Source organism: Lagenorhynchus albirostris, chromosome 16 (assembly GCF_949774975.1).
Source record: "Lagenorhynchus albirostris chromosome 16, mLagAlb1.1, whole genome shotgun sequence".
Classification (NCBI taxonomy): domain Eukaryota; kingdom Metazoa; phylum Chordata; class Mammalia; order Artiodactyla; family Delphinidae; genus Lagenorhynchus; species Lagenorhynchus albirostris.
In genome coordinates this window covers 74,828,223-74,879,659 of record NC_083110.1, presented here as the reverse complement: position 1 = coordinate 74,879,659, position 51,437 = coordinate 74,828,223, and the positions used below count along the sequence as shown (strand labels likewise).

The 51,437-nt window shown below is 49.9% G+C and overlaps 1 protein-coding gene across 1 annotated transcript; it reads right to left on the bottom strand.

Moving 5' to 3' along the window:
• Window positions 1-3,768: 3,768 nt before the first annotated feature.
• On the bottom strand, window positions 3,769-48,185 carry BTBD16 (BTB domain containing 16). Its single transcript, XM_060126613.1, has 15 exons — window positions 48,168-48,185; window positions 45,887-46,035; window positions 39,456-39,529; window positions 37,406-37,549; window positions 34,009-34,098; window positions 32,824-32,938; window positions 27,916-27,985; window positions 26,993-27,123; window positions 20,282-20,401; window positions 10,402-10,493; window positions 9,450-9,532; window positions 7,721-7,798; window positions 6,502-6,600; window positions 4,937-5,125; window positions 3,769-3,837 (listed from the first exon to the last, which is right to left on the bottom strand). The coding sequence occupies exons 1-15, from the start codon at window positions 48,183-48,185 to the stop codon at window positions 3,769-3,771; spliced, it is 1,521 nt and encodes a 506-aa protein (XP_059982596.1).
• Between the last annotated feature and the right edge of the window lie 3,252 nt (window positions 48,186-51,437).

Below are 51,437 nucleotides of genomic sequence, written 5' to 3'. Positions count from 1 at the left end.
ATTCTTAACCACTGCGCCAGCAGGGAAGCCCTCAGCTGCCACTCTTACTGACGTGGAAAATACACCTACATCACGGGGAGCGGGGGCAGTTGGGAGGATTCAGTGAGAGGGTGGGCGTCAAGTGTAACATCTTTAAACCAGAACTGTCACTCCAGCTCCCTGGGCCTGATTCCCCGCTCTTACAGTGAGGAGGTAGAAATGACATCATCTCCTGTCCCTGACGCCCCGAGTCCTTCTGCCTCAGGTGCCTCCATTCTCTGGCCCTTGAGGCAGGGGACGCAGCCCGGCCCGTCAGGCCCTTACCCCATCCTTTCTGGGGTTGCCTTTCTCCTACATCCCTGCCTTTTGGACCCTCACAGTGTGACTGGTCACCTTAGAGAGGCCTTTTTGGAATTGCTGTTCCGTGAGGTTTTCCCAATCCTGCAGACTCCGGGAGCTTGACATTGCATATTCCAAATAGCTGAGCCAGGACAGTGGTTTCCCATAGAAAGTGGACAGTCATTCATGTTTCAGCAGCGCTTCCAAACAGCCTCTTCTCTCTTGGACATCTACGGACTTGCTTTTCAGAAGTTTTCCATTCTTATCCTCCCCATTATCCCCCAGGACCCTGGTGAAATGCCACAAGGCTGCTCTTTCTCCAGAGCCAGTGAGTCGAGCCGCACCCCGACATCTGCCCAGGGGCTGCTTACCGAGGGGCTGTTACACAAGTCGTGGCCGCAGGGATCATAGCCCTGAGGGAGGCCGAGGGGCTGCCTTATCCCCTTTTTATAGACAAGGAAGCACAGTTCACAGAGGGGAAATGACAAGTGACTTTTCCGACTTAGCACCATTAGTTTGGAGGCAAGGCAAATTCATCACCGCCTTCTTCTCCCAAGGCTGTGCTTCTCTGTTAAAGAAATCATCTATCTGGAGAGAGAAAAAAAATCAGCTTCTAAGGAAAAACACATTGCATAATTCCATTTTGAATGGGAAGAAAACTCTAAGTGCATCTAAAGGTAATTCAGGAAGGTCACCTGCCAAACTTCTGAATGATGGGAGTCCCACTGGATTTTATTGTCTTCTTTGAATTTTCTCATTTTTCTTCAACAAGCTTGTTATTATATAGAAGTAACATTTCGTGTTATAAAAGGGGAAACGATCCTTATTTGAAAACAAACTACTGCTCCCTACGAAGACGTGGATGAATCTCTTAAACGTGATGTTGAACCAAAGGATGCAGGCATGGAAGAGAACAGGCTGCACGACTCTCTTCATTCAATATTCAAACTAAATGGCCGTTGTAACAAATGTGATAGTCAGATAGCGTTTACCTTCGAGGAACAGTGACTGGGGGGAAGTACAAGGAGGGAGGGGGGCATCTGGGGTGGTGATCGTGCACTTTCTGGGTTTGATCTGGGTGCTGGAATATGGGGTGTTCATCTGTGGTAATTCATCAACCTACGTCACAGATTTTTGGCACTGATTTTGATTTTTTTAAGATAGTCCACTAAAATACTATTAATCTGAATGACGGTGTATTTTGACACAAGGAGAGCGTCTCACTTGCCTTGCCCTGTCCCGGCCCTGCAGGGGTGGGAGGAATAATCGAGGCTGTGTTTTCCAACAGCCTATGCACTGGGTCACACCTGCCAACCCCTCAGAACCCTTTATATCAGGGGCTTGTCTGGAAAGCCTAAAATACTCCAGGGATTTCAAACAGAATAAATACAATAGAGAACAGATCACACAGATGAAGGAAGACCTGAGAAGGCAAACAGGAGAATGAGGCACCCAGAGACCGGCAGGAAGTCTTCACCGGCCTGGAGCTGCAGGGGTACACAGATGAGGAGGCGTCACCAGAACAGAAGCAGAAGCAGAAGCAGGGCCATCTGATGGATCTGGAACCACAACAGGAGGCTGCCAGGTAGGAGCTGGGACAGCAGAGCAGAGCTGGAGCCATAGGGGAGACACAGCCACTGCTGGAAAATGCCCTCTGCAGCCGAGAGGGTGAGAAGTCCCCTGGCTTCCCTCAGTCTCTTATTCTCCAAGCTCCCATCACCACTTCCTGTTGGCTGGGCCTGGCCAGATGCAAGCTAGGGAACAGAACTTGCAGGATGGGGGCTAGGACAGACCCAACTCCCAGTTCGTTTGTCCAATTCTTCCACTGGTTCCCCTTCTCACCTTCCCACCAGCCTTCCTCTCTGCCAGCTCACTCTGCCCAGGGCATCAGTCCTCTGCTGGGAAGGCGGCTCCCTTAGCCCATGTCTGATTCTACGGTGATCATCAGACTAAATTTACCCACTTGTTGTCTATACGGCATCAGCTGATGCTCCATCACTTTCCCAAAGACACCGGTTAACAGGCTGTGGTGGACACACCCTAAATCATCACACACCTTGTATAATCCTCTCCCCTTGAGTGTGGGTAGAACACATGACTTACTTCTAGCCCCGAGAACATGGCCAAGGTGATGTTATGTCACTCCCAAGATTACCTTGCGGTATGCACGGCTCTGTCTTAGCAGTCGACAATGAGAGAGACTCTCCTGCTGGCCTTGAAGGACAAACAGCCATGCTCTGAAATGTCTGTAGAGAGCACCATGTGGCAGGGAAGTACAGGGGCCTGTAGAACCTGGGTGGTCTTCTCTCGACAGTCGGTAAGCAGTCAGGCCCTCAGTCATACAGCTGCAAGGAAATGAATCTGCCAGCAACCTCATGAGCTTGGGTGTGGGTTCTCCCCACTTGTGTCTTCAGATGAGAACACAGCCAGCTGCCACTGGATTGTAGACTTGACCCTGGGCAGGCGACCCAGCAAGGCTGCTTGGACTCCTGACCCACAACAACTGTGAAATAAGTATGTGTTGTTTAAGCCACTAAACTTTTGGTACTCTGCTACACTGCAACAGAAAACTAATCCACACGGTGGGAAAAAAGACTCTCTTGCCTTGCTTTTTCCAAAACCTAAAGTTCCATTTAAAAAGGTGGGACAGTAAATAAGTCATGCCATACCTTATAACTGTTCACTTCCCTTCCTACCTCTTGTTCTGGCTGAGCCAAAACTGCCAGGGACAATGGCAAGGTGTGTTGTTCTGTGTGGCAAGCAGAGATGTATCACAAAAAGGGGAACCTTGGCGCTTCCTGTTGGAGTATGTTGTTACTGTTGATGCCCCCATAGGAGTGCTTCCGAGAGTGCATCAAGTTAGGGCTGGACTCAGGGAGCTTTGGGGTCAATGATGGCAATGGACTCATGGTTCTGATACTTTCCATCCTCCAACGATACAAATGGGAGTGCTATGGTCTGAATGTGTCTCCCCAGACTTCATATGTTGAATTCTAACCCCCAAAGGTAATGTCATTAGGAGGTGGGGCCTTTGGGAGGTGATTAGGTCATGAGGGAAAGGCAGGGCCTTCGTAAAGTGGATTAGTGCCCTTAGTAAAAGAGGCCCCAGGGAGCTCCCTGCCGCCTCCACCATGTGAGGACACGGCGAGAAGAAGCCGTCTATGAACCAGAAAGCAGGTTCTCATCAGACACCACGTGGAATCTGCTGGCACCTTGATCTTGGACTTCCAGCCTCCAGAACTGTGACAAATTTCTGTTGTTCATAAGCCCCCAATCTGTGGTGTTTTGTTATAGCAGCCCAACAGACCAAGACAGTGGGCCAAAGTTCTGAGACCATTACTAACTCGGAGAGTCAGCTGAATACTTGAGCAGTCCCTTTCATGTCGTTTTATTTCCTTTTACATGGACCAGTGGAAGAAAAAAAAATCCCATAGATTCTTCTGAAAACCGTTAAGATAATGAGAAGATGAATGAAAAACTTGCATAGATTGGGATGCCCACAGTTTGGATTTTCAAGGCCTAAAAGACGAAACAAAACAAAGCAAACGGGACTTTCAGGATAAACGCAATCACCCTCTAGAAGGGGAAAGAGGAAGGCCTGGCAATTGCATAAGATGCTGGTTCTCAACTCTGGATGTACAGTAAGAATCATGTAGGGAAGGTTTTTAAAATAAACCTTAAAAAAATTAAATATAACTTAAATACAATAAACTGCCCCAATCTTAAGGATACAGCTTGATGGATTTTTCACAAGTAAGCACTCCTGTGTGACCACCACCCTGATCATGATAAAGAACACTTCAGGTACCTCTGAAGTCTCCTTCCCATCCCCTCCTGGTCAGTATCCCAGCCTCCCCCACTCCCACCTCCACAAGGAAATTGCTATTCTGATTTCCAACACCATAGAGAATAACTAGAGGAGCTTTAAAAAAATACTGATGCCTGGGTCCCACCACGGAATATCTGGTCTTATCTGGGTGGCTCTCGGGCCTGGGGAGTTTGCAAAGGGCCAGGTGATTCTGATGTGCAGACAGGACTGAGAATTACTCACTGGTTTAAGGTCAAGTCCCATTTCCTGCAGGGCAGCGAGGGCTTAAATTCACAGACCAAAGAGCTCCTCCCAGCACTGCAGACAGGCTCTCTAGCAATTTCTGGATTGCAGCCGTCAGGAGCCAAGCCAGGTACTGAAGCCACCGGGATGCTGCGGTGGCCCACTGAGGCAGATGACCTCAGTTCTCCTTGCACGAGCCAGGGGCGGGTGGGCTGGGCCATGGATTTTGGTGGAAGGTGATGTCCCAGCAAGAAAGGTGGTGTTGGCAGCAAATACGCTCCACCAGACATTCCACCTCTCCCTAAAAGTCCCCTTCGATATTTATAAAATGATTCGGGTGTGACCCAAATCAGGCAGTCTGGTTTGGCTTATCGTTTTCAGTATGCCCAGATTTCATCCTACAAGGTTTTTCTTTAGTATTATTTGGGGCTGTGAAAATCCTTAAGAAACTGAGCAAATTTCCCCCCGTAGATCGCTGGAGCTATAAAGTCAGTGATCCCCAAAAATGTGTGGAGGAGAGAACGAGCAAAAGAGCAATCAAAGAGAAAAGAAAAGAAAAGCACTCACGTGGCTTTTGCAGGACGACTTGACCAACCCAAACTTTTGCTTGATCTGGTTCGTCGTGAACTCTTGCCACTTGCCGTCCACCAGGGTCTGGGCCCTGATCTCGTACGTCACCAAGCGCTCTGCTCTCAGGCTGATGGGGCTGTGCTCATAGACGGAGGAGGCAAATTCCAAGTTGGTGTGCCTTATTCTCTGCAAGGAGGGTGACCCACCTTAGGTGGAACTGAAACCAGGGTGACCCGGAGTTAGCGAAACGTGGTCCCTGCCACATCGGCCCTCCTGTCTGATGTGTACAGGGCGGGAGGGTTTCCTCATGGCCCCATTTCTTACATGCACCTGCTGCTGAATCAGTTGGCATTTGAACCCTCACCATGAGCAAACCACTGGCCAACGGACTGGGGTTTGGCCAACTCAGGAAAGCACCATGAAGTCAATCTATATTGAACGGGAAGGTCTTCACATCGCGTTGCCAGTTTAAAAAACCAACATAGTATTCATATGAGCACTTCGACTCCTGTTGTTACATAATTCATCTCTTCCATCCAGTAAAATCCATACGTAGGGAAATGCGTGAGTCACTGAAGGCCAAGGACTGGCCTAAAGAAGAGATGTGACTCGCTCAAGGACACATAAAGAGGTAGTGGCCAAGCTGGATGAAACCCCAGGTTTCTCATTCATGCATTCATTCATTTATCCACTCATAATACAAACATACCACCCCTACGTTCCTGTTCTGTGATTGGCAGTGGTAATAAAAAGATATGGTGATATTAAAGACATGGTTTCTCAAGGAGCTTAAAGTTTTGGAGACTTATAATGAAACCCTAAGTGGAAGGTAGGGGTCCACCATCATAGCTGTCACCATCATCATCAGGGCCCTGTTCCAAGCCCTTTGCACAAGTTAACACATTTAATACTCACAGCAACCTAGGAAGGTAGGTCTTATTACCTTGTCCAACTTAAAGGTCAGAAAGTGGACACAGGGAGGCTCCTGGGATCACCAAGATCAAACGGCTCACCAGGTGGTTTGAATTCAGACTCTACTCTGAAACCCAGCTCTCCTGCCTCTCCTGAAAGTCCAGCAGGAGCATGGAGGTGAAGGCATCCACCCTCCTGACTCTTCCAGCGTCCTGTTCACAGCCTCCGCTTTGTCCCCCTGGAGAACACCATTCCCTCTGCCTTCATGGGCATATGCATTACCTCCACAGAACAGCCATCTGTAAAGCATCCCCCAGCATGTACAAACTGAAAATGAATTGAGCCCCACACATGGTTCCAGAGGACTATCATTTGACCTTGGCCTTACAGCAGAGGCCATACAAACACGAAGACACTCCATTGAGATCCTCGTCTACTGAATGGGTTAAGAGCAGCAGCCTCACAACGTTGCTGCAAAAGTCAAATGACATCACGACCATGAGGAGGATCGGCACCAGGCTTACTACATGTTTTACAAATGAATTCGTAACTCATGTTTAATCAATTATTATTAATTCCATATGAATTGATTCTGAATCTCAAAGGCTGTTTCAGAGACATAGCTCTCCTGTGCTCTCTGTCCTTCTTACCTGCATATGAAAACTATATGAAGTAGTATCATGTTTGATTCCCTTTATCTCAAAGAAGAATCCATACATGGCAATCACTTTTGAATGTGTAGTATACTCCTAAGTGGGGAAAGATAAGCAAAAAGGGACGGGGTAAAAACCTTCAGTAGTCAAAGGCAAGAAAACATAGCAAGACCGATTCTAGCTACAACTACTAAAGTGACTAAGTTGTGATTTAAAACACAACAGCAATGTTAGCCTGGGAAACAAAAGAAGAGACAAACTGTAGCGACTTTACAAATCCTGATAGGTTGGCACTCAGTGGCAATACTATTTGCTCTGCATGCCCCCCTTAGTGGGGAGAAGAATGAGTTAGGCATATTCTTAGATGACCCGTGGTCTGCAGACCTTTGAAACAAAGCATTTTGCTCCAATCTGATGGGCCTAAGAGACCCGCCATGCCCACGGTATTGCAGGGTGTCCCGGCCACTGTGGTCTGCAATCTGTCCACTTGGGCAGGTCCCTGCAAGCACAGCCCATCCAGGCCTGACCCAGAGGGGAGTCTCTGATGATAGACTCAGGGCCCCAAACCCGTAAATTCTTTTGAGATCGCTACTGGGGTGGCGTTAGTGATGTTGGAGGATCGCAGCCATTGCTTGGAGAATTGTACCTATCGAGGGAGCCCAAGACAGAGGGCAGCCACCAGCCGCTCAGGCTCCCCTGGTGACTGAGCGCCCAGAGGCCTTGCAGCCGAGCTCCCTAACTCATTGCCGCTTTGATTCTGGGCTCCATCTAAAGAGCTGCTCAGAACGGTCGCCCTTGCAACCTTAACCACGGGCTCAGAGTGGAATCTCTTCTTGGGCAGTTGGCAGCTCACCATGTTTGTGGGGAAGAGGATGACCAACTCATCCCAGTTTGCCCAGGCCTTTCCTGGTTTTAGAACAGAAAGGTCCTGCATCCCCAGGAAACACCTCCAACCCTGGAAAGCTGAGACATTTGGGTACCCTCATGGGAATCGTAGATGTGCCCATCAAGTGACTGAATGGCCTGTCCCAGGGCCCCGTCTGTGCATTTTCCTTCTAAGGGGGTGGCAAGTGTGCAGGAGAGACCCCTATGATTCCCTCTTCTGCCCCGGCCTTCCTACCAGAGGGCGGAAGTGAGCACGGCCATTGTACAAAGGTCTCTCACCAAGCACGGGAAGGGATGTTTCTTCCCCTGGCTCGGGCCCAGTGGTCAGTACCTGGTTAAAGAGCAGCCCGAATCTCACCCCCTGGGTGGTAAGATCTTTCGCGTGGGCCATGTCGCCCCCATTCTCCAGCTGAAAGGAAAACACACACCACTTACCAGCAGCCCGACCCCCCAACATCACCTTCACTACATTGATCCCTACAACCCCCATCGTGCTCGAAAGAGTTCTGTCTCTGGAGCCTATGCTCACCCATGAATCCAGTCCACAGTATTTACTGAAAACCTACTAGCCAGGTACCATGCTCGATGCTCTCAGAAGATGCAAAGATGAGAACAAGAAAAATGCCCCAGCATTTTTTTCTTACTTGAGAAATAAAATGTGTACATCAGGAGCCCGATTACAAGGCAGAGAATATTCATGGCTGTAAAGTCAAGAGCAAGTACGGCCCCATAGGGCAGGCTCCACGTGAGGGTGGGGGCCTGGAGGGAGCAAATTTCAGGAGGATGACATTGGTGGCGGGGGGCAAAAGGAAGGAGGTGGGCAAGGCCAGAGGGACATGAAAAGGGAGGTGGGGGACTTCCTGAGGTGTCCAGCCCCAGCCCCGAGACTGTCCCCTCTCTCTCTGTTGCCCCTCCCACCCTCTGCTCTGTTAGAACACAATTTTGAGTTATGTCCCAGAGAAGCACAGTTCCACGGAGCGGTTATCTACTGCGTACGGGGCACCGAGCCCTGTGGTTTGCACATTACAATAGGTATTTGTTGAGCTGAATTTAATTTCAACCAGTGACTCATAAATCTTCAGAATTCAAACACTGCCCCACTTCATCTCTGAAAATGCATGATTGGAAACACATAAGAAGCACAACCGTTTGCACAGACAATTCACAAAGGGGGAAATGCCACGTGGACAAATATTCATATTTACTAGTAATAAAGGGAATGCGTATCCAAAAATGAGACGCCATTGTTCACTTCACAATTGACACAAGTGATCTGAAAGGAAAATGCTCTATGTTGCTGAGCTTGTTCAAAGAAAGGCACCTCGTTTATCACTGGGGAAGGAGTAATTTGGTTCAAATTTTGCTAATATGTATCAAGAACAAAAGTGCACATTCCTTTTGGGGCCAGTATTTTCTACTCTTCAGATTCTCCTATAAGAAAATAATTCTAAGTATAGTAAAATAAACCATTACGTGCAAATGCATTCACCATGCAGCCTACTTATAATAGATAGCAGTTAGAAACACCACGACTTTTCTACAATAAAGGAAAGGCCAAGTAGCACTGTTTGTAGCATATCCTCTTGGTGGAAGAGTTTGCAGCCAGTAAAAATGGTGATAAGAAACATATTTCATTGAGTGTATTTTTTTAAAAAAGACCTGAAGGCAATAAAATGCAATAAGATGTTTGCGATGGTTGTTTGGGGAGTGATGGGTCTGAGAGTATGTGTCTCCTTTCTTTCAGTTTCTCTGAATTTTGAAAAATTTCAATAATAAGCACCTGACATTTGTATCTGTGAGGGGACTCTGTTTGCAGGGCCGTGTGGCCAATTGTCCCCGACTCTCCGGGTCAACAGGACAGATGTTCTAAACACCTGGGCTCCAAGGCGGGGCCTCCTCTCTCCTCCCCTCCAGGCTTGGCTCTTCCCACTTCCCCTGGGGAAGGATCCAGATACTTCCCCACCTCAGAGGCCCAGAGGTTCCAAATGCAAAACACATCTCCAGAAAAAGCAAAGGCAATAAATTTCGATAACTGTTTCCGCGCTGAGCTGGCGACTCACCGCGAGGTAATGGTTGGCTATAACCCGGACGAGCCAGGATTCAGGGAAGAAGTTAATGTGCCTTAGCTCCTCCAGATCCTTGCCTGGAAGAAGCACAAAGGGGACATTCTTACGGATTTATTCATAAGAGAACTGCAAAAACCTCATTTACGGAGGGACAAAGGAGGAAGTTGGGAGCTGAGGACTGGCGGGCATTCCCGGGCCCCAGGAACCGTTAGATGTGTGGAACCCAAGTGAGACGTCCCATGGCCCTTTCCCCCACAGGGTTCACAGCCCCCGGCCACAATCCTGCCCAAGGAGGGAGGGTTGAGATCTGATAAACAGTGTCTTTGGAGTGTCTAGAAGCAATTTGGACAAACTCTCTGGGCTCCATCAACCATCTGTGGGTTTTGGAGCTACTCATTCTATCTGGATAACTGGAAATGGCTTTGCAAAAGTTCTCAAATATCCTTTCAGAGGCAAAGCTCTCACTGGTGGCCACCTGGGCTGCCCCAAACACACTCCCCAAGAGTTCCCTCTCTTTCCAAGTCACAGCTGCCTTGTTCTGGGCCCAGAGCACGAGGAAACTCAAGCCTGGAGCACAGACCCACAGTTTTCTCCCAGACTGCCGAGTAAGCGAGCGGCCCAGAGGCGACGCCACTCTAAGAGGCAGGGTGTGTGGTTAGATGGCGACACGCAGCCCTGGGCGCTGAGTGCACTTTCATCATCGGTAAGCCCCTTCCATTCATCGTCATGTTTGACAGGAGCTCTGATTATCCCCATTTTACAGACAAGGAAACTGAGACCGGGCAGCCAACTGACTTTCCTGAAGTCACACACCTTGGAAATGACAAAGCCAGATCTCAGCTGATTCCTTTGGAAACGTCTGGTGGGGCTTCCTCAGGAGTGGCTGAGGGGTGTGGCAGGTCCCCAACAGCCTCCCCTGGATGCGCTCCCACGGGCTGGGGCTTACCTTTGGTGATGCCGTGCAGACGCAGGCAAAGGAAGAGCGGCATCCAGTTCTGTCCCACATCCCGGTCCAGAAAGCAACACTTCTTGGGGAAGCTTAGCAAGGTGCAAAGAGGAATAAAAGGCCTTCAGAACCCTCCTTTCTGGAATTGGCCGGGGCTCGTGAAAGTCATGTCAGAGACCAGCAGTTTCACCAGCCAGGGGTAGATGGAGCCTGGTTCTCTCTGGATGGGTGGGGAGTGTGGAAGCAGAGGGGGGCTGCCCCCCGAGATTGTAATGAGACAAAGGGTTATCTTCCCCTTGCATCTACCGCATAGTAGGTGCCCAACAAATGCTCATTAAATGATGATGGGAACGCATAACGGTACAGAGGATTTCAGGATACATTTTCTCACTTGAGTCTCACAAACTTCTCAAGGGGCAGACAGGACAAGTATCATCGGCTCCATTTTACAGATGGAAAAACAACGGCTCAGCCAGGACTTGAACCCAGGGTTTCTGACTCCCCCTCTACACGTGCTGCCCTTTGAGTAAGTGGCCAGTTTAGGCACTTCCAAAGCACGTTCTGGTAGAATCAAGAAGAAAGAAAGGTCGGATGAATGCGTAACTCGTTTTAGCAGCTGGTTCCAGGATCAGTTCTGGACAGTGTTAATACTAAACTCTGGTTAATTTCCACACATGGCTGAGGTCAGGGCTGGGTTGAAATCACATTCCCCTTGAGAAGACATGTACACACAGGCACACATCCAGCCTTGTTTTGAAACAACTTGCATAAAATGGTCACTTTTGACAAATGGGGACGACAGGGGATAATTTTTCCAGTGACTTTGGAAACACAAAGTCATTCCCTCAAGTCAGATCCTGTATGAGACCGGCCAAAGGCACTTTTAGAATATTTTTCCATGAATCAAGAGTGATGTCCAAATCACACCCTGTCCCAGCCGGACTGAACACTCCATTGGCCCCGTGTCCCGCCTCTGCTGGGGGTGCCCACCAACCTGCCTGGGGCCCATTTGTTTTCACAAGATCTGGGAATGCCTGAGACTCTCCAACTCTTCCTCCTGGCACTGGTCCCAGGAGAGAAGTTTAAGGATTCTGAGGCGTTGTGAGAGGGGAGAGGGGCGCGAAGACAAATGAGCGAATTCAAATTCAATGATTATTTATTAGAATCCACTGGGGAGCTGCCTCTGGGGGTGGACGGACCAGGCGTAAATAAAGGAGGGCTGATACTTCCAGGAGTGCAGGGCTATTGATCCTGGATCCAGCCCTCCATTACCCAGGGCAGGTGGAGCGGGGCTAGTGTGGGCCGCGCCAGTGCCCTGAGAAACACGGATCTCTTAGCTGGACAAATAACGCTCGCTTGACTCCTTTCCCAGACGTGAATGCCTCCTCCTTCCCTGCCTCTCTCTCACCATTTAATGGAAGAATCGGCTAGGTGGCATCATGGCGGACGCAGGCGTCAAGGAAGAAAGAAGGGGCTGAGCTGACGCAGAACCCCCAGCCCAGCTGCATGCTCTGAGGAACGAGCCCGGACCCTCGGCAAGGGCTCCCACAGCCTGGAGTGGCCCCTGAGGAAAGAGAACTTGCTGGAGCTGCAGGTTAATACAATTTCAGCCCAGGAGGGAAAGGACCATCTAGAGGACAGATTTCCCCTCCAGCTCAGAAGCCCCCAGGCGCCAACTCCACAACTTTGTGGGAAGGATGCTGGGACAGTAGGAGGGACCCAAGGCCCCTGAGTCTCCCTATGAGAGGCACTCAGCCAGATGACCGTCAGCCAGGACCTCTCCAGACAGACATTCTCCCCGAGAAGATTCTGAATGAGCTTTGCTGAGACAGGTGATTGGACTTTATGACCCCTTTGGACCACAGGAAGTGGCACTGATGATGGCTGATTTGGACAGGTCACAAGTCAGCTCATGCATCGCCCAACCATGCTTGGGGTCCCTGAGCTTGGGCCCTGGAGTCAGACAGACCAGGTTCCAGTCCTGGGCCAGCCGGCCGTCAGCCGTGTGACCCAGCCTCCCCAAGCTTCCTTTTCTGTCCGGGGGCACAACAGCCACACGTGCTTCCCTGGGTGGTCGGGAGAAGTAAAGGTGACAGGGCTTCTGATATGCCGGGCACAGCTGCTGGTCCTAGTGGTACTCCGGGCTTCATGATTGCCACCGTTGTCCCCTCACCCCAAGGAAAGTGACCTGAACTTGAGCCGGTCAAGTGCATGGCCGTGCACTTGCTGGCGTTATCACTGCCACCCTCTAACTCGCCGGAGCCATGGGCCACCTCAAAGGAAGTAAACGGTGGCCTCAGCCGCTGATTTTCTAAAATCCCAAAGCATCTGAGCAGTGTGGTCCAGCGCCTTGAACCAATGGGCGTAACCCTGCCCCTGGAGCCGGGCGGGTGGATGGCTGCAGAGCTGGGACGCTGCCCGGGCCTCCAGAGAACAGCCCACGTGTTTCCATCTAACCCGGCTCAACTCCGCTGCTGGGTCGTGGCATCTGGATTCTCTGGGCCAAGGATGAGCACGCTCACCTGATGTAACATAAAGTGAGGGAAGCTGGCTGCTGCGTCGGGACCTCTTTGCATGGCTGTTTGGTGGAAACAAAGGCTGGCATGGCTTCCCCGGGCGCTGAGCTCTGTCTCTGCAAAGACTTTGGGTTTAGCACTGACTATTATGGGACAAGCTTCCGGTCATGGTGTCTGCCTCCTAAAGTTCATGGGAAACCCTTGGGGCATGACCCCCTTAGGGAGGACAGTTCATAGGTCCTTGATACTGAAAGATACACCCAGGTCGGCTCTGGGTTCTGCTTGCAAGACCCTGGGGACAAATCCTCCCTTCTGACCTCCTGAAAGGCAGTGCCAGGAACAAGTCTCTGTCAGACTGACACAGGTTGGCATTTTAGAGCTGCCATCAGCCACGACCTTCTTGCCTCCTGCAGCCTGTCATCGGTCAGAGTCATTTACCCTTTCAGACTCAGAGACCCATTAGCCCAGCACTTCAAATTTTTGCCTTTTAAATGCATACTCTAGAATTCTGACATGTGCTACAGCACAGATGAACCCTGAAGACATTGTGCTAAGTGAATTAAGCCAGACACAAAAGGACAAATACTGTATGATTCCACTTACGTAAGTTCCTAGAAGAATCAAATTCACAGAGGTGGAGGTAGAATGGTGGTTGCCAGGGGCGGCGGGGACGGGCAGAGGGGAAAGGGGACTCATTGTTTAGTTTGCGTGGAGTTTCAGTTTAGGAAGATGAACAAGTTCTGGACATGGATGATGGCGACTGTTGCACAACAGCGTGAATGTACTTAATACCCCTGAGCTGTACACACAAAAATGGTTAAAATGGTCATTTTTATGTTGTGTATATTTTACCACAATAAAAAAATTAGAGTTAAAAATTACTTAGTTTCTATGAAAAATATCTGAAAGAATAGTTTATATTTTAAAGTGAAGTTTGAAAAAAATTACACACTTGGGGGAAGGGAACAAGGCTTTTTTCAAAAGGTAACTCGGTGTGGAAGACCTGGACGCCTTCTGAAACCCAAGAAGCAGGAAACGGTCCTCTTGGCTCCTGACACCAAAGTGTGGTAAGGAAACAATAATTCTGAATGTCGCTGCCACCACCATCACCTAGCGAATGTCACTGCCATTCAGGACGTCCTGCCAAGTGCTGTGCTGGGCCTTTTCTTTGAGTCAGAACGAACCTACATCAGACCCGACGAGGGGGTATTGTTAACCTCTGCAGCCAGTAAATGGCAGTAGTGGGACTCAGACTCAGGGCCGCTACCTGCTAACACACACCTCATTTACTGAATGTGCTGTTTGTCTCTGCTTCCTAGATTGTAAACTCTGTGAAGATGGAGATTTTCGTCTGTTCTGTCTACTCTTGTATTCACAGCACCCTTTGCAGTGCCTGGTTCTCAGGCAAGTCAGCTTGCAATAATGTTAAGTGAATTAATTGGATGAATGAGCTGGTCCCTGCCAACTCACCAGGCTCAATCCTACCATCCCATCCCTCTGCTCAACCATACTTCACCTTCTAGGAATGCAGTTCCAGCCCAGTGCATGTGTGGGCACGCACACACACACACATACATGCACAGACCAGGCTATTCTATGCCAATTTTCCTATGCTCACAGGGTCCTGTCTGTTGTTACCACGATTATTTGTCAGGCCAAGTCCTCTGGGTCATTTGTCGAGACCCAGTCAATGTCATCTTGACTATGAAGATGAAGATGGTCCTGACCTTTGCCCAAAGGCAGAACTGCGTCTAGAAACTCTGTGTAATGATGATGCTACCTGCCCTCTGCAAGAGCCTCCTGCATCCAGACACTTATATTCCTTGTGTTCCTCCAAAGTCTCCGCTCTCACCACTGAAGAAGACGTCTTGGGGCCACCCAGTTTGGGTGAAAAGCCAAGAAGCCACACATGAGGGAAGTGCAGAAGTAGGAAGGAATTGGGACCTTGAAGAGAGGGAGATTCAGCTTCCAGGGAGCCAAGCTAAGGCGGATAAGAGCACTGCTGGTCAGAGACACAGAAAAAATGAAAATGGCAACGAACACAAAAGAAATATATCAACCTCCCTGCACAGGGCTTGGTGGAGAGATTCTGACAGAGAACAACTGAACCACCCTCATGTCCATGACTCATGGACTACTTCAAAATGAATGTTCTGGTAAAGAGATCAGAGTTGTCACACCAGGGGTGCCCAGTTTCATGATGACTCTGTGGTTATATCTGCAAATGCCATCCATTAATCACAAGAGACACATGGCTGTGTGCCCGCCCTGGCACACAGCATCACAGTTCATTTCCTTCAGACACCTGTGGGCTGCGATGCTCGGAGTGCAGGGCATGGCTGGGCCGCTCTCCTCGGAGGCTCCCCTCCTTTTATATATGGGAAGGTGGTGCTGGGTTTGTCGGGGCGGTGCTCACCCACACAGCCGGCACACGCTCTCGTTCTCTCTCCAAGAAGCTCAGAGAAGGAATCTGTCCAGTGCACAGGTGAGATCCAGGAAGGCTTCCTGGAGGAGTCTTTGGCCAGCTCCATAAAAGCTGGGTCAGATTTGGACAGGGCATAGGAGGGAGGAGACTCTGCTGCAGAGGTCAGGGAAATCTAATAGTTGGGATGGTGTGGAAATTGGATTCACTGACTGCTTTCAATGACCTCCTTCTGGTGAGGTTGCTGGAATCCACCCTTGCAGTGTCTGAAAGGGACCCATTTAGGGATTAACAAATCAACTAAGGACTAGAATTACAGGTCCGTTCATGACTTGCCCTTAACTCGAAGACCTCAAAGTAAAAGGATGTGTCTGATGATCTAGGAGCCCCAGGTCCACCCAGCTCCACCATCAATTTGCAAAAGGCGCCCTTGTAAGCCCCTTACCATCCCTGCATGGATTCTACAGACACACTGTTGAGTGAAAAAATCCAGACCTTTAAAAGTCTACGCTATAAGATTCTATTCAAAATTCAGAAGCAGCCAAGACATCTCCATAGTAAAAGAAGCCAGGATACCCGTTCACCTTGGTGTGCGAGAGGTAGTGACCGAAATAAGGCACGTTAGGGGGCTGGTCAGGTTCTGTTTCTTGGTCTGGGTGCTGGTTATACAGGTGTGTGCACTTTGTGGAAATGCATTGAGCTGTTCACTTAAGGTTTGTGCACTTTGCTGTAGGTATTTTATATTTTGATGAAAAATGTACTTAAAAGAAAAGTGCCGGAACTTCCCTGGCGGTCCAGTGGGTAAGACTCCGCCTTCCAATGCAGGGGGTGCAGGTTCGATCCCTGGTCGGGGAGCTAAGATCCCACATGCCTCGGGGCCAAAAAAACAAAACATAAAAAACAGAAGCAATATTGTACCAAATTCAATAAAGACTTTTAAAATGGTCCACATAAAAAAAAAACTTTACAAAAAAGTAGAAAACTTGCCTGTCTCTGGCTCTTCTCCAATTGATGAATTTTTACAGCCCCCCTGGACTTCTCAGACTGCTAAGTGGAACAAAATGATGACTTCCTCTGTGGACGAATGAAGGCAATGGTTTTGCTTACAGTTTTTGTTTTTCTTACAAGGAAATGTTAAATTAAATTCTGGACAGCCTATTTGTATTTCTAAATTAACCACTGCCAGGAAAACAGCTGTGTGTGTGTGTGTGTGTGTGTGTGTGTGTGTGTGTGTGTGTGTGTGTGTGTGTGTGTGTGTGTACACACATGCACGTTCCCTTTCCATATTGATATATTTAGACAACAATGAAAATAAGCTTTGAAGATGTTCTTAAACATGGAGCTAGGCAGAGAAACTGCCCCTTTCACTGTCCATCGGTGCCCCTGGCATAGAGCACATGTTCAATAACTATTTGTTGAATGAATGAAAAAAAATCAATGAATAAAAGAATACAGATGAGTAGAAAAGGCTTGGACATATGTCTTTATTTGCAGGTACAGCGGTGCTGAAGGAGTTAACTATTCAAATACCTTCCCTCCTAGCTCAAGACGTTGCTAAGACAGCTGAGAAAAGGAGTATTTGATCTATTTCACTCAACTGCTGCTCTAAACCCTCCTTTCTGGATACTGGGCCAGCCAAGGCCACACCCAGAGTTGCAGCTCTGCCTCATTCCTGGTCGGTCTAACATTCGGGCAGCTTGTCCCGCTGCTGCCGCATTAGGAAAGCACCATCCCATTTTGGAGGTCCCCATATTGTGACGGTCCACTCTGACCTCTGCTCCCCCACCTGGGAGATACCTTATAAACCACTCTGTCATTTCAATTATTTCATCAACAGATGAAACTTTAAAAATGGAGCCAAACAGCCAACTTCCTTGGCTCTCATACACAAGCCTGTGTACTGTCTCCCAGGGTCTGCTCATCTGCCCCACCTCCTAATGCTCCTGGAATGTCCCTGTCAGTGGCTGTGGAAACTTCCTTGACTAGCTGTTCCCTCTGTCTTCACTGAACCGTGGAGCTCAGCTCCTCTGGTGACTCAGTTCCGGCCCAGGCTGACCGTGACTTCCCACACTTCCACCACTTCCACCCCTTCCACCACTGGAGCAGAGGTGCCTTCCTGCAGCCCAAGCCCTCAGGCCAGCAGCTCTGAGGCTCAGCCCCAGGGATCCTCAGGCCAGCACAGAGCCTGGGCACCACCGCTGCCCCCTCGCATGTCTAGGGTAGGCATCACCAAACTATCGAGACATTATTTCTCACTGAGCCTCGAGAAAGCCTTAGAACTCTTCCTAGTCTCGTCCACCGAACAGGCCCTACCCATCAGTAAAAATGGAAACTTGTCTGCCAGCCCTCCTATTTCGAGCTGCCGCAGACATGGTGTTCTCTGAATTTGGCATTAGCATGGTCAGACCCATTTCTCAGCTGGGGCAACCCAGCTCTGTAGAAATGTTTGATGGAATTTCATCATTCCATAAGCTGTTATATGCGTGGTGCCAGGTGAGCTGAGGATGCAATAAAGGATTGTAAACCCTTCCTACAAGCTGCTCACAACCTACCCAGGGAGACAGGACGTATGCACCCACCAAGGTGTTCGTAAGGGCCTGGTTGGCAAGGCTCCTAGGGAGGCCCCGCCGGGATGGACTCAGAAGAGGAAGCAGAGCAGGCTGGGGTCAGGGGAGCCGGGGCAGCAAGTGCTGACCCCTCGGCTAAGGAGTCTCTCGGGGACTCAGGGGACAAGCACTTGGGAGGTGGAGGCCATTGACCATGGAGCACCTTATGGGCAGAAGAGTGAGCTGGGACGGGAGGCGAACCACCCGCAGTCCTAAAAATGGACCACAGTCCTCTAAGTCGGAGGTAAGCCTGGGTGACCACGGAGTTCCAGAGAGTTCCAGAGAGTTCCAGACTGTTTCATCTTTTCTCCCAAGGGGACACCGAGCCTGCTGGAGGGAGGGAGAGGGAGTGAGGGAAGAAGGGATGTAGGGCAGGAGTCTGAGAACACGGCTCCAGGTAGAGGACAGCATCCCAGCTTGGGCAGCGAGACCACTTGGAGACACACGAATGGTTTCCAACAAGGGAAACCTTGCAGGCTCAGGGGGCCTTGGGGAAATGCGTGTGGAGGGCTGAGGTCTGGGGTCAAAATGGAATCGATGTCGATTCAGGAGTAATGCAGAAGCTATGCTGGTAAGGAACACCCGAGGACGGGGCGAGCCTTGGAGACCCCAGCTCAGGCAGGCCACATGCCTTCGCTCTCTCACTCCCACTTGTTTCTCTCACAGTAAAAACACAGTTCCAATGAATCACCCGCATTCTAGCTCATTTCCTATCTCCCAGTTCTAGACATTTCCAGTAGGAGAGCTAACCTGGTGCCAAACAGCGACTTTTCCTGGTGTGCATGACTCATCAGAAAAAGTGTCTCCTGGGCTATTAAAAGAGTGGGAGAGGGTGTATCTAAGACACTTGGGTTCAAAGCAAATTATATAGAAACTAAGCAAGGACATGTCATTCTGGCAATGAACATTGCTTTCCCCAAATAACGAGACAGGAAAAAGGGGCTCTTTACTTGACATGGTGCACAGATGTTCCAGAAAAGGATTAACTGCTTCAGAACAATGCAAGCAAAACTTGGCTTAAACAGGTTGATGTGCTGACGAACACATGGAAGATGTGTTTATCCGCTAAAGTCACATGTGCAAAAGAAAAGGAATCTCCTGACTCCCCTGAATGCACCTTATCTTGCTTGGAAGCCCCCGTCCCTGCTGATATGGGGAACAGAACGTAAACCTGATCGTGAAGGTAAGCCTGCCCGTCCAGGGCGGATCCTCCTGGCGCTGTCTTTGGCTACGGGGCCATCACACTCTGCAACCAGCCTGGATGATGCGAGTGTATTTACAAAGTTTTAACAGAAGCTAAAGAGACACCAGATGGATTACCGCCTTCACCCTCACCCCCACCCTGTGCCGTCCCATGCTGGCAAATTGCCAGTGGGGTTGAACAGACAGAAAACACAGGCAGAGGAGGACACGGGGGGGAAGAAGATGCACTGCCAGGCAATTTTAGAAGTAATTGGCTAACAACAACACTGAACCTAGAGGCAGCCTCAGGATCTTTCTAGACACCATGCCCAGGGATTCACGACTGAACCAGCTGCAGCGGGCACAAGAGGGAAACCCTCCCTGCCATCCTAGAAATGGGCAGCAAAATGTCTTGGGATTTGGCAGGTCTGGGTTCAAGTCAGGCTCCGTCCCTTATCACTTGTATGATCTCTGACAAGGTATTCATCTCTACTTCAATTTCCTCATCTGTAACATGGGGATAATAAAACCAGCCCCTGAGTACTAGGTAGATTAAATGAGATTACAAATAGAAAGTGTTTATCAGAATTATTGCATTTAGTAAGCATAATGAAATGGTGCCCATTCTTATACGATAATTGTTATTTTTCACTTGAATGTTGAGATATATAACTTTTAGAATTTATAAATTTAGACATTCTAAGAGACTAGATTAATGCTATGAAATCTTTGTACATTCAAATGCTTTTTCATTTGTCCAGAAAATTCAGAATGTTGTAGGCTAACTAGTGAAATATAAATGAGAATGATCTGATCTGATTTAGGTACATTTTAAGTATGAAATTTTTAAGGCCAGTACGGTATGGTAACTTTCCTGAATAAAAAGCGCACCTTTTGCACCATGTCTTTTACTGGACACAGAACACGTGCTCAAAGGCACAGGACTATCTCATATTATAACACCTATTTTCACTTTTTCAAGTAATCTAGTGGTTCAAAGTTATCCCATCATCTTAGATCCCATAAGAAAACTGCATGCTATGCACTCTGAATGATGCTATGAAAAATAATATCACTGATGCTTTCCCCCATGAATATTATGAGCAAACAAACAGTGTATGTACTATTCATCAATCAATACTAAGTCACGTTACCTGCTAAAAAACGAGAGCACAGTTTCGTACGTCGGCATCGTCTGAGTTTTGCTGTTTAGTTGCAAGTAGACCCACAACAGAAGTGTTTTCAGAAGGCGGAACTCGCTGAAAGCAAACAACCTGGCCGAAAGAAAAGATTGAGAAGTAATTTTAGGCACAGCCAAAACCACACTGTGTGTAAAAAACGGAAAAATTATAAGTGAGTTTAGGAAGGAGGCAATACCACCCTGAGTCTGTAGGTGGACTCACATATCGAGTTACTTGCTCAGGGTCACTCAGCTGGTAACCTGCATGGCTGGACCGTGAACCTCAAGTCACCTGTCACCACCAGAGTCTGTGTTTTCACCCACTGGCTGTGCTGCTGTTAAACAATGGCTATCACTGAATGAGCTCCTACCAGGAGACAGTGTTCCCAAGGTGCTTCCGTACTTTTAAAATTTGATTCCACACAGCAACCCTGCAGAGCTGGGATATATTCCTTACTTTTATAGATGTGGAAATTGGACTGACCCTACGTTTATTTAAAAATTTAATGTTTTCTTCATCATGGGGTTTTTTGGGCATGAATTCTCACTGTAAAATATTGCATTAAAATACATTTTATCTCAATGACTGAGGTTTTTATGTGCCCCTTAAATTTTGCACCTGAGCTGAGTGCCTCACTGGTCATAGTCCAGTCCCGGCCCTGACTGAGGGCTGAAATGTGAATAACTTATCCAAAGTCACACAATTCTGAGGTCAGACCTGGGCAGGGGTCAGTTCTGCCCCAGACTGGCTGTGGAACCTCCTGCAGGCTAACTGGCCCTGCAGCTGCAATTCCCTCATCTGTAACGCAGTGATTATAGCAGTTGCTCAGAGGATACTTGTGACGGCCATGTGAGGCGACACGTCATATGAGTTTCCTATTGCTGCTGTGACAAATTGCCACAAAGCGAGTGGCTTAAAACAACACGAATTTATTATCTTATTGCTCCAGAAGTCCTAAGTACAAAATGGATCTCACTGGGCTAACATCAAGGTGTGGGCAGGGCCCTGCTCCTTCCTGACGGTCCAGGGGAGAATCATTGCTTTGCCTATTCCAGCTTCTAGAAGCCACTGGCATCCCTTGGCTTGTGGCCCCTTCCTTCGTCTTTGAGTCAGCGGCACAGCATCTTCAAATCTCTCTCTGGTTCTGACTCTTTCTCCTGCCTCTCCCACATTGAAGAATCCTGTGATTACATTGGGCCCACTCGGATTATCCAAGATAACTTCCCCATGCCAAGCTCATTCAATTAGCAACCTTATTTCCATCTGAAAACTCAATTCCCCTTTGCCGCACAACCTAACATATTCGCAGGTTCCAGGGCTTGGGATGTCGACATCTTTGGGGGACCATTATTGAGCTGACCACACACAGAGCAGTGCCTGGGCACAGTAATGGGCTCAGGGGGCAGCAGCTCTGACTCCTGGGTGGCAGGGCTCCGAGTGGCCCACCGAGAGGTTTGGGTCCTGGCTCCAGAGCCCACACTGTGCCTGCAGCCGCACGAGGCATCTCATCAGGAAGAAGGGAGAAGGAGAACTGGGTGCTGCTCTCCATGGAATCAGCTCTGCAAAGGATGTTTCCCAAATGGCTCCTCTAAGAGCTGCCGCCGACTTGCTTCTCTGAATCATTTCAATGTTTCTTAAACCCACTGATATTTTCTGTCTCTGACCACGGAGATGCACCCTGGCTTCAAAATATACCATAGCCTCTTCAACCACCACTTTAGTGGTCATGGTGGGTGGAAACCAAGCTAAACCGTGACTCTAAAGAGCAATGGGAATGTCACTCTCCTGCCCCTCTCGCTATTTCTGGACACAGTAGAACGGTCTCTTTCCTCTTATTTTTTTTAGGCACCTACAATGCGTGGGCTTTGACTCTGGCCAGACAGTGACCAAATTTGTCACTGTCTGGGCAATAACGGTGAGCCAAGAGGGGAGACATCACAGAATCACTTGGTATGATGTCCCCACAAGGAACTCTTCGCCCACTGCTGGGCTGGGGAGCTACGTATCTTCTGGTGCAGAACCCACGCTTGAGGTCCTCAAGCCCAGAAAGTTCTTTGAGATCTTACCAAAGAGGAGCTTACCAACACAAGGGGAGTAATTGGGAGCTCCATGAATCAGGACCCTGGTTTTACTTTTATGATGAAGGGTAATTATTGAAATAAAGCCCTCTGTCTTTAGGCCAAGTATTAGTACCCTAAAGTATTAGTTCCTACAGGCAATAATCACGCTGAGGACATTCAAACATATTTCCATTTACCTAAGAGCTCTGATGATCTGAATCGAGACGGAACTCACAGAGATCCTAAACTTCCCCCCGACACAGGCGAACATCTGGGCTGTTCTACATATTCTTATTGGGGCTCACAAGTAGCCATTGGGATGTAACTGGTGTAAAAATGCCTTTAACGAGACATTGTCCTCTATTTTTATTGAGAAAACTGTGTATAAACAATAAAGATCTCCTTCTGAACACAGACCATAGAGAAAGCCGTGCCCAAGTGAACAAGAAAATATGAACAAGGATGTCCACTGCAGCTCTGATTGTCATCACAAAAATGAAGCAAAATAAAACAAAAGGCCATTAGGAAGGGAATGAAAATACTGCTGTCTATTCATTCATCAGAGCCCTGTACAACAATTAAAATTTAAAATGCTAATTAGGTACATACATATCAATACGGCGAGAACACGTCGCGTCGCGTGATGTTAGTGAACAGAGTAAGTTGCAGGAGGTCCCAATCAGTGCCATCACTATGAGGAAGTTGATTTGAAATTTAAACCTTTGCAAAACCATACTGTGCATTATTTTCGCATGTACATATATGTAACAAGAATATAATCTCATGGACTGGATTCACACAAATCCTCCACTTTAGGGAGGGAGGGAGGCCAAGAGGAAGGAAGGGGAATAGGGCTGGGCGGGGAGTTGGGCGGAGCACACAGCGGACTTCTGCTTTCCTGGTCATGTTTTATTTCTTAACTTACGACAAAATGCTACCATCTGTTCATTTGGGGAGGTGGGTCCAATTGTGTTTTGCATTATCCTCCTACCTCTGTAACTTTTTTTATAATCAAAAATATGACCTTCCATGTCCTTATTGATCTTGACCATCAATAAGGAATAAGAAAGCCTGGAGCAGAGCACACCAGTGGGCTGGTAATGACCACGGGCATTGAGGCCACTCAGACCTGGGTTCAATTCCCAACCCTCTTGCTGCATGGCAGGAGCAATCCTTTCACGTCCTATAATCTCCATTCCGCAGGGGAAAACACGAGGAATACCTCCCTGGGTTGCCGTAAGAATTAGACCTGAAAACCCACTCTGCGTGTTCTGTATACCCCAAGTGCTTCATAGTTGGTAGGTATTGTTGTTATTAGCCAGAGAAGCATTAGCTGCAGGAAATACTGTTTGAGAGGGCTGCCCAGTGGTGTTCCAAATGCTGTGGAGGACACGGTGGCTTTTCTCAGGGAATTCCTGAGCCCTCAAGACTCTTTGCATCACAGACAGGAAGTCTGGGGGTGGTGGGACACGTGCCCCCCCTGGTTGCAGGGCAGCCTTTCGTGCAGGTAGAACTAGACAGCCCTCTGAGTCCTCCATTCTCCTAAGTCTACAAGGAGCTTGGCTTCCAGAAAAACAGAATTCAGAATGAAGTTTTCATAATATTAGAGTGAGTGAAACAGGGTCACCGAGTGGTGACCTTTAAGGAGAAAACTGACTGAAAACCAGAGGCCCAGGAGGTCAGGGAAACTGTGTGTTTTACCACAGGTCATTTACAAGATGGAAAGAAAACTCAAAGGAAGATGAGGTCAAAGGGACTTCGGATGGGGAAGGTGAATGGCCTTGAAGTTGAAGCACCTGCTGAGACAGATGTTGTTCCCAAAAGGCTTAGAGACCCAAGCACCACGCCCACGAGCGAGGGATGGGTCACAGTCTACGCTACGTGGGGCTGAGGGACTCTCCATCCCTGACCCCCGGCTGGCCTTTCCGCACAGATGCCCTGGGGCCATGTGACTTCCCAGGACAACCCAGTGCTCACTGAGTTCTGTTTGCTGGGAAACCTGGCCTCTGTTACAAATGAGGAGACGGTGCAACAGTGAGGGTGGGACCTGGACCTTGGAAACCGGAGCCCTGAGCTCGAGCCTAGCCCTGTCTTTTATCATCCCTCTTATCTTAGGGACAATAATTGTACCTACCGCACAGCGCTGTGGGGATTAAAAGGGACAGTGCACACAGCACAGCACACACCCAGAAGTGCTCAGTAAAAGTTAATTCACCCGAAGCTCCTTTCTTAAGCAGGTGTGGTCCGTGGTGTCAGGCTCACCAGCCACTAAGATGAGAAGCCTGGTAAATTTCTAACCATCTCCCCGGGCGCTGGGTGTGGCCCAAGGCCCCTCTTTCCATGCCCTCTGTTCCCCACCTCCCTCCAGCTTCAAGGCAGCTGGACGTCAACCAGGCGAGGAGAGTTCACATCGGAAGACAAGACGGCAGCATAAGGTCCAGGAGCTGAGGGCCTGGTCCCTCCGGGGCACACATGCTGACGACATGCCTGAGGGCTCACAGGCTCTTCCCTCCCTCCAGGTAGCCGGGCACTGTCTGTGAAGACAGACAGCTCCTGGGGTGAAGCCAGAGGAGCAGGACCCAGTGTCCACATCAGTCATGTCTCCCCAAACTTGTGAGTCTAGACGCCTGACACGTAATATTCTTGACCTCTTTTCCTGCCCAGCCAGCCTTTTCTAGGGCGTATCCCATCGCTAACATTCTGGTTGTGGTCAGACATTCTTTTTCCCTTCCTTGGTTAAATGTTACCGGGGTGAGACAGCTCAGGCTTTCCAAGGGAGGGACAGTGTCATGAAAAGTCTAAGGGCTGTCATGTTTATCTTTTCTTCAAGGGTTGCACAACCTTTGCTCCATGGAGGGTGGGAGAAAGCGCTTGTGGAAAAGCCATGGAGAGCAGGGCAAGATGACCCTGGGAGCCCCCGGCTCCCCCCTGGCAGGGCCTGGCATTGCTCTTGGGGCCCGAGTTCCCGAGGTCTTCTTAGATAATACAGAGATTAGAGGTCTCCCTCAACACCAGAACCCAGAACGTTGTTCTATCAACCTCATTTCCCTGTAAGTCTGAGGGCATTGCCAGCTACTGAGTCAATTCAAACCAACAGGAGAACAAATCCTTCCAGGTCTAATTCCTGAAATCGGAACGCTTTCCACCACACATGCATGAGGAAACATTTATTTCCTAATATACCATCATAATTTTTCGTAGAATTTTGTCTTCAGTTTTGTAATTCACCCAAAGGGAATACCATCTTGGTAACTTGGCAGTGGGTATCAAGAACCTTTTAAAAAGTCCCCCAAAGACACAACAACTAAATGCAATACATGTTCCTAACATGATCCTGCAATGGAGGAAAAAAGATGCTATAAAGGACAGTGTTGAGTCAATGCGTCACATTGTGTAAGGTATCACATCAATGTCAAATTTCCTGAAGTTGTTAACTGCACTGGGATTATAACAGAAGAATTCTCTTTATTAGAAAATATACATTGAAGCATTCAGGGGTAAGGGAACATGATATATGCAACTTTCCCTCAAAGGGTTAAAAAATGTGTGTTAATAGATACACACACAGATGCAAATGATAAAGCAAACAGGACAGAGATTGAACGAAGCAGGGTAAAGGGTACTGAGATATTCTTTGTACTTTTCTTGTTATCTAATTTGTTTGAAATTATTTTCAAATAAAATATTTTTTTAAATACTAATAAAAACAAAGTCCTTTTGGCTTGGTAATTTCACTTTTAGGAATTCTCTGTGGGAAAATAATATGAGATGAAAATAAATGTACGTTGAACGATGTCACGAAGGTACTATTTATATCAGTGAAACACTGGAAATAACCTAAAAGGCCAGGCACTGGCCGGAGTCTAAGGAAAGCCCTGTGGTTGCCACATGGGTAACACAGAGCAGCCGGATAGGCAGAGCCAAAGCCCCCTGGGTTAAAGATGCGACTGGAAGGGGGTAAGGAGCAGACCAAGACCCTGAGGTAGAGGTCCCTGTGCTGGTCCAGATGAGAGACCTGGAAGGTTGGCCTCCGGCTGGTGCCCACGCAGAGGCCCACAGAGATGGGTTGCACTTGTGCAGGAGGATGAAGTGGTCTCCCAGGAGCTTGAGCAGCTCGTCAAGGAACACTGGGCGGGGGGTGCAGTAAAGGGCAGGGCACCAAGAGTTGGGTTTTAGCCTTAATTGTCAGAGAGCTCATACCGGCAGTGGTATGTCTGAGTCTAGAGCTGTTCAGGGCTGGAGATAGAAACTGATTTCGGGGTGAGAGCTTTTTCCTTTTTCCCTTTTCCCTGGTTTCCAAAGTTTCCACAATGAATGTGTCTTAATATTGACAGAGTTTTAAAAAATTATTTAGGCAATTAATTAATTACCAGGTGGGTAATGAGACAGCGGGCACCCCAAGGGTCCCTACTCTGATGAAGAGCACCCCTCCCCGTGACCGAGTACAGTAGCCACGTTTGGGCTCCCCCCCCCCCCCACGAGGCCAGGCTGTCCAAGAGGGAGGGACGTTTGGGATGGAGAAGGCACTGCACACTGGGCATGTCCAGCAGGGGTGTGGACGCAGGCCCCCCTAACACCTCCCTCCCCCCATCCCAGGGGCAGCTCACCGGGAGCCAGCTCTCACCTGGGGGACCTCAGCACTTTGTGGAGCAGCTCCTGCGGGATTTTCCGGAGGTGGATCTGTGTCCCCACCAGAGGGACCAAGTTCATCTCCATCCACTTCTCGCAGGCAGTGGTGAGCGGGTCTTCTTTGTACTGCGAAGGCAAGAAAAGCGCATGGAGAAAGGAATCCCTGAACTTTCAGCGCCCTCTGCTGGAAGGCGACGATGCTACACGCGTGCTCTCGGGAAGGCCGCGCTGCAGCCCTGCTCAAAGCGCTTCTTCAAAACATAAACGGCAGCAGATAACCCACGTTATCTGAGTGTTTGCTACGCTCAAGGCACTGCACTAGGTCGATTCAAATCAATCCTCACTGCTACCCTATGAGGTCGGTTCATTATTATTCCTATTTTACCAAGGGAAAAACTGAGGCTCCAAAATTCCCGCTCTTGCCTGAGGTCACACAGCTAGGGAAATGGTTTGACCACAGGGCTTCAAGCTGAAATCTCTGAACTGAGGTCTGTGACCGATCACAGACGCCGCCGCCCCCCACCCCCGCCACCCCTTGGGTCTCAGTTTTCTCCTCTGATAATCAAGAGTGTTAGATTACATCATTTACTGCCAACCCTGACACCCTGACTGAGCCCAGGAGGCGACAAATTTCCCTCAACCCCACCAAGAATGGCCTGGAATGTTGTCTGCTGTTTTGGCAAGAAACGCTGGCTTTCCCCTCCCCACCCCCTCACCCCCCAGATTAAAGCTTTTCTACTTTTTGGAGTGTTAAGATATTCTTTGAAACATAAAATGATTTTTAAAGATTGTTCACTTGGCACTGTTAGGTTGGTGCTATCAGATTCTTTGGAGCTGGGCCTGGTGCGTGAAATCCCAGAGTCTGGGCGCTCCTGAGGGCCCCCCAGGTGCCGCGTGCCCTGTACAGGTTGCTCTCACCTTGCAGCCGGCCAGGTAGAAGTCCTTGATGGTGCTCGGCGTGAGTCCGTTCATCATCATGGTCACACACCTGCAGAGAGACAACTGCTGTTCCTGGAGGCCCCCAGGCTGCTTTTAGGGAAGTGGGCAGCCCCAGAGGTTTTACCTCAACTCCGCACCAGCAGCAGAGACCTTTCAGGGAAGGGAAGGAAAAGAGCCTTATTTTAGGCATGTGGACATTTGGCTGGAGGACAAGACCAGCAAGGCTTGTTGCAAAGAGCTCTGGGCTGAGGGAGGTGAGGCCTAAGGTCAAATCCTTCTGAAGGAAACAACGTAGCCTTGGCACCAGGGAGAAGTATTACTGTTTAGAGATTAAGCACCTAAAGGTGCCTTACTGAGTTTTAATTTTAGCCAGGGTGACCATTTGTTTGTCCCCCTGCTGGAGGTATTTTCTTCCTGTACAGACCATCGCGGAGCTGTAGAGGGGCTTCCGGTCCTGTTCCTCTCTGTACAAGAGTAGATTCAAAAAGCAAGTTTCTGATGAAAATCTCTGTCCTTTTCACGACTAGGCCTCATTTACTTGCTTCACTTACTCATCAAAGATCTATTTACTGAGCAGGTACTATGTGCCAGGCACCCTGCGAGGCCCTTGGGTTACAAAGAATAAAGCCAATGGGCCCAACACACATTAAATAAACATTTAGACATGTAACCACATTATTACAGTTGTGTTAAGGGTTAAAAAGTCAAAGAACAAGGTGCCATAGGAATGTGAAAAAGGGGGAATCTGACCTGGTGGGGGGATGATCAGAAAAGTGACATTTAAACCTTGAAGGAGGAGAACAAAGAACTGTTCAGACCAGGAATTGGGAGACCAGCATTCCAAGAAGAGGAAACAGGATGTGCAAAGGCCCTGAGGCAGGGACAGGGGCCCTACTTTGAAGGAACATCAAGGAGATCCCAGATGCAGTGCAGTGAGGGGAGTAAGACTAGGAGATGGGCTGGGGTGGGCAGGGTGTGTGGTGGGGTGGATATGCTGGGCGAGAGTTTCAGTGACTCACCTGTCACAGCTGAGACTAGTCTCCAGCACAATTTTCTTAAGACATGTTCGTGTCATCAAACAGGGCACGAGAGAAGAGCTACTGAGCTCTCATACAGAAGCAAAATCTTGAACTCATTATTACTCAATGGTTATCCTAAACTCAGTTGAGATACATGTTGCTCTTGGACAAAGGCTTAAAGGATATCTGGTAAGTCTTGCACATATTCTGAAATGTATTCTTCAATTAAGCCAGGTCAGCAGAGAGCTGGGGAGCTCATTACCACCAACACCCACACCCCTGAAGAATAGCTTTTACTCAGTTGCATTTTGAAGTGAAGACTTTGCCAATATCAAGAAAGAACATTATTAAATTTATCGTTGCTTTTACTCTGTGGATATCGTTGAGGACATTGACCATCACATCACTCAATGTCATCTGATGAAGACACCCAGGGTTCTACCTCCCAAGTCAGTTTTTGGTTTCTTTGTTTTATCTAATGTCATTGATCAGGTTTCCCTTTTCATATTAGCTGCTAGGGAGCTCACAGTCAAAAGTATGGTCCACTTGTAGAGTGTAGGTTTGGTTATGTAATTTTAGCTTCTCCAGCCTTGTTTTCCTTTCTCCTTTTTCTTTTCTTTTTGAACAATTTGTGCCCTGTTATTTTATGTATTCTTTTAAGCCACCAAAAACTTTTACTAGAACAAGGCAAGAAATACTGAATGAAAAACAATTTGGTCATGGTTAAGGCACTTTACGCCCCACCCTCCTTGGATCCTAGGATGGCCCCTTCACCATAGTGAGACTGATCATACCCATTATAAGGAATTGTCCTGAGTATTGGAAAAATCTGTGCTGGGTAAACACCAGACTCTGCTGTCATCTTTCAGGCACGCTGGCAGGTGAGATTGCTGAGTCCCGTCAATTCTAAATCTTCACCGTCCCCTGGAAGACCTGCCCCCTCCCCTCCCTTCCCACTTCCCCTGCCTAGTTCAGACCCTCCTCTCTCTCACCCGGGCATCTGCACAGGTCTCCCTGCCCACACCAGCCTCCCACGTCCCCACCGCATCCTGAAGGTCTCAGCCAAAAACACAGAGGGACTCTGGTCACTCTCCCCGCCCAAGCTTCAGGCTCTCCTCTGCTGGCAGAACCAGGTAGAACCTGCTCACATGACCTCTGAGGTCTGCATGACCTGGACTCCCGCTAACTTCCCCACCCACTTTTCCCTTCATCTTTCCACACCCCTCCCCAACTCCAGCTGCATTGGGTCTTAGTGGCCAAGCACATTCCAGTTTCTATGCTCTCCTCTGCCTGAAGTCCTCTTCTCTCTCACTCTTTGACAACTGCCATCCTTTCAGGCTCAGCTCAAGTGCCACCTCCTCTTGGAAGTCTCCCTGATTGCTTCTCCTCACATGCTCCCTCTGCTTTGAATTTCCATGACCTCCTTCTGCCTGGTACCTCTGCCTCCTCCCAACACTCTCCCCTTGAAACTAGAGACTGCCAGGAAGCAGCCCTCCCAGCATAAACCCATTCCCTGAGTGTCTCCTCTGTGCCAGCCTCTGTGGCTGTTTCTGGAAATACCTGCTATGTACAGACAAAACTCCTCTCCTCCTGCGGCTCCTGGCCTCACTGTGAGCCGAGCTCACCGATCAGCAAGGGGCAAACCAGGTGTGAAAGGGGCTGTGTGCGAGGTTCAGGTCCCATACCTCACCAGGCACAGTGTTCTTCAGGAGTGGGTTTTTGCCAGTAGAGATGCACGGGCAGAATTAGCTGGGTTTGAAGTTGGGATACAGAAATCAGTGCTCCAGGAAGCTGACACCTTCACCTGTGCTCCCCCCTTCTCACTGTGAGACTCACTGCTGGGCTTCCCAGACTGGAGGACACCAAGCAAGCCCTGGGGCCACCCAGGCCACTTGCTTCTGGGCTCAGGGAGGGTGGGAATTTCCACTTGCAGAAGTTCTAAGGGCACCAAGCAGTTGCCCACAGATGGAGTTCAGCCCTACCTGGAAGGAAATGCCCTTTCAGCCCTGTGAGCCTGGAGGGACCCAAGTGACCCTCAGGGAGGGAGGGAGGGAGGGAGGGTGTGTGTGTGTGTGTGTGTGTGTGTGTGTGTGTGCAGGCAACAACCAACAACCATGATCCCAGTTGTGCCAAAGCAGACACTGATGCATGAGTCTCACAAACAGCCCCCTGTGTAACCCGCACGCACACGCTTCATCCCCTAGAGACGGGCGGCCTCGAGTGTGCGTGATTCAGACTCAAGCAGCCATCTGGGTGATTCTGCACCGGCTGGAGGTTCAGCCCAGATGACCTTTGGGATCCCATCCAGCACCTGGATTTGTGATGCTATCAGAGTGACCCGGGGCGCGTGCACACGCGCGCACGCACGCGCGCGCGCGCACGCACGCGCACACTGAGGCTTGCGCTGCCCCGCCCCTGCCAACAGTACCATCAGCCTCTCAAAGGCAGGCGACCCAGCCCAGCTCTGTGCCAGACCCGCCCGGCTCCGCGCCTCGGATTCCAGCCCCACCACAGTTATCTGCAGAATCTCGGGCGGGGCCCATCAGCCCCAGGCAGCCTAGGTTTGCTCATCAGTGGAATGATAGGCTTGGCTCGGTACCCAGAGCCCTCCCTGCTCCGGCATTCAAGACAAGGCATGTGAAGGAGGAAGGAAATGGATCTGCCATGCTCGGTTCCACCCCAGATAAGCCAGGGCTACGGTTCCGGAAGGAAGATGGGGCTTTGAATCTGGGCCTCCCGTAGGGCAGCTGAGGCTCACAGACAGAAGGTGGCCAGATGCCCCACTCCAAGAGGGAAGCTGGCCTTCCAGGTCTGGGGCCAGAGTTATCTCCCTGCACAGCACCAGGAAACAGCCGCTCAGAAACGCATGGCATGCGCGCAGAAGCTGTGATTTAGTAGCGATTATCAGTCACAAGGTTATGCGGAGCTGAAGTCATGCGACACACAATGGAAGGGGAGTGGGGATTCTCAGGAGAACCCAGACTTTACCCCATCACCGGCAGGGTCAAGGCCAGACTGCTGGGTTCTCCCCGAGACGCTACACGCCCCGTGCCTGCCTGTGGCGGCGGGCCTCCCGTCTCTCGCAGCCAGCCGCCCACCCCACAGTCTGGCCAGGCCAACACGCTGGAGCGCCTTTTCAAGACTGGTCCCCCCGCCGCGCGCCTTCTGTGGTCACGTCCAGGCCTCTGAAAGCCTGCGGCCCTGGGTTCACGGGGCACCTGCCTCCCCAGCGAGGCTTCGAGATGCTCCCGCCTGAGGAGCTGGCCCGAGTCACTCCAGGTGCCCCCAGGAACGAGGCTCCAACTCAAAGTCATCTCTGGGGCTGAACGTGGCTGTATGGATGCTATAGAGAGTGGAAACCTGCAAGGTCCCTGGAAGACATCCTGCCCCTGCCTTTTACAGAGCATCTGCTGTCCTCTCTGGGCTAAGATGGGATGTTCGTTCACTCATTTATTCATTCATTCATTCCCTCAGATGAAGAAACTGAGGCTTAGGGTGGTGAAACAAGCCAGGCAGAGCATCCCCGCCCTAAATCTCCTCTCTGTTGAACTGCGTCAGGAGTTTGGAACTCGAAGAGCGATAAGATACCACCTCTGTGCTCAGGACGTGAGTGCAGTAAGCACACATCCCTGAAAAAGCCTAAGAGAAGGGACAGAATACTCTAGAAAAATGAATCCCATCAGTGCTTTTCCATTTGCTTCATTTGCCTTCCATCAGCATTAACGGCCGACTCAAACTTGTGTTCTATGCAAAGAAACCCCAGATGTCTCAGCCCGCGGAAGAGGCATGCTCCGTGAGCTGGGCCGGGAGGGCCCCTTTGGATCCCACCTGGGGCTGGCCCTGGCCGCGCCTTGCCACGGTTCCTTACCTTTGGAACAGGCTGTTGAACTGAAGAACGTGGGCTGCAGCCAGCACGCCCAGCACGTCGTCCATGCTCACCCTTACCTCGTGCAGGTAGAGATTCTGCAGGGCCACGGCGAAGGCTGGGGAGGCAGCATCGAGGGCCAGCCGTCAGTGTGGGGCTCTGCAGCCCCGCATCCCTCACGCACAGGCGCCCTCCCGCTGGATGAGGGTCCCTGAGCTGGGGGTCAGGGACGCATTAGACAAAACGCAACGGCTCTGACCTGGGCGCAGATGCTGCCTGGGCTCCCAGCCCCCCCAAAGGAGTTGAGGATGAAGCTAAAGAACATGGAGCTCCTGTGAAAGAATCTTCTGTGAGCCTGTCCCGAGCCTGTGCCTCAGGGGTTCTGCCCTAACTGGGGGTCTGTGGCCTGTGCCGGGAGCTGGCCACCCCAAGGTGTGCACAGTGCTGTGTGCATGAGGTGTGTTTTGTGTTCTCTGGAGATGACATCATCACAGCGGGTTTTCCCCAGAGTCTGGGATCTTCAACAAGGTAAAGGACTCCTGGGACGAGCCGGGATCAATTTGCCAGTCCGTGGACTCAGCTTATTCCGAGTTCTGCCTGATCCCCAGCAGCGCTGTAGGGCAGTCCCATGGGCTCCGAGGACAGCTGGTGCGGATAATTATTATGTGGATAATTTCCTGATGGCACGTGACAGCACGGTGCGTTCACACCTGTTAACAGGTGTGTCTAGGTGGCCGGGATGGGATGGGGAGGGGCTGAGCCCAAGGGAGGCCCCTGGGGGAAGTCTCTGCTGTCAGCAGCCAGCCAGGGAGGGGCCCTGGTGGGAAGGGGCGGGTCAGTGTTGCCTACGGACAAGGGGGGGCCTGAGGGCTTCCCTGGGCATCTGCGCCCAGAAGAGCAGCGACATCTTCCCTGGGTCTGTCTGGGTACCTGCCTCTTCCTCCCTCCTCTGCATTCCTCACCCCTCTTTACAAGGACGGGGACCTCTCTTTCGCAGAAGTCCCCCTTCTTTTACTTCCCCACATTGTGCCGGCCTCCTTCCCCTCCGCCCTGCGCTGCTCAGCTATTTTTAATAAGGAAGCACTGAACACTGTGTGCCTCCGCTTTGGGGTGTTTTGTTTGTTTTTCAAATCTGAGAGGCAGTTTGTTCAACGACACTCTCAGAATACGAGGACAGGTGCACGTTACCAGCTTCGGTGACCAGAGGGTCATTGACCTTCAAGGAAACGATCATCTTCTTTACAGGGCGTTGTTCTTTAATCTTCCCGGGCAGCTGAGCTAGAGAAGGGAACAGGACGAGGACGCACAGGTGTGACAGCCACAGTGACCCGTGCAGGTACAGCGTGAGCCCCACAACTGCTCGCGCAGCCTTGATCTTGGCATGGATCACGCTGTATTTTGTTCATTTTTGTTTGCTTGTTGGTTTAGTGGATGCATCGATGAAATGATTATTTATTTTGAAATAGTTGAAGACTCACAAGAAGTTACAAAAATAGTACAGAGAGTTCCCGTGTCCCCCTGGGCCAGCTTCCCCAACGATCTGACACAACCACTGTGACTGCAAGACCGGGACACTGATGCTCACACTGATACAGACCCCCCTCCCCCTCCTCTCCCTCCCTCCCCCCTTCCTCTCCTTAGGCTGTGAGCAGCGAGAGGGCCAGGGGTGGGCCTCCATCACCTCTGTGTCCTGAGCACCTAGCTCAGACCTGGCACCAGGCGAGAGCGCAAAAGGACCATTAGCTGAAGGATGAGTGTGGGACCAAGACGTCCTCCCAGCGGCTCCTGAGACTTTGCCCCACGGAGCTCCAAACAAAGGACCCCCGCCACAGAGGGCTTCCAGGGGGAAGCAAAGGGGCAGCCCGCATCACCGCCAGCCTCCACAATCCACTCAGAGTTACTCTGAAATGTGAGTTACGACACACGGTGCCCTCAGGTCTCCAGTGGTGTCCCGTGCCTTTGGCACGAAGCCAGAGCCCCTCCAGCAGCCCCAAGACCCTCCCACTAGTCTCCAGTTCACCAGGTCCCAAACCTGCCTCTTCGTGGTTTGTTGCCCAGGAGATTTGTGGCGCTCCCTCTCTTCCCCATCAGGGGCCCGCCTGACCCTCTGCTATGGAAGGGAGCTCCACACCACCACCTCCCCCGAAACTGGCTTTATGTTCCCTCCTGGACCAACCACCTGCCAGTACACCGAGTATCTGTTGGTTTACGATCGGCCGGGCAGGCACGCTGGATGGTGAGCCTGCCATCCCACCCCAGGCCCCGCACAGTCTTGCACACACTGGTGCTCAATAAGTATTGGCCGAATCGATGGATGAATGGATTCCATGGCCAGTGAGCTCAGGGTTTCAGGGCACGCAAGTGACATGAGTCAGGAGCCCAAAGTATGTCACAATTTGCAGCTACAAAGAATGCAGAAAAAAGAGAACAAAGGTCCACTTCCCTCAGGCAAACAAGGCCGTGGAGCCTTCCCTCGCCACGTTCTCGGCACCTGGCTCTGTTCAGCTCGCATTCGGCCAGTGTTTATTGAGCACCTACTAAGTGCCAGGCCCTGTTCCTGGCTCTGGCTCACTTTCCTCCCTGGATCTCTGCACAGCCTCCCCTCTGCCCGCTCCATCCTGTCACTCACCCCCACGGGGGGCAGCAAACAAGAGGATGCTGGCAAGTGCCTGACACGTAGCGTGTGTTCACGGGGCACCGTTAGGATCATCATGTATCACACGATTTCTCATGCTTTATCATCACTTCAGGCGGGCTCGTCTGTCCCCCACTCCCCGACATTAAGTTCCTAGCACAATGCCTGGCACAAGTTAAGTACTGAACGTCTCTTGAAGGGAGGAAGGAACCTTATTGGCTAGGTCAGAGTACGTGGAAGACAGTTTCTGTAAGTAAAACTTCACAATCTGATAGGAAAGTGATTATCTGATCATACGCTTCTGAGGCGCCCCCAAACCAAAGTGGTTTGTTTTTAGTAAAAGAGGGTCGTCTGCTTTTGGATCCTCCTAGAGCATAAACACACGCTGCTATGGTACAGCTGATCCTGGGCTCTGGGTGGAATGAACATGAACGTGAGCGGCTAGGACAGCCCCGTGTGGCCAGCACAGGGCTGCTCCAGGGGAGCTGTGTCTCCTCAGCCCACCACTCCAGGGCTTGGTCAGAAACTTCCTCTGCTGCTAACTCCAGGAGAACGATGCTCACGTTCTCAGGAACAGAAAAGCAGTAACTGTGAGATGCGTATAGAGACCATCATCGAAGGCACGTGAAGGGCTGGGACCGTACCCACTGAAAGCCTTGGAGACACGAGTCCCAGGGTCTGACGCAGTTGGTGGTGCTTGCAGGGGAGACCCCGGGACGCTGACAGCCCAGGCACTGAGGTTTCACTCCTGCACGTGACCTGATGTCCCCCAGCCGGGCCCAGCCTCTAGCAGGGGGCTTGGATTACAGCAGCTGTTTTAGTAGGGCCAAATCTAAGTGGGACCATTCTAGACTTACTAAAAACATGACAACTCCATTCTTCCCTTCCATATTCTCTGGATTTTCATTGTACTCACTGTCTGAACCCCAGTGGCCTTCCACTGGTTGCCCAGGAAGGGCTGTGATCTGGGCACAGGGGCCATGGGAGAAAGAGCTCGGGCCCACGTTTGAAGACACTGGGACAAAGGCTCAGGAAGATCGTAAGTGTGAAGCTGTTACAGTTCTATGGGGACGCCACGGCCTGCTCTTGGCTCCCAGCTTGGCCGGGAAGGGCTGAGTCAGAGGCTTTGTGGCCGGGAAGATGCCGGCAGGCAGCCAGGCTCCGTCTCCCGACCGGGGGCTCCGGCAGCCCGTCTGGCTCCAGAATGCCAGGGCTTTACTGCCATGTCCTGGAAATGCAATCCCAGCCCGACTGGCATGCTGGCTGCCTGGGAGACCTTGAATTTTCCACGGCACCTGCCTATGAGCTGTCCGGAGGCGACGCCAACCATATTACCTGAGAAGAAGCTGGCAAGGCTGCAGGAGAGGAACTTATGGGCCAGATAAGGGGCAGCTGGGGATTATTAGGATTCAAGAAAGAGAAAAAGAAAGACGTGACCTAAGTACTTTCGGGTATGAGGTGGCGTTAAGAAAAGAGAAAGAAAAGGAAAAGAAAAAATGAAATTGATGTACACTTGTAAACCTCCAACCGGCACTTAGAGCCAAACAAGCCACAGATGTGAGAACTATGCCTTCTTTCTAGAAAGCCCATCAGAAGCCTCAACACAACCCACTTTCTCTTCTCAAAGAAGTAGGGAGGGCCTCCCTCATAGCTGGTGGACAAGAATGGGTTATTATGAGAACAAAACTGACATTTACTGACTACTCACTATGTGCCAGGCGTTGTTCTAGAACTTCACACCTGTTACCTCCTCCACAATGAAACACAATAAGAACCATTATCCCATTTTAGAGCCGAGGAGACTGAGGTTAATCCTGTAATGAGATCACACCATGAGCCTTGGTCTTAACTGCCAGAGTGACCGTGGTCTCCAAACAGATAACCGAACGCCAAGCTGGGGCCTCTCTAACCAGAGAGCCCTTGGGGGTCCTGCTCTGGGTGAGAACATACCTTGCAGAAGCTTCTCCAGCTCCTTCTCAGGGTTTGCGTTGCCCCGGGCCAGGGCCATCATGTAAAGCTTGGTCAGGGTCTCGGACTGAAAAAGCTGGGGCTGATGGAGTTCCCACCTGAAGCCAAGGCATTCGAGAATCACACCTGAGGAGAGGAAAGGATGCTGAGCGAACATTTTAACGACCCCCCGACCTGAAGATGCTTTCACTCTTTCTCCCACGTACTCTCTGTCCATCCCGTTATCGAGCAAACGAGCGGGCAGGCGGCTTCGCTAGGAACGAAGTTCCAGCCACGGGGAGCTTCCTGGCTCCCAAGCGGATACGATGGGCACAAGGTAACTTAGAAAGCGGTAAACGTCCACCAGAGCTGCCGACCAACAGAGGCACACAAGCTGCCCTCCAACTTGGGGGCTGGAAAAAGCTTCGTGGGGCAGGGACGCTGGCTGCGACACTCTTGGAGGGGGCCTCACCTTGCCTCCCCCGTTGCAGTGTTTCTTAGCCTTGGCGCTGTTCATATCTGGAGCCAGATAATTCTCTGTGGAGGGGTCTGTCCTGTGCTGTAGGACGTTTAGGAGCATCCCTGGCCTCCACCCACTGGATGCCAGTATCACCCGCCCCACCCAGGAGTTGTGACAACCCAAACTGTCTCCAGACATTGCCAAATGTCCTCTGGGGAGCAAAACTGCTACCTGGGCTGCTAGTGTCTAATTATTACCCACCTGAATGTCATAGAAAAAACCCCGTCACCAGGGAGCAGGGTTCTCATCAGCATTGCTTTTCTCGAGGGAATGGAGATCATCAGAAAGCCCAGCTCACAGGCATGAAATGGGATTACAGTGCAAGGAGGGCTCCTTGCAAACTGTAAAGGATTTATGCTGGGGAGTCTCACCCGGGGGGGCATAGATGATAAGAAAAAAAGAAGGGACTTGAATAGGAAGGTAGATGGAGGATCCAGGTGAGACATGAGAGGCTATGGGCAAGGGGGGCTTCTGCAGGCTGGACCCCTGAATTAGCACAGAGCTGGGAGGAAGGGAGCCATGCCCGGGGTGATTCCTCCCGAACCCTAAATCCCAGCGCTGGACAGAACCTTGAGGTTCACTAGCCCCATCTACGTATTTCTTGGCTTTGCTATTATTTTGACCGCATGACTTTGGGTACCTGTTTCCTCTCCTGTTATTATTATTGTTATTCACCCACTTTATGATATTGTTTGGTGCTGGGAGTTGAGAACCTGGGTTTTCATCTCAAATCTCCGGTCACCTCGGGTGACAGTCTGGCTATGCCGGATTAAAAGGAATCTTGCCCCGTAATGGTGATTTTAAGCAAGGGCAGAATTGCGGATAAAGTGTGTCCCCTGCGCCCCCTTCCGCTTTCAGGATGGCAGTGCAGGGCAGACATCACAACCAATCTGGAACTCTTTCCCCTGAGCCCGGAGGCAGCCTCACACTACTGCTCACCCCCTGCTCCCACCATCAACCAGAGCTGACGCGTGAGAAGAAATCGATTAGCCTCTGCCGGGGAAGAGGCTGGCTCTGACCCCAGACAGCCACACCGTGGGGTGGGGTTTATCCAAAAAAGCACCATCAAGAAGCTGACCTGTCCAGGCTCCTCGTGGGGCTCAGTGAGCCTTTCCCAGCTGGACGGACCCGGTCTGACTCCTCACCCTACCTCAGATAAGTCTTCTTGGATGAGTGCAGATGTGGACATCCAAGTCACGACTGATCAAAGCCTAGAGGGACACAGAACAGCTGCCCCGGGCCTGATAGGCTTCTGCTTAGTCTTCCAATCCAACCTATTGATTAACATCGGCAGGTCTGTATTTATCATGGCCATTAGCATATGAAAATGTGTTTGCCAAGCGGTTTCATTCATTGTGCATTTGGGAAATATTTACAGTCACACCTATTACACGAGGGACACTGTGCAGTGGGCAGGAACAGAACTCACAGACTGGTGACCAGGCCTCTGGTCTGGTTTTCCTTCCATAGAGACCGTAAGCTACCCCTGAGGTCAGCAACACTCTGACGAATCCATTGGTGACATGAACTCACCTGCCTCCACGCTTCGGATGGCCTTGTTTTTCAAAGTCTCAGGGAAGTTTTCCTGAATTTGTGAAATGTATAACCTCAAGAAAAAATACAAACAAAAAATCCAGGCGTTAATATTGACATTTTTTTTTTCTTCATCTGCAACATGTATGATTCCAGTGTAAGCATCCCTAAAGCATAAATGAATCAGTCTTATCATATCTCTCCCTTTGGGACAGTTTCCTCAGGTCACTATGTGTCTGCCAATTTGACAAACTGTAAGCTCTGTCTGATGACCGGCTCAGAACATTAATTCCTGTTTTCAGTTTGCGGGTAGATCTTGCCAAGGAGGTATTTGAGGCTACATCTGGCTGCCTAAATGACACCTCTTTGGGTGAGTGTCTAAAACAGTGCCTAGCATATAGTAGGTACTCAATACATAACTGCTGGAGAAAGGGAGAGAGAGTCCTGGCATGTCTGGAAAGTTAACTCAGCAAAACTTCTGGTTAGGGTCATGCATGCCCCAGTCTCAGTGTGCCCACAGTCTAAACACAGAATCTACTCTGAGGGAGTTTCCTGGGGGTCTAGTGGCTAGGAGTCTGGGCTTTCACTGCCGTGGCCCTGGGTTGAATCCCTGGTCAGGGAACTGAGATCCTGCAAGCCCTGCAGTGTGGCAAAAAAAAAAAAAGAACCTACCCTGAACTGAGCCCCAATCCTCTGCCAGGAAATGGCATCACGAGCCTCCAGTTGCCCAGGCCAGCATCCTGAATGCTGCCTCACCTGATCGCTTGCCCAGATCTAATGAAATGCCTTTTGAATGCAGCCATCTCTCCTTGGGTGAATCCTTGCCCTCACTGCTGTCACCTTCATCCAAGCCACCATTTCCTGCCCCCTGTCACTGCCAGTCTCCGGGCCTCCATGTCGTCCCCTCTGATGCACACCTCACACTGCAGCCTGAGGAGCCACCTGAAATGCAAATCTGGTCTTGCCTCTCCCCTGCGGAGAATCCTTCCTTGTCTCCCCAGTGCTCCTGGGGGAAAGCCAACCTCCTTCACACGGCTAGCAGGCTTCTGCCTGTCTCTGCAGTCTCACCCCTCTACACTCCCTGCTCCAGCCCTTTTCAACAGCCTGAACCATCACCTCTGGCTTCCAATCTCTTGGACACGCACCTCCCTCACCTTTTCACTGGATGACCTCCTACGCATCCTTCCAGCTAAGCTTAGTTGTTGTTTCCTCTGGGGAGGCTGGGCTGGCGGCCCTCCCCAGCCCACCCTGGGATTGCCCCTGTTAAAACTCCTTCCCCAGCGTCTTCTGGTCGCCTGTTTCCTCACGGGCCCTCTGCACCAGGCTCTGCACCCCACAGAGTCGGCGTTTGTTTACCCCGGCAGCCCTAGCACAGCCATCATGCAAGTGCTCGATAAATATCACTGCTTGGATGATGACAAAGATAAGACGCTTTTCCATAAACACTATATTCACCCTGCTAAGCAAGGAACCGAAACAAAACTGGAGTCACATGTTCACAGCTTGAAGACAGTCATCCCAAGAAAGCCAACCAGCCAGGGGACACTGGACCACACCAGCCCCTGTCACATTTGCCATGCTGTTTTCCAGTGATGCCAGAAATCCTTATGGGCCAGAGCGTATGCAGGAGGGCTTGGGTCGGAGAGCCTGTGTCCAGAATAATATTGACCACATGCTGCCCTTTCCGAGCAGAGATGGTGATTACAAGTGACTCAGCTTCAGGAAGGCTGTGGGCGCTTGAGTTGTTTATCCCACAGGAGCAGTGGACCTGACCCAAGCCAGACTCAATCCCCCTGGTGGCTTGGGTCACACATCTGGGCAGAGCCGGCTAAGGTCAGGAGTTCAGACTGTGACCTTAAAATGGAACGACAGACTCTGTCCCGCTGGGGCAACAGCCATGACCTCAACTACCCTCACAAACCTCACTGTCATCAGTTGGGCCAGGAGATGCCGGGCGACAAAAGTAACCACATTGCCTCCTCCTGGTGTATTGGCTGCTTGCCAAGATATACCATGTATCCTGTGGACTCTGTAGCTCCCAAAGCGGAGGCTCATTTCAGGACCATTGGAAAAGCTAATGGAACACATGGCATCTGGGAGCTGTCCTCTTCACCCTGTGGGACCAAGTGGCCTGGGATAAAGTGGGGATGCTGGGAACATGCCGTTAGTCTGGGGCTCACTACCTTGATGGGGAAACAGAGGGTAAAAGGGAAAGTCCATAAGTTTCTCATGGACATATGGACTTCCTGCAGCAGACCATCGAAACAAAGGGCTTTCGACTTGATACCTTCAACATGCAAAGCTCCAGTGTGGCTTACCGGGAAGAGTCATGCAGACCTTGGGCCTGCCTCTGGGTCTTGGTTCTTTCCTCTGTAGGAGGGAAATGAGGACCACGTGGAAGTCACTGGGGGAGTAAAAGAGCTAATGCTCGGGATGCCTGGCATTGAGCAGACACTCTGTTCTCCTATCAGCTCTACACCGTGGATCATGGGTCTCCGGTCCCAGCTCTCCTGAAACTGCTCTCTGATAAAAATCTAGGGGTCCCTTCTTTGCATCCTTGCCTCTTAGCATGACCTCCTTCCAACCTCAGAGTGGACTTGGCACTGCCCTCAGAATGGGAAAAAACATGAGGCAGGGTCACCTTTTCCTAGGGCCCAAGCCCCCTAGATCAGCGGTCCCCAACCTTTTTGGCACCAGGGACAGGTTTCGTGGAAGACAATTTTTCCATGGACCAGGGCTGGGGGGATGGTTTCAGGATGATCCAAGTGCATTACATTTATTGTGCACTTTATTTCTATTATTATTACATTCTAATATATAATGAAATAATTATACAATCCACCATAATGCAGAATCAGTGGGAGCCCTGAGCCTGTTTTCCTGCAACTAGATGGTTCCACCTGGGGGTGATGGGAGACAGTGACACCTGAAGTGTGTGGCTTGTGTCCAGTCTACTCTGTAAGATGCAGCTTGTCACTTGCTGCTCACTGATGGGGTTTTGATGTGTCTGCAAGCCATTGATTTGTTATGGTCTCGGTGCAGTCAAACGTCTCTGCTAATGATGATCTGTATTTGCAGCCGCTCCCCAGCGCTAGCATCACCGCCTCAGCTCCACCTCAGATCATCAGGCATTAGATTCTCATAAGGAGCGCGCAACCTAGATCCCTCGCATGCGCAGTTCACAGCAGGGTTCGCGCTCCTATGAGAATCTAATGCCGCCGCTGATCTGACAGCAGGCGGAAACCAGGCGGTAATGTGAGCCACGGGGAGCGGCTGTAAATACAGATGGAGCTTCGCTCACTCACCCGCAGCTCACCTCCTGCTGTGCAGCCCGGGGTCCTAACAGGCCAAGGACCGGTGGCCCGGGGGGTGGGGACCTCTGCCCTAGAGCCTCCTTCCTCAGCCACACTCCTCCATCCTGGATCTTTGGGTTCATATGTTAGCTGTGTCCACACGTACCAGAGAACTCCAGGGACACTGAATGACACATGTTAATTGGGTATTTATTTGCCAGATACCGTTCTAAGCTCTCAATGAATTATGTCATATAATTCTCATGGCAACTCTGTAAGACAGCATCCCCAGTTTGCAGATAAAGAAACTAAGGCACGAAAAGGTTAGGTTGTTTGCAAGGTGGTTAGCATTTCCTCATCTCTCAGGCCCCTTCTCCCCGTACTCCACACCCCAGTCCCAGTGGAAGGAAGCATGACGAAGACCAGGAACCTTAGGTTCCTGTATAGCATCTCCGAGTTCTGGAGCCAAAAGCTCACGGCATCATGGAGACCCACAGACACAACCAGAAGTACTGGCTAGCTGGGCAGAACCTGGGGCATTGACATATGAGAAGCACAATTACATATCTGAAATAAATGGGAAGCTCAGAGCTAGTTAACTCAGCTTTCCACGGCCAGTGACGCTTTACAGAACTAGTAAAATATAGATGGGTCCAGCTCCCATCAAAGTCAACAGCGCTCCCAAGTGGAAGAAGCAACAATAACAGCGTCAACGGCAAGAACAGGTTTGCTGGTTGGGCAGCCAGAGAGCTACGGGGAAGGTGCCCGTGTGTGTGTTGCAGGTACAATTCCAGACACCCCCACCCCTACCATCGACCTTGTTAGCTGACAAGTCTGAAAGTACAGAAGGGTTACCAGGAATAAGCCCTTTATTTTATTACGTAAATTAAATAAAACTTTTGTTATGCTTTCCAAGTTTATGTTTCTCACAATCACATGGAATAAATCCCCATTGTGAAAATAAAGAAAATAAAATTTTGTGTTTATTAAAGAAAATCAGCTCCTCCCGCACTGTAGTAGACTGCATCCATGGCCCCAATTACACACCCTTGTCCTGCAGGACTCCAGAGTTTCTCCCAAGAGAGCTGGTGTGTATTTCCTGCCCCTTGACTTTGACTTTGGCCATGTGACTTGCCTTGGCCGAGTGGACATAGTGAGCAACTGGGTCCGCCCTCTTGCCCTCTGCCGGCACCAAGACAAGGACATGCCCAGGCTAGCCCGCTGTCTCAGGAAGAGGACAAGAGGCCTGTGGAGCACCAAACTGCCCAGATGAGCTGAGCCTGGGTCGGCTGATGGCTGATACACGAGTGATCGGCCGTCCTGAGCGCCTACCTGCCCTCAGCCTGCCTCCCGACCCCCAGCTTCCCAGCATCACCAAGGAGAGAGGCAGATCTGCAAAGCTTCTCCTGGGAAGAGAGCACCCAGACCAGTCCCTGCATCTGCTGTGTTTGAGGCAAGATGTTTTGATTTGGAGAAAGTGCTAAGAGGCAGAGTGACATATGGAGTCATTGGCTGGCAGAGCACAGGGCTGACACTCCCCCGAATGGAACCACCAGGATCAATAACTAAGACTGCTGCTTAGGCTAGAAAGATAATAGCTGTGTTTACTGAGCACCTACTATTTGCCAGGAACAGCACTAATCATTTTTAATGTACTGTCTGATTGAAGGTCACTCTTCAGGGGAGATGCTATTGTCACCATTTCACAGATGAGGAAACTGAGGCTCAGAGAGATTAAGCCACTGGCTGAAGGTCACAGAACTAGTAAATGGAGGAGAAGGAATTCCAACCCTGTCAAATAGACTACGTTTAATGGCCCAAAAGCCCAGCACCAATGGCCATCACCCCTCAGGCCACCACCCCCAGCCTAGCTCAGCGAAGACGTCTGCCCCTGCAAGCCCAGCCTCCCTCCTCAGGTTTCTGGATCAGTTTGCCTATATTCCCAGGCCCAGCTCCTGCGCCTGCTTGCCCAGCCTGGCCCTGATGCCAAGGAGCACAACGAACTCTAAGACTTCTTCAGGGCTCTAACCAAACAAAATATAAAATAAGTTCAAAGTTGTTTAAGGCTATGAGTAACCAATGCCAAAAACTGCAACTCACAGCACTCAATTTTTTCTAAGCGGGGGTCATCAGAGAATTTAGAGACCAAACCCAGATGGGCTTTGGTTTATTCCCACGTGTGTGGTATAGTCATCTGTGGGGTGGGAGGCAACCGAGCAGGGCTGGCCGGTGGGCCTGGAAAGGGAAGATGTGGCTCCTCGCTCAGCAAACATGGAGCCAGGAGCTCTTCCGTGCCAGGTGCTGCCCAGGGCACAGCCCACACTCAGGGAGATGCTCAGGCAGGTCAGACGGAGTGCTCATAAGGCAGACATGCCAGTGCATGGAGGCAGAAGCATCCAGGCAGATCCAAAAGGCCAGGGCCTGGTGGGGCAGTGGTTGGGAGTCCGCCTGCCGATGCAGGGGACGCGGGTTCGTGCCCTGGTCCGGGAAGATCCCACATGCCGCGGAGCGGCTGGGCCCGTGAGCCATGGCCGCTGAGCCTGCGCGTCCGGAGCCTGTGCTCTGCAACGGGAGAGGCCGCAGCAGTGAGAGGCCCGTGTACCGCAAAAAAAAAAAAAAAAAAAAAAGAGGGCAAAAGGCCAGGGAAGTGAAGTGTTCCTTCTGCAACGAGATCCAGCTCTGTGTCCCCAGGAGAGGCAAATAAAAACTCATAACCCGAAAAAGTGATGCTCTAAGCCAGCAGCTCGGAACACTTTGCGGGTGAGCAGAAGCCTGCTTCTCCCCTTGCTGGGTGGACATGCGCATTCGTGGGAGGGGTTCAAACTCTGAGCCGGGCCATCTCACTTTGTTTGTCAACAAATCAGTTGATAAACTTAGAATCCTGTTAGGGTCCAAAGTTCCCAGTACAAAGGAAAATCTAGAAAAAAAATTCTCAATCTCTCTGGACTTTAATCACCACCCACAGACATTCTCAGAGGAAGCTGTCACCCTGATCCTGTCCATCCCTAAGGGATGGTCCCAAAGGCAGCCTTCCTTGCAAATACCCAGGACAGCCCACCTGCCCAATCAGAGTTGCCCAACCATGGGGCACTTCCCAGAAGGGTGGCTCACCCCGCCATGGGCCTTTGGTCTTCCTACCTGTCTGGGTTCTTCAGAACTTCATCAAAGTCTACGTTGACAGCCTTGCACATCTGGGAAAGCGCCAGCAGGTCCCCCAAAAAAGGCTCTCTGAGGAAACGCCACCGGCTGGTTGAGCCAACGATCCGGCGTTCCAGCTGGGGTTTGTGCTGCTTGGAAAGAAAGAACGTCTTTTTTTAACGACACATAAATACCAGGTTTTCCAAATTGTACAGCAGAAAGGAAATCAAGACAAATTTTAAAAGGCTAGTTAATTTTCAAAGATGGCCAATATTTTTCCAGAGCTGTCTTCTCAAGACAAATATATTGTACTCAGGAGACTGAGGACTTCAAGCCACAAAGTAATTTGGAATTTAGCACCTGGGACAGGAGGTGCCAGAGGTGAAATGTCAGGGAGAAAGATATCAAACTGAGGAGATCTGGGGCAGGGACTGTTTTTTTTTAAATTGCGGTAAAATATACAAAACATAAAACTCACCATTTAATCCATTTTGTAGGTACAATTAGTAGCACTTAGTACATTCACAGTGTTGTACAACCATTACAACTATCTAGTTCAGAACCTTTGCATTACTCCAAAAGGAAACCGTCGACTCATTAAGCCATCACTCCCAATTTCCCCCTTCCCCACTTCCTGGAAACCACTCATCTGCCTTCTGTCTCTATGGATTTGCCTATTCTGGAAATTTCATGTAAATGGAATCCTACAATAGTGGCCTTTTAAGTCTGGCTTCTTTCACTTTGCATGTTTTCAAGGTTCATCCACGTTGTAGCCTGTGTCAGAATTTCATTCCTTTTTAGGGCTGAATGACATTCCATTGTGGGGAGAGACCACCTTTTGTTTATCCATTCACCAGCTGATAGCTATTGGGGTTGTTACAACCTTTTGGCTACTGTGAAGAGTGCTGCTATGAATATTCGTGTATGAGTTTCTGTTTGAACACCTGTTTTCAGTTCTTTTGGTATAAACCCAGGACTGGAACAGGTGGGCCACTGGGTGGGGACTTTTCCTTAGACATTTTCTTAAGGTCCTGGGCTTCAGCAATTTCCTTAAGGGAGCGGTACAAAACCCAGCATGGATGTAAACCTCAGATGTGGTGGCTCAAGGAAACCTACCCAGGACAAGTGCACCATGAGGGACCCATAGGAATGGGTGAAACGGATCCTAAGCCACACCAGGCACCAACAGGGTGGTGGGGAGACCACAGGCCATGGAATGGAGGATCTGAGTTCAAATCTTGTTTTTGCCACTGACTGGTTGTGTGACCTTGGGCAAAAAATTTACTCTTTTGAGCCTCTTGGACCTCATATATAAAATGGGAATAATGACGACGATAATGAGGATGAATATGAGGATGAGGATGAGGATGAGGATGAGGATGTGGATGCGGATGAGGATGAGGATGTGGATGAGGATGAGGATGAGGATGAGGATGAGGATGAGGATGTGGATGAGGATGCGGATGAGGATGAGGATGAGGATGAGGATGTGGATGTGGATGAGGATGAGGATGAGGTTGAGGATGAGGATGTGGATGAGGATGTGGATGAGGATGAGGATGTGGATGTGGATGAGGATGAGGATGAGGATGAGGATGTGGATGAGGATGAGGATGTGGATGAGGATGTGGATGAGGATGAGGATGAGGATGAGGATGAGGATGAGGATGAGGATGTGGATGTGGATGAGGATGAGGATGAGGATGAGGATGAGGATGAGGATGTGGATGTGGATGAGGATGAGGATGAGGATGAGGATGAGGATGAGGATGTGGATGTGGATGTGGATGTGGATGAGGATGAGGATGAGGATGAGGATGAGGATGAGGATGAGGATGAGGATGAGGATGTGGATGTGGATGAGGATGAGGATGAGGATGAGGATGTGGATGTGGATGTGGATGTGGATGTGGATGTGGATGAGGATGAGGATGAGGATGAGGATGAGGATGAGGATGTGGATGTGGATGAGGATAAGGATGCTGTTGAAATGATAAAATAAAGTTTGGGAACTATGCTTTAGTATAGTGCCTGGAATATGGTGGGTGATTGAAAACTGTAGAATCTGAACCTAGATACAGCCCTGCTGAAGTGTGACACAAAAATGATGGGCTCTGACAGCAGGCCTCCAACACACTCTTCCCAGCTGAGTCAGCCAATAAAGCTTGAGGTCCTCAGGGGTGCTGGACCCATCCCCTTGTGGAAACCCAGCAATGCAACTGTCACCAGGTGCTTCTGTTCCTCACCATTGCCTGCCCTCTTGTGAAACTGATCTACTTACCGGATTCAGCATTTTCATGAAGGACCATGGAGATTACACAAAGGGAAGAAGCACCTGGAAGATGAAAGAGGTAAATTTTAAATTTCAAAAAATTTCCAAAGGGTCTTTTCAAAATATTATGGAGGGGATTGGACCAAAGAATCTATATTTTGCCACAAAAGTAATAATGAGTAAGCCTCAAGTGTCGGTTATTTATCAAATTAAGTGAAAAATCTAACTTTTGAAAGCACATTAGTAGAAAGACGATTCTCTGCTCTTGTGCTGGGAAAAGTGTCTCAGATCAAGCAAAATAGGAGATAATCCACGATCCTCTGATTCTCCACCCTTTACCAAGGTGATGGGGACCAAAGGAGGCCTATGAGTAGGCTGACCATGTAATTTGTCATTCAGACCAGGAGGCTAAAAGGGGTGATATTAATAATTAGGCCTAGACAGCTAGTGTCGACCAGGGCTGTCCTGGAGCACAGTGGACTCATCTCACCTTAGTTTTGAGGGACATGAAAGGGGCTGAGTGGCAGAACTTCCCAGCTGTCTCTGATCATTTTTAGGGTAGTTTGGTTGCAAGCAACAGAAAGTAACTCTGTTAATGATATGGCAAAAAAAAAATCTGGGGGTTAAGGGAGGCTGGGATTTGTTGAAAGGATGGTAAGGGAAAGAGGGAACTCAGAATCAAAGGGAAAACGGAGACTCTTTTTGGGGACGGCCAGGAAGCAGCTCCAGGGATACGGTGCAAGCACCAGTGTCCACCTGGGTCAGACGCTGCGTCTAGGCTGCCTCTAGCAGTTCCCCGTCTCACCCCCCCACCCACCCGCCCCAATCAGTCTTGGGCGGTCCTGCTCCACTGAAATTCTCAGCAAAAGAACACAACTGGCTTGGCTTAGGTCTCAGGCGGGCAGACAGCTTGACTAACTCTCCCAACGAGACTGCAGTGGGGACTGGGTGGTTCCCCAGAACAAGCCTGGGGAGAAGGGTAGTGGCCGAGCAGGCAAAACCAGCAGGAACTAGGTCACCTCGTGACCAAGCACCCCACCTGACTCTGTGCATCACTCCCCAGATAGCATTTCGCCTGCACTATAGCCGTGGTGCTGAGAAGGGGCTCACTTGTCCATTTAACAAGTATATTCTGTGCAGCTGCCATATGCAAGGAAAGTGTTGTTTTTGGGATACGGCAGTGAGCAAAGTGGACAGGATCTCTGCCTCGTGGAACTTCTATTCCACCTGGGCAGACAGGCTTTTCTTTTCCTTTTAATTACCTTAGATTTCTTACATTGCCAAAGTGATACAGGTTCATGGCAACAAGTGAGCTAATACAAAGACAAGTAAAGAAAAATTTAACAAGAGCCACATAATATTTCATACTGTGGATATATCATAATTTATTAGACTATTCACCTGTTGATGATCATTCAGTTTGTTTCCTGTGTTTTTACTCCCAAAAACAATGCTGCAATAAACATACATACATATATGCATGTGTGTATATGTATATATATATATTTTTTAAATTTTATTTATTTATTTTTGGCTGCATTGGGTCTTCGTTGCTGCACGCGGGCTTTCTCTAGTTGCGGTGAGCGGGGGCTACTCTTCATTGCGGTGCGCGAGCTTCTCGTTGCGTTGTCTTCTCTTGTTGTGGAGCACGGGCCCTAGGCACGTGGGCTTCAGTAGTTGTGGCACTTGGGCTCAGTAGTTGTGGCTTGCGGGCTTAGCTGCTCTGCGGCATGTGGGATCCTCCCGGACCAGGGGTTGAACCCGTGTCCCCTGCATTGGTAGGCAGCTCCTTAACCACTGAGCCACCAGGGAAGCCATATATATATATATGTTTTTAAACACAGGTATTTATATCTATAGCTGTTAACTATATCTCTATCCATCTATCTATCTATCATCTATCTTTCTATATCTATATATATCTTTGTGTGTTATTGCTTTTACTTCTAAGAAACAGATCCTTCAAAGTGGGATTATGCTAAAGAAGACAGGTATCTTTAATTGATGATGCCAACTCACTTTCCCAAAAGTTATAGTAATTTGCATTCCCATCCAATTTGTAAGTGCTTTTCCCCCACACCATCTCCAGTACTCGGTATTATCAATATTTATTTTTGCCAATCTGGTGGGTGATAGTTTCAGATTGTTATTTTAATTTGAACTCCCCTGGCCACTATTAAGATTCGTTTATATATGTATCAGCCTTATAACTTTTTATTCCTGAGAAGTGCCTAATCATAGGCTTTCCTCATTTTGCCACTGGATTGATATAGTTTCCTTAGCATTTCTCGAAGCTCTCTGTATACTACAGACATTAATCTTTTGTCTACCTTCCATATTGCAAAAATTTTCTCCAGTGTATCACTTGTCTTTTCACTTTGTGAATATTATACAAAGTATTTAATTAGGTATGGAAAATATGTCAATTACATATGTATGCCTATACGTATATCTCTCTGTATGTATATGTACATATCTATCCTTTGACTATCCCTAACTTAAAAACTGGATATCAAATTGATGTATTTCCTTTATGGCTGGGTTTCCATCTTGCATAAGGAGGTTTTTCCTACCCCCAGGTAACACATATATGCTTCTCTGATCCATTTTCCACGCAGGCGTCAGAAAGACCCTCAACTCCGCAATGTCAAATCTTTCACCAGCTTCCACAGTCCTTACTATAAACTCCTGAACCCTCAGTGGAGCCACTTTGAGGTTAGAGTTACATTCTAAAGCAAGCCTGGTCAGCACAGAATGAACCACAGCCAGACAGAAGTTTCCCCATACCTAAGCAGAACTCAGCATCGGCTTAAGAGGGGGAGGCTGGGGTTTGCACTGAGGTACCCAAGCTCCGGCTTGGTATCCCAGAGCCTTTTTAGCTGATCTTGAAATCCAGGGCTATCTCAATGGCCTGGACATGTTATTTTTCCTTTTTTCATCACACCAGGCAAAATGTCCTTTAAAGGGTTTTGAGGGTTGGCTCCTGGGTCACTCTGATTGGCATGAGTTACTTAAGATGGTACCTCAGCTCCCAGACCCCTCCTGCCTCCCAGCCCAGAACTCCCGAAGCCCCTCTCTGCCAACTGACCATATGGAATCAAGTCCAAGCAGTGCCCTACGGATGCCCTCTGTGTCTCTAACGTGGATGAAAGTACCAGCCATACTTACTACTTTGAAGCCCCCTTGCCCACCGCAAGTGTGCTTACAGGGGGAGCTAGTGGAACGAAGGCACTCTCATTACATCGGTCTCTGAATTACAGGAGAGCTGAGAGCCATTCG

Excerpts from the sequence above, each read along its gene's own strand:
- BTBD16 (XM_060126613.1), bottom strand. Across the intron at positions 10,494-20,281 it reads GTGCTCTCGTTTTTTAGCAG|CTTCCCCAAGAAGTGTTGCT; the intron begins GTAACGTGACTT and ends CACCTTGCTAAG. Across the intron at positions 9,533-10,401 it reads TCTGCACGGCATCACCAAAG|GCAAGGATCTGGAGGAGCTA; the intron begins GTAAGCCCCAGC and ends TGCTTCTTCCAG.